The sequence below is a fragment of the Anopheles stephensi genome, chromosome 2 (assembly GCF_013141755.1).
Source record: "Anopheles stephensi strain Indian chromosome 2, UCI_ANSTEP_V1.0, whole genome shotgun sequence".
Taxonomy (NCBI): domain Eukaryota; kingdom Metazoa; phylum Arthropoda; class Insecta; order Diptera; family Culicidae; genus Anopheles; species Anopheles stephensi.
In genome coordinates, this window is record NC_050202.1 from 50301262 (window position 1) to 50371613 (window position 70352).

General features: G+C 44.6%; 6 protein-coding genes across 9 annotated transcripts in view; 2 read left to right on the forward strand and 4 right to left on the reverse strand.

The window, feature by feature from the left end:
• Nucleotides 1–3773: 3773 nt before the first annotated feature.
• Nucleotides 3774–26093, reverse strand: LOC118502540. Of its 2 annotated transcripts, none has more exons than XM_036034813.1 (3): nt 25916–26093; nt 4145–4288; nt 3774–4065 (listed from the first exon to the last, which is right to left on the reverse strand). In XM_036034813.1, the coding sequence occupies exons 2-3, from the start codon at nt 4271–4273 to the stop codon at nt 3982–3984; spliced, it is 213 nt and encodes a 70-aa protein (XP_035890706.1). In that variant the 5' UTR covers nt 4274–4288; nt 25916–26093; the 3' UTR covers nt 3774–3981. The 2 variants fall into 2 exon arrangements, with proteins under 2 accessions (XP_035890706.1, XP_035890705.1); XM_036034812.1 differs by having other exon boundaries at nt 4145–4274; nt 25916–26091.
• Nucleotides 26094–26677: 584 nt separating this feature from the next.
• LOC118502541 lies at nt 26678–28374 on the reverse strand. Its single transcript, XM_036034814.1, has 3 exons — nt 28157–28374; nt 27831–28074; nt 26678–27758 (listed from the first exon to the last, which is right to left on the reverse strand). Exons 1-3 carry the CDS (start codon nt 28314–28316, stop codon nt 27551–27553), a joined length of 612 nt encoding a protein of 203 aa, XP_035890707.1. The 5' UTR covers nt 28317–28374; the 3' UTR covers nt 26678–27550.
• A 338-nt stretch (nt 28375–28712) lies between these two features.
• On the forward strand, nt 28713–37748 carry LOC118502542 (transcription initiation factor TFIID subunit 1). Of its 2 annotated transcripts, XM_036034815.1 has the most exons (4): nt 28713–32090; nt 32169–34509; nt 36518–36925; nt 37070–37748. In XM_036034815.1, the coding sequence occupies exons 1-4, from the start codon at nt 29034–29036 to the stop codon at nt 37657–37659; spliced, it is 6396 nt and encodes a 2131-aa protein (XP_035890708.1). In that variant the 5' UTR covers nt 28713–29033; the 3' UTR covers nt 37660–37748. The 2 variants fall into 2 exon arrangements, with proteins under 2 accessions (XP_035890708.1, XP_035890710.1); XM_036034817.1 differs by lacking the exon at nt 36518–36925.
• A 47-nt stretch (nt 37749–37795) lies between these two features.
• On the reverse strand, nt 37796–38565 carry LOC118502544 (probable peptidyl-tRNA hydrolase 2). Its single transcript, XM_036034820.1, has 2 exons — nt 38322–38565; nt 37796–38236 (listed from the first exon to the last, which is right to left on the reverse strand). The coding sequence occupies exons 1-2, from the start codon at nt 38466–38468 to the stop codon at nt 37865–37867; spliced, it is 519 nt and encodes a 172-aa protein (XP_035890713.1). The 5' UTR covers nt 38469–38565; the 3' UTR covers nt 37796–37864.
• Nucleotides 38566–38836: 271 nt separating this feature from the next.
• Nucleotides 38837–42779, forward strand: LOC118502543 (endoplasmic reticulum mannosyl-oligosaccharide 1,2-alpha-mannosidase). Of its 2 annotated transcripts, XM_036034818.1 has the most exons (6): nt 38838–39357; nt 39425–39592; nt 39794–40012; nt 40146–40673; nt 40744–40931; nt 40995–42779. In XM_036034818.1, exons 1-6 carry the CDS (start codon nt 39262–39264, stop codon nt 41641–41643), a joined length of 1848 nt encoding a protein of 615 aa, XP_035890711.1. In that variant the 5' UTR covers nt 38838–39261; the 3' UTR covers nt 41644–42779. The 2 variants fall into 2 exon arrangements, with proteins under 2 accessions (XP_035890712.1, XP_035890711.1); XM_036034819.1 differs by lacking the exon at nt 39794–40012 and having other exon boundaries at nt 38837–39357.
• Nucleotides 42780–67408: 24629 nt separating this feature from the next.
• The window catches only part of LOC118502545, a 4613-nt gene continuing 1669 nt past the window's right edge, over nt 67409–70352 (reverse strand). Inside the window, exons 1-3 of the mRNA XM_036034821.1 lie at nt 69300–70352; nt 68781–68942; nt 67409–68709 (exon numbers count right to left, since the gene is read on the reverse strand). The exon at nt 69300–70352 is cut by the window's right edge and continues 1669 nt beyond it. Coding sequence (XP_035890714.1) covers nt 68125–68709; nt 68781–68942; nt 69300–70352 — 1800 coding nt within the window. The 3' untranslated portion in view covers nt 67409–68124. The remainder of the gene's footprint in view (nt 68710–68780; nt 68943–69299) is intronic.

Consider the following 70352-nt stretch of genomic DNA (forward strand, 5'->3'; position numbering starts at 1 on the left):
TGATACGCGGCTGCAATCTGTTGCATTACATCGCATTCTGGATGGGTCTTTGTTTCCTTTTTTTGTTGTTGAACTTATTATGTTTGTACAGAAAAGGCAGCCCGGGGGCTTGTGCATGGTGTAATGCAATTTTTATGCCCCTTTCCGACGTAGCTGACAACGGCTGCAGTAAAAGCCCGCGTCCAAACGCTGTTGCACGTTCCGTGTAGTTTTATTTGCTGTCAAACATTTCCATAATACCTCTAGCCATACGTATCGAGGCACCGCATCAGGAGTGCCAGATGGATTTGTACCGATCGCTACTTACCGATCGAAATGCACTTTACCGAACCCGGGGCTAGCCGAAAACGGGAACGGGCGGGAAAGCGATGGTTCGAGTTTTAAGTAAAGCTGACTCTGCCATTCCCAGCCGTTACCAGTCGCTGCACGAGATCATGGACTGGCAAAACTTTCTCAATAAAACTGCTCTTGAATTCCGTGATGAGGCAGATGGACGCGAGCGACTCCGCCCGGGCAAGCAAGTTTGACTGCTGCTCTTTTGCCTGCTAAGCATTCCCAGAAAGCATCATATATTAACAAAAGACATATTGGTCTATTTATTTCTTTTGCTAGCCGTTTGCTGGGTTAGAATTCGTAAGAATTGCTTTGAGCTCTTCCAGATGCCACGCCACCACAAACAGCATTTCATTTTGGTTCGGTTTAGTAGTTTTTTTTTTCGAATGCTTCACTGTCACGAAATGTTGTTTGATTGATTCTTATTCATTGAGAAAAATGAAACAAATTTTGGGAACTTTTTAAATATTAGAACAAGATGTTGGGCCTTTTACCGAGTATTGCCGAACAGGGGCACATGTGTATGTAGAATTCAGGGAGGAAAGTGTTTGTGTGAAGCTTGAGTCCCGCCATAGTCAACATCGGACTGTTAACGATAAAGAAGCTTGATGTATAGGGTCTACTAGAAGACCAACTAGAGGAGTACAACAAGACCCTCGACGCAGAATGAGTCGTCCTCTGATAGATGTAAGAAGAGCATAACGAAGTCACTGAGACAGTCAATGATGAGCAATATCGGGCCATGGCCATATACGAACTTGACATGGATGACTATTCCAATGCACTCGAAAAGATGATAAGAATAATGTGGAAAAAATATACAACTTGGCCAAATTTAAATTTTGAATTTTGAACCATTTGAATCAAAACCTTTACATACTTTTAATTGGATTTGACACAAAAACTTCAAAACTATATTTAACATTAAATATTACAAACACTATATCTTTCCATCTACCCTTATTTTGTGTTTGTGCTCTGACACTTATTTTTATTAACATAACACACAATAATCGAACATTAAAACAATTAAAAGTAAACGCTAAAACAAACGTGAAATATGAGGCTGCGCACGAGACACGTCTATCCCGGAACCGAGATGAGCAGAGAGTGTAAGGATGCGCATGATCCTTACTCGTGAGACTCCCACGCTCTTAAAGCGCATCCACGATCGTCGCTAGAGCAAGACAGCCATATCCGCTACACATCGGATGCTGTCAGTTCCCAGACAGCACAGAGCGCATGGTAAGGCTATGTTCTAATCAGGATGCAACACCTTATACACTTGGTTTTGTCTATTTTAAAGTGAAGGTGCATAACCTAACATCAATCAAGAGGTACCATCGGTTAGGTATGTATCCTTCTTTTCTGATAATAATGGTCCTGAAGACACATAATAGCATGAGTAAATTTTACAGGGTTTCAAAAGGATAAAGAAAACGTATAATCCTATTGTGGAAGTTTGCAATTATGTAAAAGAATTTTACATACAGTAAGGGCAAAATTGACAAAAAAAATTCTTAGAATAGATGGCTCTCTAGAAGCAATCATCGTTTTTCTAAAATTTTCAACTAAGTTTTACAGAAAACAAAATTAAGGGAACTCAATCATATTTAAATTTCATTTTAAAGAATGTTCCAATTTTTAAAGCATTTTTTTTGTTCGTTACTGTAAATAAAAAATCGTTACTGTAAATATTTAAAATTTAAGATGTTTTAATTTAATGAATCTTCAACGAATGAATGATTCGATCGTGGCCGAGGCGTCTTCACACGATAGGACCGGGGTTCAAATCCCATCCCGACCACGCCTCCCCGTACGCAGGGCTCACTACTTTATCAAGGGTAAAATCAAGTCACTGAAAACCAGAAATGGCAGGCCGAGACCTTTCAAGGTTGTTAGTGTCAAGGAAGAAGAAGAAAAGTTGAATGAATATCATAACAGTTTTAACTTGTAACATTAAGTGCTGCTTCCAATATCGCATCCCTTTAATGTTGCATATTTCTTAATTTTTTTCGTAAAATGTACCTCCCTAGCTTGGATCGATTCAACCCGGCTGACATTTACAGCCAAAGTGCACAAAGCTCGCCACACTGCACACAAGTAACTCTACTGCAAGCTGCTATATGTACTAACCGCCTGCCAGTATTAATATATTCATAACTACAACTTTCTCGCTCCCCGCCCCACCTCCCCTCCAAAATCTCAGGTTCCTCATGACCGTCCACCAGTCACAACTTTCTTCCCGTTCCTATGAGCGGAGATTATTCTATTCTGATGCCCTAGTCCCATCTGTGGGGTGGGACAACCGCATTCCATCACCAAACCGGGATTGGGTTATGCAGAAACCAGCCGGCCGGGGATAGTTTGTCACACTACCGGTGATGAATTTTAATTATTTCTCCCTTGCATAATAGGTGGTGGCACTTCCCATTCTGGCCGTCTGCCACCGTTGTCCGCGGCGTCGTAAACCCAAATGCACTACGAATTCAATTAACAAGAGATGCAACAAACACACACACACACCTTCACCAGCTTTGAGTGAAACCCCATTTTCCGTAAAAGAACTAAAGCCAAAACAGAGAAAAAAAACACAGGGCGGAACTAATGCCTATCCACCCGAATTGGAACAGGAAAGTGGCATCGAACACAATCTCACACACACACACACACACACAGACCACTTTGTGGCAGGGGGATTGTGATGAATGCACGTAAAATGCTAAAGTTTTGCTATCAAAACTTGCCCATTGACGATTGTTTCGATTTAGTTATTATGCAACGATGCAACTCTCTGCACTGCCGGGAAATGGCGTCTCGTGTGGCTCTGTGTGTGTGTGTGTGTGTGTGTGTGTGTGTGTGTGTGTGTGTGTGTGTGTGTGTGTGTGTGTGTGTGTGTGCTGCGCCCTTTTGAGGTCAGTAAGTGGAGTTTTGGAAAACGATAAACTTACTTATCACTGGTTGGGGGATGGGATGGAAGCCAACATTTTGTGACATTGGATAGAAATTTTCCTGCTAACCAAGCCACCAAGTAAAGCTGCGTTAAAGTGCCAACAGATGTAATAAAATGGAAAACAAGCAACAAACCCTTTAACAGTCGGACAGATGAGAGCCCGCTTAATGTAATGGACGAACAATATTTGATTTGCAGACCCAGCCAGTACAGTATTGACACGAATTAATCATATCGATCAGCGTTGAATTTTGAATACAAACCACAAAAAACTGCTACAAAATATGATTAACACACCGAACGGCGATTGGGGAGGAGTGCTAATCAAATCGATTATAATCAATGAATCATCATCGGGGCTGAAAGATTCGTTTAGCGAGAACCAATTGTTGCTATGCTAGGGCCGACCAAACTATTTATCCACCAACAAGCAAACAAGAAGAAACCGTCCAAATAGGAACACACACTCACACACACCAACACAAACTAACCGTGAACACAATGCATTTTATTGCTCATCGACGCATACACTTTACACTTACACAAAACATAATGTTATTTAATGCTGCTATTGTGATAATTAAAACCAACGGATGCGGGCACTCCGTCCGTCCGTCCTTCCTTACATCCTCGGCACGCACGCACGATTTACGCAAGTATGAACCAAACATTAACCCAAAACGCGCCACGATCCTTTAGAACAGAGATTTTCCCTCCATCATGCACTTGACACAGTAGTGCGTAAACTGTGCTCCTTTCAGCAGGAAATCGGACACAACCTGTGGAACAAGCGGAACAAGAACGATAAGGTTGGTTTGCATTGGGGATGGTTTTGATCGTGTTTTTTAAGGTACTTACCGCTATATCAGGCACGCATACCGTGAGCGGATGGACGACCACATACCAGCCGGCGCAAAAGAACGCCACGAAGAAGCCGACCACTAACAGCACGATTAGCCAGATGATGGACCACAGAACGTTTGCCATGCTGTTGGGAAGAGACCGCGAAGGATGGTGGATTTTATCATTACAAAAGCTATTCAAAAATGTTAAAACTTTTGCTAAAAAGGAATAAAATACACAAATTTTTCTTCTAAATAATAAAGTTTACGCCACTGTGTTAATCTACAGTGGTGGATAAAACAATAAGGGTCTCATCTCTATTTCCGGGTTCAAAAATTACTGCTTTTATATAATTGTATTAATCGTTTTGAAATGGTGGAAACTTTATCAGCAACATCCTAACTTTCTTTTGCAATTTTGTGTACGTTTAGAAATAACTGATTCATTGTGTTAGAACCGAGAAAACCTGACAAAAAATAGGTTGGGAGCTGATGATGAAAATAATAAAACACAATTGGTTAAATTTAATTTATTGGTGAATTAGAAAACAAGACCTCAAGGGGCTGTCCGGTGGTGAGGCGACAACGGCGCCATCATACGGCAGAATCGGGGTTCAAATCCCATCTGGACCGTTCCCCCGTAGTGAAGTCTGACCCTATAAATACGTGGTATCATTAAGTCAAGTCTAGTCTAGAAATGGCAGGCTTGAACCAAGGGGTCGTTAGGCCAAAGAAGAAGAAGAAGAAGATACAAGACCTCCTTACCATTCCCCACAAAAAAATATAATTTTATGAATATTCTTATTTTGCAGTAGCACGTATTTTAACTCTGTTTTCATCGGAATGACAAAACAATTAATCGGAATCATTTTTATTTTATTGATTCATTGATTTACTGAGGTTTATTTTAAGATTTTAAGATCCTCAACTCAGTCTTAATGCAACGACAATTTGTTCAAAATGGGCACCGTAATCTCACTGCTACGCTATTGCAAACTAAGGTTGACTTATCGCTTTGTCCATCACTGTAAATTCTTAGTTTTAGCCTTTTTCTGTTTTTTTTTTCTTTGTGATTTTGAGTAGTATACTATTTGAATTGTTTTTGCCCTTTATTTGGGAATAATTCGAAAATTTTCTTCAATAAAAAAATTCATCTTAGGCCAATTTTTCATTTTCATAACGCTTAAAAATTAGGATATTGTGCCAATTTTCATCGACTGAACTTGGGAAAACGATCGTTGCGTCAATCTGTCAATCGAGGAATCCATCTTGAATTTCTTTGGCCAATCCGGTTGAAATATGGCTTAAACACATATAAGACAATATGAAAAAATATGGCAAAATATAACCTCTCATCGAATTCAACATCAATACAAAATTGTTTGATTTTTTCAACTTTAGCTAGGGGTGTTTTAAAAAAAGTTTATTTTTAATCAATTTCGTAAGGGAATTTTTAGGAGTTTTAAGTGTGATTTTTTCAAACAACATTGCTAAAGAAAATATAGAAATGTTAAAAGTATGGCAATCCCTTACAAAGATCGGTCTTATTCTACCGCCCATCACTGTAGCTGAAATTTTAGTACATTTGAAAGAGAAGACCTCACTGCATGCGACCAAGAAGTAATTTAAAGCTTTAAATCTGTTCCACTGATCTATTGAGAAACCCACAGCACATTCGTTTCCCCCATAAAACCCGCTGAGTAGAACGTCGATGTCAACGGTCATTTTAAAAATACTCGCATTCAAACATGTTGCAAGACGCAGCAAGATAGGAGCGGATTAAGAGCATTCGTGGTTCTAATTCATTCTCGTAAAATACACCTCTAGTAAACAACGGCCAAACTCGGAATGATCACAAACCACCAACCACACACACACACACCCCTGCAACACACTGGAAGCTGCCGATCCCTCACTTATATTTTCTTGAACAAATTTGTTCTCAACCCAACAAAAAAAAAGATGTACACCAAGCTATTTTTGTACTCGGCCATCGAAGAAAAGGACGGCATCGATTCAAGCATATGGTTTTTGTTTGTTTTAATGCGAGTTGGAAAAATGCTACCGTGCGCGGGACACTAGGCAAGTTGCGCCAGTATGGTTTGCTTCATACTGCAGATGCAGATGAATTAACGGTCCGCGGAGAAACTATTTTAAATACAACAATGCTACTAAGTGCAGAAGCGCGCTCGTTCCATTCGCATCGGGATGGGGACCTGTTGAAGGGGAAACGGCGAGCAGAGTGCCCATTAGAGGCGGGAAAAAAATAAACGGGATGTTGCGAACGCGACAAAATAAAATTGAGCTAAACTGACAGGCATGCAAGAGTTAGATGAGAAACTTTAAATAACTAAATATCTTCGTTAAGGATAAAATTCTCACCGAAAAACAACCTTGAATCACAGAAAGACCCCATACCGTAAGAAAGACGAAATTATGGTAACATGTCAGGGTATGTCATAAAATATCTCGAAAAAGGGACAATATCCAGACATATGAAAATTATAAATAAACTCAACCCATGTAATAAAAACGAAAGTGAAGAACATGGGCCGAAAAGGGTTAACACTAGAACACAATGCATACATTGTCATTGCGCGATTAAAAACGATCAACGCGAAGATCAAGGCACGGTCGTAGGGCAGTGAAAGAAAGACCAATTTGACGAATAGAACAAACGACGCGCAGGCAATAGGCAATAGGAAAATAGGCATACGCACTTGAACCACAGATGCGCGATGCATTACCCATGGTCATAAAACGATAGGGTAACAATCGCCAGATATTGTTACATTACAGACCTCCTACACTAGCCGACGCCTGGCAGGGGTCAACGCATCAGCATACCGAATTAGGAAAAAGGAGATCGATGTAATGCTGTTTCATGTTCTTTTTCCCACGGAATTTTAGTATATAAGACAGGTTTTTTGAGAATAAAAATTGACTTGTAATCCAAACCTCAACGAAGAAACTTGTGTTTCATTGTTTGGGTATCAGTACAGAATCGGGAAAGTTTCACCTTTGCCTTCCCTCCGGAAATTGGTTACGCACTTTGGTGCCTCCCCACTCCGTCGGAAGAATTAGGCGAAATCAAGCCAAGCAAGAACCACGGTTAGATACTTCTCCTGGTTATCCAGGAAAAAAGGCTAATCGTCTGATCGAGCTACGGCATTCCCGTTGTCCACGCCGAGTTAGTGTAGTGCGAGTCCGCCGCTAAAAACTTCTCTTGGTTATCCAGGAAAAAAGGTTAGCCGCCTGATTCAAGCAACTCTGACAAGGCCAGGAATCTGCGCGGAGATCTCCGAATCGACCATTCCTTCGCGTGGTCGGTTCAACAACGGTTCGTTATCGAACTAACAAATGGTGGCTCCAGAGAGGAGTTGTTAATATCCGCGCGCGTTAACAACTCATTCGAGCGAACTTACGTTCGTGGTGTGATGTCGCCAAAAGAACAGCCTCTAACTGAACCCGCACCAAGCAGTGCTTCAAAAAGGTTCAGACTCAAATTCTGCGCTTGTGAAAAATAAAGTGAATTGCAGCGAGTGAAACGGTTTACAATTAATACACGTAAGAACTACAGTGCTATAAGTGAACCGATCGAGTGCCGTTGCGATCATATCAATGTGCACAAGTGCAGAACAAAATCGGGGAGCATCAGTGAGTGCCAGTGCGTGATATAAGCTTTATATAAGCAATAAACACGGCTCCGAACTAACCCATTCCAAAGGGTAATAAAGTTCTTCCAAAGAGGTAGAACTAAAAGGAGTACGTTATTTTACTATTTGAGAACAATAGTGTTACAATACGGCTCCGGAGTGAACGAAAAAAGTTCACATCCGAAATAACCCGAAAGAAACTTTAAATGTTTAGCGAAGACGTCTATGCTTACGAAAGAAATCGTGTTTAACAATCAGTACGTGGACAACCGCGGAATAATAAGTTAACCGAGTGAATGACGTATCGATCGTTTTAAAGTGCTCGCGTTTAAATAATTGAGGACATAAAATACCAGTGCATAAAGGAAGCTTATCAGCAATAAGCACGTGGGAAAGAGTTCTCGTAAGGCGTATCTTAACGGAGTAAGTCAGTGACTATCGGCGCAGATGGTTTTTTAGTACGACTCCGGAGTGAATTATCAGCGAGATCGAGACCACATTAAACTACCGGGCACCGGGAAAGGTAACACCAAAAACGGTAAGTCAAACTTTCTTATTTTATAGCTCAGAGTAGGAATTTTAAAGATCCGCCGACATGCCTTACAAATTTACCACGAACACTTCCGGCAGTTGCCGATTGTGCGTGGCGGAAGACACTTCCGAAGAAAGCATGATTTCATGCTATGAATGTGATAGGTGGTTTCATTTAACATGTGCCAAACTAACACGTAAACCAAAGCCGGAAGAATGCTGGCTTTGCGTAAAATGTCAAAAGATAGCATATGAACTTAATAGATTGCCCAAGGAATCCGCTAGTAAGGATACAGAGGCTATGTTTTCAAGACTATTGCTTGGTCAACAAGAACAATCAAAAGAACGGTTACAAGAATTTTTAAAAGCTGTAACAACTATTGCGGGCGACAAACAAGGATCACCGCACATAGAAACGCTATTGAAAAGACAATCGCTTATGCAGTTGCCGAGATTTGGAGGGGATCCTGTAGAATGGCCAAATTTTAAGCAAACATTTGATGATACAAATGAGGAGGGAAGATTCTCTAATTTAGAAAATTTAAACCGCCTTAAACAGGCCTTATATGGACCAGCCCTCAAAAGCGTTCAACAATTAATGCTGGATTCTTCAAACGTGCCAGAAATAATGACACGCTTGAAGAACTCCTTCGGGAGAACAGATTTAGTGTATCTTGAACTACGTAATAATCTGTATAAAATCCGAGGAGATTCCAAAAGCATTGTCGTGGAAATGGTAAACGCTTTAGAAAACCTCATTCAAACAGTAAACTTGATGAGCGAACCGGACTACCTGAAAGATCACACTCTGGTGTTGGAGTTGACTGCTAGGCTACCGCACCAAATTCAGGAAAAAAGAGCCCAGTACATGGCTGAAGCGGAATCACCGTTAAGGGTTCAAACTTTAGATAACCTATGCGATTGGTTGAGACCTTTCGCTAAAACGGCAAACATGCTAAAAACAATATCCGCACATACCCAACGTGGAGGCGTTCATCTCCACGAACAAAAAATCCCATACAAAGGCTTTCAACAGCCAATCAAAAGGGGTAAGGATTTCGAACAGAATTCGAAAGAAGCTAGCAAATGCTTAATATGCAATAAGCTACATGAAACGATCAAATGTTATGCATTGGTCAATGAGGTACCATCTGAGCGAATAAAAATTGCTCAAAATAAAGGTTTATGTTTAGGTTGCTTGAAATCTAACAATCATACAATACATGATTGTAGATCCGCTCAAATATGCGGGATAAATGGATGCACCGATAAGCATCATAAAATGCTTCATGTACTTCAAAATATTGAAATCGCAGGAGTAAACAATCATCAAGAACTAGAAGCAACATCATCAACGCACTTCCAAGTGTTGCCAGTTGAATTAATAAACAGCAATCACAAAATAAAAACTTATGCGCTTTTAGACCCTGGTTCATCCTCAACCCTATTAGAAGAAAAAGTTGCGCGTCAACTTAACCTAAATGGGGAAGTAAAACCGCTCCAATTACTATGGACACAAGGCAAACAAACTGAACACGTTAAAAGCCAAAACGTGGAATTAATAATCAAGGGTCCAACTAAAAAAGGTTTTCAACTGAAGAATGTGAGAACGGTTAAAGATTTGAAATTACCTGTTCAATCTTTAGATTATGATGATCTAAGCAAAAAATATCCTCACCTTGCTAATCTTCCAGTTTCAGGATTCCAAAACATTCGACCCACTATAATGATAGGCTTGAATAACAATCATTTATTGATGGGGTTTAAACATAAATATGGTAAACCCACAGAACCAATAGCAATGAGGACAAGATTAGGTTGGCTAATTTACGGAAAAACAACCGAAAGTCAAGAGGAATATTCCATGATAGTACAAGAGAAAGAAAGTTTTCGTAAACCAATTGTTCGAATTACGAAAATGTTTATAGGGTAGAAATGAATCATGATGAATTTGTAATGAACTCTAATTAATGCATAAGAATAAAGGACAATTGAATTCACACTCGCAAAGAAACCAGACGTATTACATCTATCGCTCTACAATCACGATATCACAACCAGTAAAATCTCTACATTTTGGTCCTTCGAACCGGATCGTGTGTCGTGACTTGTATCCTTGTACAATAGTGAATTAGGGCACTACGTGTTACCAATTCTCATCCAGTTTTGTGCAAGCCAGTTCCGGTTGTACTAGGCTTACGGTGTAGTACAATCATCGCCCCGCTATCAAGGGCACGAACATTGAGTATCCTACTCTACTGTAAAATTCACGATACCCATCCATCGTGAATTCCTTTCGAATCATCGCGTCTGTTCGTTTCAACATCCGTGTGTGGTCACTCTGCATCAAGAGATCGAAACATTCCCACGGAGTGTGCATGTATGTATATGCGTGTGAGTGTAACTTTCGTACATCGTTAGTGCTGTGCTCAGTGATAGAACAATATTGTGAACAATCATTATCACGGACCTTCCTGCCAGCCGATTACTAGTGTGTTTTTGTGTCATCCGTGCTCGCGTGTGAAAGTGAACCGCGTTCCGTCAACCCAGACTTCCGTGAACAATCGTCCTTCTCATCCGCTTTATATTTCGATAATTGTGTTAGTGGAAGCGTCGCTTTATCCAAGCTTCGGTCGACAACCTCATCACCATCGCGCGCCTATTTCATAGCGTCATCTCACCACCATCTTGTAAAGTAAAGGTGTTGTTACTACTGCAACCGTGCTAAGTGAATCGCGTACTTGGACTTGCGTACAATTTTGCATACAACAAAGCTTTCAGTGCGTATCGAGTGCGAAATATTTCATATTTCACTATGGATAAAAAAATTAAAAATGTGCTGTTGAAGAAAAGGCAATCCGAAGCATATATTGCGCGATTAGAGGATTTTATGTCGAGGTACGATGAAAATCAAGTCGATGAGTTGTCCACATGCCTAGAACAGTTGGACTCACATCATAATAGTTTCATAAACGCGATCGGGAAACTAGAGGAACTAGATGACAAAGAAGATACTATTGAAGCGTGCATCAACGATAGGTGTGATATGGACGAACGTTATAGAAAGTTGCGTGGTTTCTTCCTCAAACATAAACCAATGGAGAACCATACAGTGAACAATTCATTGCTGCTTTCGAGCACCGCAGCTCTAAACAGCTCAAGCACAGTGAACATTCGTCTTCCCAAAGTCGAGCTACCGACTTTCGACGGTGATGATACAAAGTGGTTGACTTTCAGAGATCGATTTGTTGCTATGATCGATTCTTCGCCCGAAATCCCACCGATCATGAAGCTGCAGTACTTGCTCGGTACCTTGAAAGGTGATGCTGCTCGGCCGTTCGAGCACACATCGTTGACGGCTGACAACTATGCCGTAACGTGGAAGATGCTTCTGAAACGATACGACAACAAACGCATGTTGTGTCGCGAGTACTACCGGAGACTACATTTCCTTCCATCGGTGGACGGAACCAACGTGGATGACCTGGCCTCACTCGTGGACGAATTCACGAGAAACGTGAATGGACTTCGGAAACTGGATCAACCCGTGGATTCTTGGGACGTGCCGCTGATAAACATCTTGTTCTTAAAACTGGACTCCGAATCACTATGGGCTTGGGAACGACACTCGTCAACGTCGCCTCAAGATAAGTATTCGGAACTAATCAGTTTTTTACAGGACAGAGTTCGCATTCTACGATCAACACTCAACCTGGAAAGGAGCAAGGAGCTGGTTGCGATCACGGTGGCCGGGGTGAAACACAAGTCGAGTGCCGTGGTCAAAGGAACTACATCATCCCCATCACATCGTCGTTCGCAATCCTATGCTGTGACCACAGGGCGTGAGAAGACAGTCGCAGTGAAACCAACATCGTGTTCATTGGGTTGCTCGGACCGACACCCACTGCGCACGTGCCCAGCATTCGATAGAAAGTCGGTGAAGGATCGTCGGGACATCGTGGCAAAGCTGCAGTTGTGTTTCAACTGCCTGTCAATGGATCATCAGGTTCCTGAGTGCAATTCAAAATATTCGTGTCGGTTTTGCAACGCGCGTCACCATACACTGCTGCATATTACATCACCAGCACCAACAACCACACCTTTCGGTCAACCGAATTTTCCGGCAAAAATCAGCATGTCAGCACAATCAGATGAGGTCCAGGAAGGCGACATGGTATTACTAGAAACCGCCATAATCACCATTGTAGACGACCATGGCCAGCAAATCAAAGCACGAGCGCTGCTAGACTCCGGATCTACTTCAAACTTCATCACGGAGTCATTGGCTAAACGTCTGCAAACGCCGCAGAAAAGGGTCAACATCGTCATCACTGGCATTGGGCAAGCAGTACAGCAAGTTAAAAACTCTATCGTGGCTACTATTGAATCTCAAAATCAAGAATTCAGCACTAAAATGGAATTCTTTATTTTAAGGGCACCCACATCAGACATTCCTTCGGCTCCAATTGATGTTTCTTCATGGCAGGTTCCTGACGTTACACTGGCTGATCCAAATTACCACACTCCAAGCCAGATCGATGTGGTAATTGGTGGGGAGGCCTTCTGGGAACTGCATACAGGCCGCAAACGAGCACTTGGTCCAGGCAAACCATGGCTTATGGAAACACCGTTTGGCTGGGTGGTTGCCGGAAATGCAACGCACAAGAAAACACCATCCAATAAGACTGCGTTATTGAGTGCCGCCATCGTATCAGAACCACTCGAAGCCATGATACAACGTTTTTGGGAGCTAGAAACTGTTGATGACGGACCAGCATTCTCAGTACAGGAAAATTACTGTGAGGAATACTACACATCAACAGTAAATCGAGAACCTTCGGGCAGGTACGTGGTCAGACTCCCCCGAAATGTTACTAACGGTGCAACCCTGGGTGCTTCACGAGAAATTGCGGATCGGCGCTTGCTGAGCGTAGAACGTCGATTGAGATCCAATCCTGAAATGGCGAAAGCTTACAGTGCATTCATGGAAGCATACGAAAACCTCGGTCACATGAAGAAGCTTCCCGAGCCTGTAGATGATACAATCGAACATTGTTACATACCGCACCACGCTGTCGTCAAAGATTCCAGTACCACTACCAAGGTTAGGGTAGTGTTTGATGCATCATGCAAGACCTCGTCCGGCTACTCCCTCAATGACACATTACTAGTAGGCCCGATTGTCCAAGAAGATCTGTTTTCCATCATCCTGAGATTCCGTACACATGCCATAGCTATAGCCGCTGATATCGAAAAAATGTATCGCCAAATACTACATCACCCCGAAGATCGAAGTTTGCTACGCATACGATACAGAAAATCCACCACAGACCCAATCTCTACTTATGAACTGGCTACAGTAACGTATGGTACAGCATCAGCACCCTTTTTAGCCACCAGAACACTTCAACAAATTGCACGTGATCATCAGCAGAGCTTTCCTGATGCGGTCGATCCTGTTCTGCACGATTTCTATGTCGATGATCTTCTATCTGGAGCAAGCAATATCGCAGATGTGGTAAAAAAAGTAACTCAGATAACTGCAATGCTGAATTCAGCAGGAATGGTGCTTAGAAAATGGGTATCAAACTGTCCAGAAGCATTAGAAGGCATTCCTGCAGAAAATATAGCAATACAATCCGTTCACGAGCTAGAAGATCACTCCGTCTCAACATTAGGCTTGGTTTGGGAACCAAGAAACGACGCATTTCGGTTTCAAGTAGATTTACCACCTCCACCAATGTCGTTAACCAAGCGCCAAGCATTATCATTCATCGCGAAGATCTTCGATCCACTCGGGCTACTGGGGCCCACCATAATCATTTCAAAAATGTTTATGCAACGTCTATGGACTCTGAAGAGGAACGGAACGGCGTTAGATTGGGATAGCAAGCTGCCACCACAGCTTCAGGAGGAGTGGAATCAATACCATCAAGGAATATTCCGATTGCGAGAGGTCCGAGTACCTCGATTCGTCTCACTGGTGCAAGCACGTAGCGTTCAACTACACATGTTTGCAGACGCATCACAGTCAGCTTATGGAACATGCGGGTACATTCGTGCAGAAACGAAGGAGTATGTTTCAGTACAACTAATAACGGCAAAATCTAAAGTCGTATCGTTGACAAATACGCATTCAATAGCAAGATTGGAACTTTGTGCCGCAAGGTTAGCCACACAACTCTACAAGAAGATCATCAACGCAACGAGATTCAACATCAAGGTGTATTTCTGGACTGATTCCACCACGGTACTATACTGGTTGCAATCACTGCCGAGTCGCTGGAAACCGTTCGTGGCTAATCGTGTTGCACAGATTCAACGGGACACCGACGGTATGAGCTGGAAGCACGTCCCTGGAAGGGACAATCCTGCAGACGATATCTCACGTGGTGTAAAAGCTGAGGATCTGATCAATCGACACCGGTGGTGGAACGGGCCACATTGGTTGGCACAAAATGAAAGCAATTGGCCAACGTTTATTCCGTCTAACGATGAAGGTGAATTAGCAGATGAAGAGCGGAAGGCTGCTCAACCCATCACTTGCACCACTATCGCACGAGCCTTCTCCAACACACTCTTCGCTAGGTATTCAAGTTACCACAAACTTCGCCGTGTGGTAGCATACATATTCAAATACGTGCGGTGCCTGAGAACCAAGGCATATTCTTCACAACATCCAAAGGGGTGTCGTGCCGAAAACAAACGAGATGTAGCTGATACAGATATCGTCCAAGCAACCATCACAACTGAAGATCTTCATCAAGCCGAAATCGCCCTATGTAAACTCGCCCAACAAGATACGTTCGACGACGAAATCCACGCCTTAACAACAGGAAGACAGGTATCCCGAGCATCAAGACTGAAGTGGCTGAGACCATATTTGGACGAAACAGGAGTGCTTCGGGTTGGTGGCCGGCTAGGCAACATGACAGCATCGCATTCGGTTAAACATCCCATCGTGCTAACTGCCGCCCATCCTATGGCAGTTCTCTTAGCAACAGCATATCACCTCCGGTTATTACATGCCGGACCGCAACTTTTGCTAGCAACGCTCCGACAACGATTTTGGGTGATAGGAAGAAGAAGTCTAGTGAAATCAATCTACCATCGCTGTCTTCAATGCTTCAAGGCCAAACCAACATTAATCCAACAAAGTGTTGCAGATCTACCGGAGTCAAGAGTGACCCCAACCAGAGCATTCTCCGTTTGCGGCGTTGACTACTGTGGGCCATTATTCATCAAATCAAATGTTCGGAATCGCGGTCCAAGCAAGGCGTATATTGCAATTTTCGTCTGTTTCTCAACCAGAGCTGTACATATTGAATTGGTGAGCGATTTGACAACAACCGCATTTCTATCAGCACTTCGTCGCTTCGTAGCACGCAGAGGAATGGTGAAGGAGCTGCACTCAGATAACGCTACAACGTTTAAAGGAGCAGCAAATGAACTACATCGTATCTACAAAATGCTGAAGCAGAATGAGGAAGATCGTAAATCCATCTTCAATTGGTGTGCGGAGAACGGCATGATATGGCGTTTCATACCACCGCGAGCTCCCCACTTCGGCGGGCTCTGGGAAGCAGCGGTCAAGTCAGCGAAACATCATTTACTGCGAACCATAGGGACAACAAGTATAACCTACGAAAATATGCTTACATTGTTAACACAGATCGAATCCTGTTTAAACTCGCGACCCTTAGTTCCAATGTCAGAAGATCCGTGTGATCTTGAAGTGCTCACACCAGGCCATTTCCTCATCGGAGGTAACATGCAATCTGTTCCCGATATTGATTACACTAACATTGCGTCTAATCGTTTAAACGAGTATCAGTTAGTGCAACGCTATGTACGATCTATTTGGCAACGATGGCAAAGGGAATATACACAACAATTACAAGCACGATCGTCGTTCGGTAGCAGGTCAGTAGTTGAGCTTAAAGAAAATCAGTTAGTCCTTATACGAGAAGATAATGCTCATCCCACCGAGTGGCCAAAGGGGCGCATTGTTAAACTCCATCCCGGCAAGGACGACGTCATCCGTGTCGTCACTTTACGAACGGCACCTGACAAGTACATCGTGCGACCGACAGCACGACTAGCATTGTTACCTACTACCTCACCTGAATAATAATTCGAACACGTTTGTTTATTAATTACTCTAAAGAATTTCATTCTTGGTGGCCGGAATGTTCGAATTACGAAAATGTTTATAGGGTAGAAATGAATCATGATGAATTTGTAATGAACTCTAATTAATGCATAAGAATAAAGGACAATTGAATTCACACTCGCAAAGAAACCAGACGTATTACATCTATCGCTCTACAATCACGATATCACAACCAGTAAAATCTCTACACCAATATTCAACAAATTTTCAGTAGAAAAATGTGGATTAAAACCAGGTGTTCAAATTTCTTTTCCTACGGATATTGCAAAGTCAAGCTTAAAACAATCAGCAAAAAGACGAAAAATAAAATCTGAAAAAACGGCTCTCAGAGATATCAATAGCCATCAGTCAAAGAGAGACAAATCCGGAGAGATTCGTCAAAAGAGCTACAAATTAATAAATGAAAAATCAGTTCTTCAGGCATCAACTACAAAAAAGAAAAGAAATAGGATTTCTACCTGCAACGCAAACTCCAACTTTTTCATGGAAGTACAGATGAAAAAAGATCGAAAAGGATCTACTCCTGTAAAAACTTTACACGGGAAATACCGCCGTACCGTCAATGAACTGGCGGATTTGAATGTTTACGGCAAACAAAAGTTTGAACCACCGTTAAACAAGAAACAAAGGCTACCCAATAAAGGACCAATTGAATGTAGTTTCATAGGAATTCATGAAGAAAATATGATTGAAGAGGTAATTGATAAAGAATTACCGACAATAAAGATGAAAAGTAAGAAAATAATTTCTGATGCATGGAACTACGAGGTTTTGACAACCAGCTCAAGGAAAGCTACTGCAATCACACAAACGATTAAGCCTATGGTAAAAGGGTTTATTGGTTTAATCAAAGGCCTCAGGGTATTGTTCAACAATTTATCGACCTTTATATTAATCATGTTATTTCTCTTTTCAGCTGAAGTTCTGGGTAATACAACAAGGGGATTGATTACATATTTGATTGCAACCAACAAACTATTAGCAAAAGAAAATAGCTTCTTGCATGCCGCAAATGATATAAGGAGACAAGAAAATCTATCAAATCAAATCGACACAAATGTTTCAAGTATTTTAACTTTCAGAAATTCAAAGTAGAAAACGATCGTCAAATGGACATTGCGAGAAAAAATACACATTAGTTTTCTTAAAGATTAGAAGTGAAGAGATTAGCTCAAACGTAAGAAAAATCAACTATGACTCTCTATATCAAAAGTCTTGTAATTGCAACGCACCCACGCAAGGGCAACGCATTTCGTCAGTAACGTCTGAGTTCAACCTGCATCAGAGAAGTCTTCAGAGCGTCATTCTTCATCCGGTAGATACAGTTGGTCTGCTATCAACAATTAGATAACAACAGTCAACGTCGAAGGGAACTACGAAGCGGTAATATGCGGTTGGCTAGTGCTTAGATACAAAATTGGCTATCTCAACAAAAAATTGGAACTTCAAAGGGTGTGCAAAGTCACAACTATAATCTACGAAGAAAGCTAGCTAATGTTCAACTATCAAACGTTCAAGGTCGAACAAATGCTGTATGTCTTGCTTACGCCATCGAGAGACTACTGTTTGGTCATATGGGCCGGGGTCTGATGGAAAGCAAGGTCAAGATGCTGAGATCTCCAGAAGATGAAAAACCTGTTGTACAAAGTGATGAGAGAATCACTTCTTCTGTGCAACTAAATCAGAGCTGAACAACACCCAAATCTACAATAGTTTCCGCATAACGCCTTACTGCGGTCTAAACTATAATCTTGGTCGACCAGCTGATTACAATGCATCTTCAACTATCGATATCTAAATCTTAAAATCCAGCATCAAAATGACGACTATTCTTCAAATCGTAGCCTCTTGAGAAATCGCCCAACTGAAGTCATCGTGTTTAAGACGACGACGTGTGAAATCAACGAGCAACTACAACATCTCTTATCCTGCAGAGATTTTTGAAAATCGTGTCAATCAAAATCGTATCTGAGCTTCAACGCCCAACGCGCAACCCTACGAGTAGTCCAATGTGCAACCAACAGTGAATTATACCTCACTACTATCATCTCCTTCGTGCTTCGTCATCGCCTCGACAACCTACGAGCACCAACGCATCCTCACCGGCTAGACATCTGTAAATCGTTTCTACAACCGACTGCAAGCATCGATGAACCGTCAACGGCAGAATGCGTGCAATTACAATCAGGTGTCGTATAATGAGAGTCTAAACAATTCAATTGATTAAAATATTAGGAAAATTAACTCAAAGGGAGAATTTGAATTTTATCATGGCAGTAATACGTCGCGATTATTTGGTAAAACTTGTAGTTTTACGAGGGCCGGAATGTTGCGAACGCGACAAAATAAAATTGAGCTAAACTGACAGGCATGCAAGAGTTAGATGAGAAACTTTAAATAACTAAATATCTTCGTTAAGGATAAAATTCTCACCGAAAAACAACCTTGAATCACAGAAAGACCCCATACCGTAAGAAAGACGAAATTATGGTAACATGTCAGGGTATGTCATAAAATATCTCGAAAAAGGGACAATATCCAGACATATGAAAATTATAAATAAACTCAACCCATGTAATAAAAACGAAAGTGAAGAACATGGGCCGAAAAGGGTTAACACTAGAACACAATGCATACATTGTCATTGCGCGATTAAAAACGATCAACGCGAAGATCAAGGCACGGTCGTAGGGCAGTGAAAGAAAGACCAATTTGACGAATAGAACAAACGACGCGCAGGCAATAGGCAATAGGAAAATAGGCATACGCACTTGAACCACAGATGCGCGATGCATTACCCATGGTCATAAAACGATAGGGTAACAATCGCCAGATATTGTTACATTACAGACCTCCTACACTAACCGACGCCTGGCAGGGGTCAACGCATCAGCATACCGAATTAGGAAAAAGGAGATCGATGTAATGCTGTTTCATGTTCTTTTTCCCACGGAATTTTAGTATATAAGACAGGTTTTTTGAGAATAAAAATTGACTTGTAATCCAAACCTCAACGAAGAAACTTGTGTTTCATTGTTTGGGTATCAGTACAGAATCGGGAAAGTTTCACCTTTGCCTTCCCTCCGGAAATTGGTTACGCACTTTGGTGCCTCCCCACTCCGTCGGAAGAATTAGGCGAAATCAAGCCAAGCAAGAACCACGGTTAGATACTTCTCCTGGTTATCCAGGAAAAAAGGCTAATCGTCTGATCGAGCTACGGCATTCCCGTTGTCCACGCCGAGTTAGTGTAGTGCGAGTCCGCCGCTAAAAACTTCTCTTGGTTATCCAGGAAAAAAGGTTAGCCGCCTGATTCAAGCAACTCTGACAAGGCCAGGAATCTGCGCGGAGATCTCCGAATCGACCATTCCTTCGCGTGGTCGGTTCAACAACGGTTCGTTATCGAACTAACACGGGAGGTGTGGCGGGTGGTGTTATGGTTTCTGAAATCTCGAAACTTTTTCTCAGTTTCCTCTTAAAAATCTTTAACTTTAACCCTTAAGATAGTTCCAACAGCATTCTAATAAGTAATTTAAATACTTAATATTCAACTAGGATGGAATACTCTTTGATTTTTTTTCTCACTACCACAACTAATTCAAGAAGAAACCAATTATGTCTGGATATTGAATACACATAAGCAAATGAGACGAACAGCAGTAGAAATTGTGTGCCGGTAAAAGGTATCCAAGCCTAATAACCGGAGTACCAGTCGACTGATCGCCTTGCTTCGCGGTGCAGCTTACCATATGTTAATGGAACATCGGTATAATTTGAAGAAATATTCCATTTTACAACAATAAAAATGTGTAGCAATGGACCAAAAATATTATGTAAGATCATTTATCACGACGCACTTAACGATGTTTGCCGTAGATTAAAAACAAAATATCCACTTTTGGGGCATCGACGAGCCTGAAACGCGATCCCTCAAAGCCGTAACATTCCTCCTTACAATATTGTTAAATGTGACGTTCTTGCAATTAACGCCATAATTCGGCAGACTACGAGGATTACTGCTTCTTCCAACCCAAATTGTCGAAAAATAGGACGTTCGGTAAAGCAACCTGGAGAATTTCGCTTTGAAAAGAGATCAAACAAATTGTACAGGACACAATATTGGTCTTAATAAATCGTTCCAAAACAATCGAAATCAGGCAGTGAATGTGCGCTCACGTACGCTGTATTGGCAAAATTCTAGAAAATTTGCCCCTAGAATAAACGATCCGAGTTCATGGTCCCGACCTTGATATCAGTTCTTCATTGAACTGCTTCAGAAAGTGGGTAAATCCTTGAACGCTGGAAAACAAAAACTTAAAAGAGCGTGGAGTGCACGCAAAGCGAGATCTTTATTAGTTTCCTGTAACTAGAGGTCGTTAAGCCAAAAAAGAAGAAGAAGAAGAAGATTTGATTGCTTCATTTATGATTTAAATGAAATTTCATTATTATTTGTACTATCACTACAACCTTTAATTTTACGTTGGTTCAAGAATAATAGTTTTGTGAAAAGTTTTTTACAACCTTACCGCTACACCACTGGGCCTCCCTACAGTTTTTTTTTATTAAATAGTTTATTGAAGTAAAAATGTTATTAAAGGCCAGGGATTTATCATGTTTAGTTCAGTCATCAGTAATGAATTATAATCAGTAATTAAAAAAAAGAAATATGAGGAATAAAATCTGTTGGCACTACAACCACCAAAGATCTTGACCTTAAATTTAAGATATTCTTGGCATGGTTTTAGCTGATCCTGCTGATAATTGCGAGACGGTTAAGACGATATTCGATAAGCAATCCTGCCATGTGAAAGACCAACGCCGGTCCTTGTCGGGTCTTGTACTCGGAAATACAATGTGTAAATTTATTTGAAAATAAACTCGAATTAACAGTAAAAATAAATTAAAAAGAATTTGATTTGATTGAAACTCGAATGTGATTTTCCTATAATTTTTTTTTTTATTCATAAAGAACGGCCTGGCCGTATTGCTTAAAGCTAAATTACAAAAATAAGTACAATTCACAATGTGATCTTCCTATTAATTTATCAAATTTAAAAATCGTAATTTCCTACTGACTGACCACACTGATCACCCAAGGGTTAACGCGCCGAGTGTGTGTTTCATTCATTCGCGCCTGCACGTACTTCTCCAAGCGCGTACTATGCGAACCGATTGATCAAAACAAAACCAACACCCACCATCATCTTCACGAGCTGCGTCACCCTACTCCAAATTCCTCCAAAGATCTCTTCCTCACTCCCCCCACCAACCCAACCCAACCAAACCCAACCGGTTGTACTTGGAAGGAAAAAATAAGAATAAATTTCCACCAAAAAAAAAAAAAACAACTTTTCGGGGTGGCTTTTCTTAGCTTATTGTTCATTGGACGGTTCTTGGGTTGAGTTTTTCTTCTTCGGTGGCGTTACAATGCTACACTGGCTATTAAAATACAAATCGCCCTTAAAAAGGGAGCGCATTCCTCTCTCACTCACACACACACAGGCTCTCGTGTTAAAAGAAATAGCATCACTGAGCGGAGACTTCACCCTTTCGTTATTCATTCCCTTCAGCTCTTGTACAGTCACCTGTGTCGGCGGCATGTAGGTGGATGTGGAAAAATGCAACAACAATCATATTTCAGATCGCACAACCACACCCAAAGCGTATTTTAAGTCGGGGGTGGTGTGTAAAACGCATTTGGGGCCGTACGTAGTATGCATGCGTAGGCCACTTGTGACCCCAGACAAGGTGAGGGGGAGGCTTCCAGTTTAGGGCAGCGAACTATAGGGTCTCCCTAGCTGGTTGGTATGGGTGGCACTCGTCTGCACAAAAACAATTACAGCTGCCTGCAGCTCGAATCTATTGATTGGGGGGTTGGACTCTTCATAAAGTATTATGTGCACACTATTTTTGACACGTTTTCTGTTCCACTTTTTAGGGCGAGTGTGTTGCAAGCCTACATATGTAATGCGTTACACTGGATTAAATGGTAAACACTCGCTTGCAGTTGATTCGTTTCGGTAGTACGATAAATGTAACTCTACTTAACACCAGTATTTTATCAAACACTCCTAGCGTCGCTATTTCCGGTTGCAACACTCCTATAAAGAAATCAAATGAAATTGAAAAAGCTCCTATATTTGGTTTAAGAGTTCTTCGGTGGATTTTAGAATCGAGCTCCATCGATCAAACTTCACTAGAAGATAGGCGTGCGATCATCAACATCACCATCATCATCGTAGAGCGTGATCTTCTTAGGAATATTAAATGGCCGATGGTATCTTGAAAGAGCGATCGTACAAACTTCATAGAACGCCATTTTTAGTTAGACAAAAAGGAATTCTAATAAATTACCAGATATATCTGGAAGATGCTTCTTCTCCGTCTTTTACTTACTTGGTTCTATGTCTTAGCGATATTGCTTCTATGTATAGGATAGATGTTGAAATGCTATTCGGCTGTGATTAGATCAGAGCTCCATCGATCAAACCATGCTAGAGATTATCCGTGCCTTTATCGATATCACCATCATCATCAATAACGTAATCATCGTAGGAATAAAATTAGGCCAACGTTATCTTGGAAAAGTAACCAAGCCTGCACTACTCAATTTTAAGTTTAAAAACGCAATACCAACGAAATTACCATGTATCAATGCTTGACGTACACTCTCAATCTAATTCTTCTTTATCGGTAATTCCTGAGCACTTATGTGAAGAATAACGTGAAAATGATTTGTACTCAAGTTATCTAGTTTCGTTGTTACTCGGTGAATATCGGAACACTCCAGCGCTAGAGTTTTGGCTATATTCATGATCGATTCCGTGATGATCTTAGGAATGTGTCGATATTACCTTGAAAAAGCTGCCAACCAAGCTGTCCACAACCCAAATTTTAATTTTACGAAAGAGTTCTATGATCTGGCCAGATGTCTCTGGATAACCTACTCTGTAAACTGAACTCCTTCGTATCAGGAAATGCGGTGTTCGGCGGTGATACGAACAGAGCTTCATCGATCAAACCTTACTAGAGATTAGGTCATCACCATTATCAAATTCCAACAAAATCATTGCTTGGTATTGCTTGGTTGAAGTGTTGTTCGGCGTAGATTAATAAACAGCTCCGTCGATAATATCTTACTAGAGATTAAGCGTGCCATCTTCAAGATCGCCATCATTAACATCAGGAGCGTGATAGCCGTAAGAGTATGCTGGTGTTATCTTGGTAACGTTGGAAACCCAAATTGTCCAAGATCCAACTTATTACAAAACAAATAGACGTCTCTGGATGATCCACAATTAATTCCTAAGCCTTGGTAATATCGGAATACTAATGTTACATTACTAAATAATAGTATAAGTGTATGTGGTGACTAGATCAGAGCTCCATCGATCAAATCTTGCTAGAGGATAGGCGTGTTATCTTCAACATCGCCAACATCAATATCTGTTGCGTGATCGTTAACTATAGAAAAGAGTTCCAAAAACTTGACCAGATACCCCTGAACAATAAACCCTACAAACCCAATTCTTCAAGGATGATCATTCGTTTGTACTAATGTCAAGAATAACATGACAAAAGTTGTTCGATCTAGCAATTCTAGGATTATTCGGTGGAGATTAGAACACAGCTCCATCAATCAAATCCTACTAAAGGCTAGGCGTATCTACATCGATAGCACCACCATCATCAAGAGCGTGGCAGTTGTAGCAATAAAATTTATTCGGATGTTTTCTTGAAAAAGAAATACCTAGTTTTTCGATAGTTCCTGACCATTTGTGTGAAGCACATCATGAATAAGAAATAGCTCCATAATCCAGAAATAGCATCATACATCCATGTATGCTAAAGTGCCTTTTCGGTCGAAAGATTAGAACACAGGTTTCCAAACAAGCCGATCACAAACCTTGCTAGAGGTTAGGCGTGCCATCCAGCAACTTCACCATCATCAATCGGCGTGATCGTGTGTGTGTGTGCCGTAGGAATGGAGGATGTCGTCATCCACCCATGTACGCCTATCGATGCACTGTAGCCAACTCGCCTGTACGTATGAGGTAATTAGCAAAAGCAGACGATCACCCAAATGTTCTTCCTAATTGAACGTCTCGCATTCGCCTAATAATCGTATAGGGGGTTATCTCGATGAGCAGTTTTCTTTCAATTATTATCGGTTCGGAAACATGTTTACCATACGGTTTGCATGATTCACAAACATCAACCGCCACCGCCCTTATCGTAGCTGGCGAGGGGGGGGGCAAATTCTCAACCCCCTTCGCTTAGGGGTGTGCGAGAAGAAGAGTACCTTATTCAAAACAAATGTGTCCCTGTCTCTCGCTAGTTTGTGGTGATGGTGAAAACAACATCAACAATCCCACCAACACACTGCTGCGATCCGATGATCAACCCCAAAAACCCACTACGATACGATCACGCGAAGGGTAGAACGAGCGAACGCGAGAGCGAGAGAGCATTGTAAGAAAACGCGCGGGTTCGGAACGATCATTCAACCACCTAACCAAACCAAACAAGACGCGCCAGCCGGAGGACTGCCTTTCTAAGCTCGTGTGCCTCGCAAAGTCTTGGGACTATTTTTTTCAACATGATGTCACCCGAGAAGCATGCTACGGTCAGCTAAACTAGCAAACGGTTTTTTAAAAACATCACACGCACGCCCCAAACCGGTGACCTTCCGCTATCGTGTATCGAGTCGGTTGGGGGTAGGACATTTAGAATGTGAGTCTCTGTTTTTTGGTGGACTTAAGATGTCCACGATCAAGAACCAAAAAGAAACACCCTCCAATGCCTCAAACATAACCAGTTGGATTATTGGATGGAATGATACCGGAAATTAGGGGAGCGGTTAGATGCGCGTGGAATGCCACTCCGTGTGCGTTACTGCCTGTGGGTCGATGAGTCCATCGCAGGCAGCTGGCGCAACAGTGGACGCGTGCCGCAAGAACGAACCAACGAGGGGTTTATCGTTATCAAAATTTGTGGAATTGATTTACGAAATTCTTTGGCAATTTCCGATGTGCAATCTCGCACCCTCATCCGGGCCATCCATCCATCTCTATCCGGGGCGACTGATAAGGCGACTGGCGGTGCATGTGACCCACGGTGGCATATCTGGTCTCGCTGCTGGACTGTCTTTTACTTTTAGCTCAAGCTTCCTTCTCAAATCCTACCCCAGTCACGGCACTGATGCAATGTTGCTTTATCTACGTTGTTTTTGGAGGGATTTGAATATTCCCACCCTGATAGACCCCGATAGGAGAAGTCCCCAGTTGCCAGCCAGTTGTTCTGCAAACAAAGTCACTCGACGGCGCCACAACACAACCACACACACACCAACTTTCTCCACCCAGCAAAGCCCTTCAGGCGGAAGGGCTTCATCGACGCAGCGCAACACGACGACGGTGAAAGTAGTTACCTTGAACCTTGGATTTGTTTTTACTGCTCCGGAAGGGCACCGTTCTACTGCTTAACACAGCTTGCACACCGTACACTCCGAGGAACGAACCGTCCGTTAAGCCGTCGTAATGCAGACTGGGCAGGCACGATACGTGGAATGAGATGTGCGCGCGCTCGTACACCGATTTACTGAGCGGACCGAGTTGGCGTCAAGATTTTAAGTTAAATCGGGCCGATTCGCCCGAGCTATTCATCGCCGTTCGCCAACACGCATACCAACGTAATCGTGGCGCGAGGCGAGTGCAACAGAGACGCGACCATTCTTAACCCCTTAATGGGGTTCGGTCGGCGGGGAGGGTGGTTTCGAAGGGCGGTTTGGGTGGCGAGAACCGGTCCCGATTGATGTGAGTAAACAGCGGCCGTTCCCTTCTCCCAACGGCCCGGTCCCGCGTCGATGAGTGCCGTGCAAGCGTGGGCCGTGACGAACGCACGCACACATGGCGTCTATGGTAGTGTGTGCGTTCTTGAGCTGTTTATCAATATAACAAATATTTTTTACATACAAACTTAATTGTTTAAATTTGGTAGAGATAAGGAAGGACTCATTTATCACTTATTTAATTTATTTACACTAAATTTAAATTTTGGAACCGATCTTCCGCCTCCTGAACATTTCATTTTCGGTTTAAAATTCAAATTAACGGTCTTGTAACGTGTAGCTCTTGTGATGTGTTTTTCAACGTGGAAAATCGCTCATAACGAGTCCAGAAGCATCGAATCATTCTATTCTACAAATCAATTACATCGATTGAGTAGCTATAATTTATTGAAGATTTTTTTTCTTATTAACTAAACTGATAAGCTGGCTTGGGTAAATATTTGCCAAAAATGTTTTGGTGACTTTACACTTATTTACCTTTTGCTGACGCACCCTATTTTCCATCGAAATAAATGCTTCATTTAACAATCATTTAGGCAAATGTTGACTCCACTACCAAAACGAGAACATGTAATTTTATGCTGCGAGGCCGAAACCGATAACCGTTTAATAGCAGTAACGGCGGACTGTTCACAGCAAACATAGAAGATATGCCCAGCCGTCGCTAGACAAACATTTAAAGGTTTGACCTACAACGTTTATCCATCGAATTAAGATAAGCCTGGGGTACGGGGGGCTAGATAGCCAACGGACGAGAGAAATTGTGCCAAGAATAACTAACCACATATCGAGCGTGTGGTAAACGATTTTTTTATTTCTCGTCGTCTTTATTGATTTTAATGTAGATTCCTGTTTATTGATCCATTAAATAATTTTATCATGAAGGCGTTTGTGATTCATTTTAAGCATTAATAAATTTTCACATCTCATATTTGAGTAAATTACTATCGTAAAAAAGGCTCTGATGGACTATGACTTTTAAAATCTTCAAAGTGAAGGTAATGGATTGATTAAAAATTGAGTAATAAACGTTTTATGTAGCCTTTTTGTAGCTTAAGGTAAAACACTTTCCAATTCGACTGCAGTAAGCATGGTAAAGCGTGAAAAATTAGATCTCTACATCAACTTAACCTAAGCGATGTTCATAGCGATATCGATCCTCGATATCGATTTGAAACAAAACGATAGAACTTAACTTAAGCTTGCCCCGCAACGCTACAACAATTGTTCCCACGAGTTCAAAAGCACGCTGGAAGCAGCGAAGCAAGACCAAATCTGATCTCTTAATTCCGACACGTTACTGTCCTTCAAGTCGAACTCTTTGTACTGGTGGTCCGCCAGCGATAAAACGCCAATTGTCTCCGCGTTACTGTTAAACTTCACGTAAAGATTACAATATTTACGTAGAAATCGATTGAGCAGCCTAAAAATAAACGAAAAAAAATGGTTTTAGCTCATAAAACAGTCATGCAAGCGTACTCTAAATTTAACTTACTGTTCGTTACTTCGATAGGACGACTCTTCCACTGCCGGCTCCGAAGCATGCTGCTGAGCATCTTCCTTAATCGGCCGTTCTTCACCATCAATCGACAGCTGTTCGAGCGATAGCAGGTTGCACTTCTTTTCGATGCTTTCCAAAAATTCTACCGCTTCCACCAGCTGGTGCTCCATGTCGCTAATGTCCTCGGTGCACACCAAATCTTCCTCCTTACGTTTTACCAAATGGGCAAGGCATTCGTCTATCGGCATTGGGAAACAAATTATTATCTTTCCTTTCTTGTGATGCGCGTCCACTCTACCGGACGACTCAGCAAAACATACCTCGTTGTGCGATGAGCTTCTCAAAGCGTGTGACGATTTCTTTCTCTTGCACCGAACAATGAGCACTGTTGGAACAATACTTTAGCAGTTTTTGACTAAATGCCGCAAACGATAACTTTTCTTGTTCATTCATCGTTGGAAGAGCTTTTGGCGTGTGCATTATTTACGATTGGCGTCTTTCGCTGCGTGTTGATGTGCCGTTTACCGATGTAAACAAATGCTTAGAAAGCGGTTCAAATTTGACATTTTCGCAATGGAATATTTTGGCAGCACGGATTCTCGAAGCAATTTCTGAGCAAAAACGGTTTTGAAAAAATAAATACAATCAACTGTTGGTTAATTTTAAGGCAAAATCGCACCCTTTACAGACTCATGTATTTATTTTGTATGAATTAAAGTTAATTTTAAATAGTTTTGCTGTTGTTTTAATCATTCGCTCGCTAATTTGTTTCTTCCCAAGATTCACACACCATGGTGTGACAGATGATTGACAGTTCGGATAAAAACCCGAAGCTCGCTTGTTTTTTCCCGAAAGTTGACAACTCATCATGTTTGTAGTGGTGTATTGTGAAAAACTCAAAACAAGTTGGCTTGTTGCATGTTTTCCTCGCCGATAATTTACTAAAATAGCGCAGAAAAACATTAAGAGAATCAAAAAAAAACGATTCATTTAAGAGCAGAAAGGTCGGTGCAGACGAGACAATAAAAGATTCGGTTCTCGGTGCAAAGTTTAACCCAGTAAAGGCGATTCCCGTATAGTGTGTTGTCGTAGCATCCGTCAGCGTACGTACATCGCGCACTTGCATCACCGAAGCCGGCAATATGTTGAGACACCTTCGCAAATAGAGCATCAACTGTCGGTCCACCACACACCAACATGAGCAATAGCAACAGTGACAACGAGAATGAGGGAGGCCTCAATTTGGCCGGCTTCCTGTTCGGCAATGTCGACGAGCATGGGCACCTGGATGGCGATTTTCTCGACGAGGAAGCGAAACAGCAACTTTCTTCCCTTTCACGCATGGGCCTATCGTCCTTTCTGGCCGATGTGCTGCAGGATGATGAGTCGGAAAAGAAACCTTCCCGGGCGTACAGCGATAGCGATGATTCTTCGTCGAGTGATGATGATCGAATGCACCGGCGGTACGACGACGATAGCGATGGAACAAACTACAAAGTAAAGGCCGACTGTGCCGTAGATTATTCCGACATAAACGAGTTGGCGGAAGAGTCTGCCGCGCCACCACCAGCTTCCATCAAACAGGAAACAACGGATGGCATTAAGCAAGAGGACAAGAAGGATATAAAAGTTGAAGACGATGAGGATGACATAGAAGCGGCAATTCCGTGCAGTCGCGTTGAGGCACGAACTGCCGCGGACCAGTCTGCGGTTAAGGAGGAAAATGCCGGTGGAAACGGGGTGGACGATAAGGAGCTTATGCCACCGCCAACAGCACCGGTAAGCAGCGACGGAACCACAGCACCATCCACTGCTTCAACCGCCGACGAATCGTCTAAAGATAAACCGAAAAAGCTCGAAACACCTCTGGCCGCTATGTTACCGTCAAAATATCAAAACGTGGACGTGCGTGAATTTTTCCCCGATTTTCGCCCCGACAAAGTGTTGCGCTTTTCGCGGCTGTTCGGTCCGGGGAAGCTTTCCAGCTTACCGCAGATTTGGCGCAGTGTGAGACGCCGGCGTAACAAAAAGTCACAATCATCCTCGCGAAAGCCACGCGACGGTTCGGATTCTACGTCGGATTCGGACGAACCAAGGCGTCGGCAGTATTTCACACCAACGTACGCACCGCTGCCCCCGAAAGACATGTGGGCATCGGACGACGAGGAACGTTTCATTCGGCGTGAAGCGGACCAGGAGAAGGAGGTGAAAGATAAGGAGTCGGACAGCAAGGGTGATTCGAAACCGAAGGTGGCCGATTGGCGGTACGGTCCGGCTCAGAAGTGGTACGATATGCTGGATGTACCGGACACCGGGGAAGATTTCAATTACGGCTTTAAGCAAGCCGATCCGGTCAAGCTGGAGGCACTGCCCACCGTAACGTCCGTCACGGACAAAACCTTCCCGGACGATGCGTTTTTGATGGTGTCCCAGCTGCACTGGGAGGACGATGTGGTGTGGGACGGGAACGACATCAAGCACAAGGTGCTGCAGAAGCTCAACTCGAAGGTGAACGCGGCCGGTTGGTTGCCCTCGAGCGGTTCCCGAACGGCGGGCGCATTTAGCCAACCGGGCAAAACCATCCCAGCGTCGCCCGCGAACACCGGCACCAAATCGTCATCCTCTAGCAAGATGAGCAAAACGCAAATGATCATCAATGCGGCACAAAAGGCGCAGGAAGAAAACGAAGACGCCTGGTACAGCATCTTTCCGGTCGAGAACGATGAGCTGGTGTACGACAAATGGGAGGACGATGTGATTTGGGATGCGGAAGCGGTAACAAAGATCCCGAAACCGAAGGTCCTAACGCTCGATGCGAACGATGAGAACATCATCCTGTGCATTCCGGACGATATCGATCCGTCGAAGATTGTGCGAAACACGGGCCCCCAGCCGAAGGTAAAGATCCCGCATCCGCACGTGAAGAAGTCAAAGATTTTGCTCGGCAAGGCCGGTGTGATCAATGTGCTGGCGGAGGACACACCACCACCACCACCCAAAAGCCCCGACCGCGATCCGTACAACATTTCCAACGACGTCTACTACATGGCAAAGTCGACTGAAGCTACGCTTAAGATTAAGGTCGGCGGTGGCAATTTGTTGCAGCATTCAACGCCGACCGTCGAGCTGCGGGCACCGTTCGTTCCGACACACATGGGTCCGATGAAATTGCGCATGTTCCATCGGCCACCGATGAAGAAGTACTCGTACGGTGCGCTCGCTTCGTCCAACCCGCAGCCCGTCCTGCCGCTTCAGAAACACATCAAGAAAAAGGCGAAGCAACGCGAGCTGGAACGAATTGCATCGGGCGGCGGTGATGTGTTCTTCATGCGAACCCCGGAAGATTTAACCGGCCGCGATGGAGAGCTGATTTTGATCGAGTTTTGCGAGGAACATCCACCGCTGATGAATCAGGTCGGGATGGCGTCGAAAATTAAAAACTTCTACAAGCGCAAGATGGGCAAGGATCCGGGTCCGCCCGAGTTTCGGTTCGGCGAAACGCATTACGCACACACGTCACCCTTCCTGGGCATCCTGCACCACGGCCAGTGTATTCAGGCGATCGAGAACAACATGTACCGGGCACCGATCTATCCGCACAACATCCACGAGACGGATTTTCTGGTCATCCGTACCCGGAACAACTATTTCGTGCGCGAGGTTGACGCACTGTTTACGGCCGGCCAGGAGTGTCCGCTGTACGAGGTGCCCGGACCGAACTCGAAGCGGGCCAACAACTTTGTGCGTGACTTTCTGCAAGTGTTCATCTACCGGTTGTTTTGGAAAAGCAAAGACAATCCGCGCAAAATCCGTATGGACGACATTAAGAAAGCGTTCCCGGCACACTCGGAAAGCAGCATACGGAAGCGGTTGAAGCTTTGCGCGGACTTTAAGCGAACGGGCATGGATTCGAACTTTTGGGTCATCAAGCCCGAGTTTCGGCTGCCGTCGGAGGAGGAGATACGGGCGATGGTGTCGCCGGAACAGTGCTGTGCGTACTTTAGCATGATTGCGGCCGAGCAGCGGCTGAAGGACGCGGGTTACGGTGAAAAGTTTATCTTCGCCCAGCAGGAGGACGACGATGAGGAGATGCAGCTGAAGATGGATGATGAGGTGAAGGTGGCACCGTGGAATACGACCCGCGCTTACATTCAAGCGATGCGAGGGAAGTGTATTCTGCAGCTGAATGGACCGGCTGATCCGACCGGATGTGGTGAAGGGTTCTCGTACGTGCGAATGCCAAACAAACCGACTGTGAGTAGAGTGTTTTTTTTTCGTTTGCATAAACATGATGGATTATAATGCTTATTGAACTATCCCCTTCCCTTCTAGCAACAAAACAAAGAGGAAACGGAAAGCCAACCGAAACGTACCGTCACCGGTACGGATGCCGATTTACGTCGGCTCTCGCTAAACAACGCCAAAGCACTGCTGCGAAAGTTCCAAGTGCCCGAGGAAGAAATCAAAAAGCTATCCCGCTGGGAAGTTATCGATGTCGTACGGACACTGTCCACCGAGAAAGCAAAGGCCGGCGAGGAAGGCATGGATAAGTTCTCGCGCGGTAACCGATTCTCGATCGCCGAACACCAGGAACGCTACAAGGAAGAATGTCAGCGCATCTTCGACCTCCAGAATCGGGTGCTTGCCTCGTCCGAAGTGCTTTCCACCGATGAGGGTGAATCGACCGCATCGGAAGAGTCCGATCTGGAGGAGTTGGGCAAAAATCTGGAAAACATGCTGGCGAACAAGAAAACGTCCACCCAGCTGTCGCTCGAGCGTGAAGAGCAGGAACGGCAAGAGCTGCTGCGCAAAATCATGGAAGAGCAGGGTGGTTCCGGGCAGAAGAAGAAAAAGGACGAGGAAGGCATGAAGGATGAACAGCAATCGAGCACGGCAAAGATACTGAAAATTACGCGCACGTTCAAGAATGCGGAAGGACGCGAGTATACGCGCGTGGAGCTGGTGCGCCGTAGTCCGGTAATTGATGCGTATGTGAAAATTCGCACCACCAAGGATGAGGCTTTCATACGCCAGTTTGCCACACTGGATGAGGCCCAGAAGGAGGAGATGAAGCGCGAGAAGCGACGCATTCAGGAGCAGTTGCGACGCATCAAGCGTAACCAGCAAAAGATTGGCCTGCAAACGCAGAACCCGCACAACACGGTCGGAACACCGATCAGTCTCGGCGATCGGGAGACGCACACACCGAAGCCGTTTACGAACCGATTGCTTGATGTGTCTGGGCGTAATCTCGATACACCGGGCGCGAGTGGGGGAGGATCCGGCGGTGGAAGTATGTCCGGCGCGGGGAAGGAACACAGCCCTTCGTCGTCATCGTCTCGCCGGAAGGCAAAGATTAAGCCGGATTTGAAGCTAAAATGTGGCGCCTGTGGACAGGTCGGGCATATGCGTACGAACAAAGCTTGCCCCCAGTACTCGGGGCTAATGGCGACACCGTCGCTGAATGTGGCCATGACCGAGGAACAGGAGGAAGAGATCGAAAAGGAGCTCAACGCGGACGATGAAGGCGATCTGGTGAATGTGGACGGGACAAAGGTGAAGCTGAGCGGAAAGCTGCTGAAGCGCCACGAGGACGTGAAGCGTCGCACGTTGCTGCTGAAAGTGCCCAAGGAAGCGGTGGGCAAGAAGCGTCGCCGTGTCGGCGGCGATTCCCACTGTGACTATCTGCAGCGACACAACAAAACAACCAACCGCCAGCGTACCGATCCGGTGGTCGTGTTTTCATCCGTGCTGGAGCAGATCCTGAACGAGCTGCGCGATATGCCGGATGTGCAGCCGTTCATGTTTCCGGTAAACGCCAAACAGGTGGCCGACTATCATCGGATTGTACAGCGGCCGATGGATCTGCAAACCATACGCGACTACATCCGGCAGAAGAAGTATCAAACGCGCGACGAGTTCCTGGCGGACATTAATCAAATCGTGGAGAACTCGTCGCTGTACAATGGGGCGAAGAGTTCGCTAACGGTCGCCGCCCAGCGGATGCTGCAAAAGTGCAAGGAACGGGTGCAGGAGCGTGAGGAGCGTCTGACGCGGTTGGAGAAAAGCATCAACCCGCTGCTGGACGACGACGATCAGGTCGCGCTGTCCTACATCCTCGGTGAGTACGTGAACGGTCCGCTGAAAACGATGCCCGAAAGCTGGCCATTCCTGAAGCCGGTCAACAAGCGGCTCGTGAAGGACTACTACACCATCATCCGGCGCCCGATGGATCTGGAGAAGGTGTCGAAAAAGGTCGCCTCCCACAAGTACCATTCGCGTGCGGACTTTCTGGCCGATCTGCAGCTGATCGCGGACAACAGCGAACAGTACAACGGTGCGGAAGCGAACTTTACCAAGCAGGCGCGCCAGATGGTGGAAGCGACACGGAAAGCGCTGGACTCGATGGATCATAACGTGGCGGAGCTGGAAAAGAATATTGCGCTGGTGCAGGAACGGGCGCGCAACGAGGACGATGACATGGACTGGGAGGATGACGATCAGGAGCTGAAGGGTGGTCCGGGTGGTTCGCGCGAGTCTTCACCCGATCTGGAGGACGCGGGCAACGATAGCAATCCCGATCGGCCACCCTCCTCGACGGATGTATCGCGTGCGGCCCGATTGGAAGCGAAGCGAGCCCGTGCACGTCAACGGAAAGCTGCCAAGGGTGATGGTAAGTACCTGGCCATTATATGTGTGTCGGTTTGTTTTTGTATGTGTGTGTGTGTATACGATCGTGTCTGATAACATCATTACTAATCAACAACCGGAAATCGAATGTTCTAATCGTCTCGATCTCTACTCATCCGGAAGCTGTACATAAAGCATCGCGTGTGTGCGTTTATCGTTCTGTCTCTGTCCTTTCTCTGTATAACTAATACTACCATCGGCCGATACGGATTGTCTTTAACATGAAGGACACTGTGCTTTTGCAGCATAGATCATCAACGTTCGGCGTCATCATATCAAATGCGCTTCTATCGCTCATTATCCTTTTTGCCCTGGTGAACAATGCAGCATGCCAATGTATGTTTCAAACAAATCATTCGTGTTTATTTACCTCTCGATGAGTCATCAATCATGCTAACCCCGCTCGAAAATCCTTGAAATCCTTGCGAGATCACCGACCACACTGCTCGTAGAGGATTTAAAGCTGTATCTGATGAGGTCTTCTTCTTCCTTGGCACTACAACCTCGAGAGGTCTCTGTCTGCCATTTCTGGCTTTCTGTGACTTAATTTTACTCGTAGTAAAGTCTAGTAGCTCTGAGTCTGATTAGGTCATCTTGTAAAAATGTTGCATAAATTCAGGCGTTGTGCGTATCAATAAAAAAGTCGACAAACTTAGGATAGCATTGGATACAGAATATATATGAAAAGGTCCTCCGATAACGGATTGCCCAAATAATTGAGATTGATCGCTGCTGAGGTCAGTTGGCGCCGATGTGATCATCAAAAAAGTCACTAATTCTGAGCAATGATCACAAGGAATGGCTGCTTCGTCTTAGACATATACTTTTTGAGCGTAAATTCGGATCAAATAATCCCAGGCCAATTAAAGAGGCTCTTCTTCTTCTTCCGTGGCACTACAACCTCGAGAGGTCTCGGCCTGCCCTTTCTGGCTCTCTGTGATTTGATTCTACCCATAGCAAAGTAGTCAGCTCTGCGTGCGCAGTAATTGAAAAGGCACTAAGAGATAAAGTTTAACTACCTATCGCGACGGACTAAGCTGGGACTGTACAGATCATTTCTAGTCCCAGTACTCACAGACGAATCTGAGACGTGGACTCTGTCCAAAACCGACCATAGACACCTCTTAGTCACCGTCCGAGAGGCAGATGATCAGAAGAATGTCTGCCTCCGTATGTGTGGAAGGACACTGGAGGAACCGCTACAACGACGAGATCTACGAGCTGTACGATGATCTCACCATCGTGCAGCGAATTAGACTCGCCAGGCTCCGGTGGGCTGGTCACGTCATGAGAATGGCGCCGGACAATCGAGCCAGTAAAGTCCTTTAAGGACTTCCATCTGAGAGGGAGTAATGGCGTTGATGCGTCGGTAGTAAGGATATGATAGTGGCGATACCTGCGCTGGCCTTCGTACGGCAGGACCGGGGATCTTATCCCAGCCGGAACCGTTCCCTCGTAGTGAGGACTGTGACTATCCCACTACGTGATATCATTAAGTCTAGTAAGCCAGAAATGGCAGGCATGACTTGAGAGGCCAATGGGCCAAAAAGAGGAGGTTTATATCCTTAGTAACAACAAATCGTTAATAACAGTTCCCATATCGTTTTGGGGATAATTGCCCACAAAATCTAGTGGATCACCCGGAACCAGGATCTTCCAATGGAATATCGTGAATATCTGTCTTTATTTTAAAGCATATCTGCATATGTCCTTACTGGAGGACTTACCTACTCCTGGGCCATGATCAAACAACTGAATAGTTTGCTGTTATAGTGTTACTAATCATTGATCGCGTGTGCCGTTTGTGTATTAAAACACGTCCAATTCTATGCTTGCGCTGTCTGCTGTCTGTGTTGCTTCGTGTCATCCCTGATAACTGAATGCATCTCCACCTTCACCGCCGTTTGTGTCGATCGAAGTCATTTTCATTACGAAAACCTGCCTGCGGACATGATGAAAATCCACGTTTTTCTTTCCCAAACTGTTGATAGATTTTGGAGGACGCCCTTACGGATCGTCCTATTCCGAATCGGCAATGCCATTCCCAATAGTTCGCCCGAATGCCAGCCATCGCGCTGGCTTTATGGGCAGTGCGGGAATGCCAAGTGCGATATCTCGTAGCAGCACTAGCACGGTGCTCGATAGTTCGCAGCCAATGATGCATCCCAATGTGGCCGCTTCGGCCTACGAAATGAACTGGATGAATTTGGGCGCTGAAAATTATGACGAAATGGCAGGACCTTCCGGGTACGGTACTGCTAGCTCAGCTCAATTCGGAAACGAGTATGGCAGTGGAGTTGCGAGCGGGTTAAACGAAATGCAAAAATCGGCGAGCTTCGGATACGATGAATCGAATCAACTTTTCAAACCTTTACCGCTGGACGCTAGCAAGAAACGTGGTAAGTTGTGCACAGGTGTGCTCGGAAGATATTATGATGCAGTAATGATGTTACCAGGACGGTTCAAAAACACTTCAAAGAAGTATTCATAGGAATAAGGGTTTGATTAACGTTTCTCATTCCTTTCCCCCCCAATACGAGCAGATCATCAATACTCGACAGACGATGAAGAGTTTGAGGAAGTTGGTACAAGCGACAATGAGGGTGTTTCTGTAACGCTGGAACAATCGAACACCACCTCAAGCATGATGCCACCGCAGAGCGAAGACGACAGCCAGCAGGCAGCCGAAGCAATGGTTCAGCTTAGTGGCGCGCAATACTACAACGCAGCTCAGGATGAATCGATGGAGATCGATCCTAACTACGATCCGAGCGATTTCTTGGGCATGTCCAACCGGCAACAAACGAGCGACACCGGTCGCAATGAAGCGAGCAACCAACCATCCTCGGAACCAAGCTATTCGATCGACCAATCCAACCAAAACAGCGAATACTCGCAAGAGGAACCTAAAGATCAGCCGCAGCAGCCGCAGTTCGAACAACAAGCGGACGGAAATCAGGCGGCAGATAATGGATCGCAGCAACAGCCACAATCAAGCGCGCTTCCAGCACTTCAAACGCTGCACTCGGATTTGGCCATTTCCGATAGCGATGACGAGAAGAGCAACTTGCAGATGGATGAAGTACGCGATGAGAACGACGATAATGACGAAGGTGGCGATCTTTGGTTCTAAACGGAGTACCAAGATCCTCTGGTGGGTGTAAGTATAGCGGGAAAGCTACGTATCGATAGTAAATGTTTAATAAAATATTTCTAAGCTCACCCCCATTTTTCTCATTCGAATGGTTTCCTGCTAGGATAGGCAACGATTATGGATTGTTCGACTTTCGCTTTCTAACAGCAATTTCTTTTCCATCTTATGCGGTAGATACAGGCTCTTACAGTAGCTTCAAATGTCCCGTCACACTGTCCACCGCCACCACGGGCGCCGGTCCCACAGCGAGCACGGTTTTGGTGTTCGGTTCAATCTGCGTCCGGCCGGCGTCGCGTATCATGCAGCAGTTGAGCTTGTTCGCTTTTGCCGAACGATAGATTTCCATTAACGCGACTTCGCTTTCTACCTTCAGCGCTATTTTCGCTTGTCCGCTGTTTTGCCACTTCCGAATGGCTTTCGGCGTATTGTGAAGTCCACTCTCGAACGCACCAACGGCCGCGTGACCACACTGTGCCGCGATCTTCCCCTTGCCCATCTTCAAATCATTCCGCACTACCAGCACCATCTTATACTCGCCACCCATATCGGCAAACATCTGAAAAGAGCAATGAATTGCATTAGCTTCAACGAATGGCCCAAAGCGACAACAGTACAAGCTGGTTGCCGGCATAATTGTTTACCTTATCCGTTCCTTCATCTGTCGAAGATTGGTTTTCTGATGAGCCAGTGCTTCCTGCTCCGGGGCGTGGTAGTTTTGCAATTGTGTATCCTACCACAAACGACACAACGGTGGCCGATATTCCAACAATTAAGCTTGCATCAATCATTTTGCAAGGAAATTTTACCGGTTCTTGGGCACGGAAAACACGATGCTTTCGGGAATATTGAATGCCGCCGCAGTTGTTGTTGGCGGTGACAGTTTTGCAATCATGTGGCGAGATGTTTATAGCTGGCAGTCAAGAGATCCACATTCAAATTGTGTGCTTGTAATGGTTGTGAAATCTAGTTTATTGAGCTCAATAAATTTAGGAAGAAATTTTAAATATTAATATAATAGTTTCTCAACACAGAAATCAATTTTGAAGCTATTTTCCTGCGACAAACACTACCCAACTGACCGTTCGAAGCACTTCCAGCACTAGCTCATGCATTATAAACCCGACAACAAACGTCATTCAACCGATTTGTTGACGTTTTCAGCAGCAGCCACCGCAGAGGATATAAATAACATTCGCTCGATTTGTTAGCAAAAAAAAACGCCACTTTGTCCAAATTCATGTAGCGATCCGCGATCCGATTTGTGTGTCCCTCGACCAAAAACCCAGCAACCGGCAACGGTTGTGTGGTTCAAGTTCTGGTAGCCCCCCCCCCCCCGATCCCTGCCCCCTCTTACAACGACTCCAACATTTCGCCGCTCCGTGTGTGAATCCGTGCGCACTTGTAACAACAAACCATCATGAGGTTTCTGGGCCACGATAGATAAAAAAGTGATTGAATCGAACCGAGATACGGGAACGGTGCGTACCATCGTCGCCAACGCAGCAACACACCGGGAGTTCGCACCGCTGTACCGTACTTGCATTTGCGCTTCCGCCAACAAGCGGCACGGAACGGCAGACGATGGATGCCAAAATCGAGCACGTATCGGTGATTCTACCCGTCAGTAATGAGCCGATTATCGTGGGAAATGTTAGCACTAGGAAAAGTTTAAAACGAGTATGTATCCGGGTTCCGGCATTTCGATGGTTCACGGTTTTAAAGCTCTTCTTTCCGTCTGTTGCAGCATTGGAACCAGTTGTCTAGGTTCCAGAAGAATTTAGCCTGCATCTTGCTGGCCGGTATGTGCATTTTCTACATCATATTCTTCGTGCTACCGTTTATCGTTCCGTCCCGCAGCACCGACACACTAGACCCGATGGAACACATCCAGATAGCACCGTTTAAAGAAAGGGTAATTCCGCTTTTGTACCACCTGTCTGTGTCCGTGCAGTATAGAAACTAAGTTCCAAATTCTTTTTTCCTTTGTTACTTTGTCCCGCTCCTCTCGTAATTGCCTATTATGTCTGCTCTATGTCTGCGGCTATGTACACTGCTGCTGTTTGTCCTCGTGTGTGGTTGTGGTCCGATATGCGCTCCAAAAAAAAAACTGTAGCATGAGCGATTTGCATCTTCCATGGTGAAAGAGATCAAGCTGTCGGACAGTTTAGCAAATCCTCCCACGGAGGAAGCGAAACCGGCCGGCCAGCAACCGGAAGCCAATCCGATGCAGCTGGAAATTGTACAAAACGAACCGAAAGAGATTGTCGACAACGAAGAGAGCGTGCTGGAGGAAAACCGTCGTGTACCGTTTGCCGGTGCAAAAGATTTTAAGGTATGTGTCGCGTTCGGTAGCGGGTGTGGTGAAGTTCGTCTCTGCATGCTTTTGTGAACTGTGCCGTCCGTCTCTTTGGTGATCTGGAATAGAGACAGCGATGGAACTCTCACTAATCGCCTTCTTTTTGTAGGGTCCAACAAACGACCGACAAAGGGCCGTGGTAGAGGCGGTGCAACATTCGTGGAAAGGCTACAAAGAGTACGCCTGGGGCCACGACAATCTGAAACCCATTTCGATGGGTTATTCCGACTGGTTCGGACTCGGCCTCACGCTGGTCGATTCGCTCGACACGCTCTACATCATGGATCTGCAGGACGAGTTCGATGAGGCGCGCACCTGGATCGAAAAGTACCTTAAGTTCGATGTGAACCGTGAGGTAAATCTTTTCGAAGTGACCATCCGGGTGGTTGGTGGGCTGCTGAGCGCGTATCACCTCAGCGGGGACCGCATGTTTCTGGACAAAGCGGTTGATCTGGGGAACCGGCTGCTGCCATGCTTCGATTCACCGTCCGGCATTCCCTTTTCGGACGTTAACATCGGTTCGTTGGCTGCCCACGCACCGAAATGGTCACCGGACAGCTCGACGAGCGAAGTGACGACGATTCAGCTCGAATTCCGTGACCTCTCGCGCAGCTCGGAGAATCCCATCTTTGAAAAGGTAAGCCGCAAAGGTCGTTTAGGAGCCATGGTTTGGGGCGAAGCAGTTATACTTACGAATCTCTCTACAGGTGGCGTCAAGGGTAAATCTTAAAATACACGAACTGGACAAAAATGAGGGTTTGGTACCGATCTTCATCAACGCCAATACGGGACAGTTCCGTAACTTTGCGACAATCTCGCTGGGAGCCCGGGCCGATTCTTACTACGAATATTTGCTCAAGCAGTGGCTGCAAACCGGCAAAAAGGCTGACGATTAGTGAGTAGACCATCGGCAATTAGCTGTCTATTTCCGCGGTAACACATGTCCTTCTTTTTCCAGTCTCATCGAGGACTATCAGCAGTCGATTCGTGGCGTCCTGAACCAGCTCGTGCGCACAACGCCCAACGAAAAGCACGTCTACGTTGGTGAGCTGCTTAATGGGAAAGACTTCAAACCGAAGATGGACCACCTTACGTGCTATCTGCCCGGTACGCTGCTGCTCGGCTACAAGAACGGCATGCCCAAGACGCACCTTCGGCTGGCAACGGATTTGCTGGAAACGTGCTACCAAACGTACATGAAGCAACCGACCCAGCTAGCCCCGGAAATATCGTACTTCAACGTGAACGGAGAATCGGAAACGGACATCTACGTCAAGACGAACGATGCGCACAATCTGCTACGGCCAGAGTTTATCGAAAGCCTGTACTACTTCTACGCCATCACGGGGAACCGCACGTACCAGGATATGGGCTGGACAATCTTCGAAGCGTTCAATCGCTACACCAAGGTGAAGAACGGCTACACCTCGATCGGTAATGTGAAAAACCCGCTCAACACGCGACCGCGCGATATGATGGAAAGCTTTTGGCTCGGCGAGACGCTAAAGTACTTTTATCTGCTGTTCAGCGACGATCGGAACGAGATCGATCTGGACAAGTACGTGTTCAACTCGGAAGCCCATCCGCTACCGGTGCGGGAAGTTTAAGGCTTGGCTGTGGTTGTGGTTGTGCAAACAGCGGCTACAGTTTTTATTGCATAGCTCACTAACTTTTCAACCAGAAACAGGGGGCTCTCCTTAAAAAAGGCTTCGTAAAAGACGATATTAGTTAGTGAGTCGCGGGGAACAAAACGAACATAAATAAGATTCCTTTTTGAAACGTAATAGCAAATGGGTGGGACTAAACGTACGTTAGTGTGTGTGAGTGTGTGTGTGTGTATGAGCGTTTTTGTTTCGGTCGTATGATTGTTGGCGATGTCCCCGAGCAAGGGACATCAGCAGTGAACGAGGATCGCTTTACAACGGCGTGCTGTGTAAATACGTGTACGGGAGAAATATTCTAGATATCGCGTAGCGTCTCCTACGGTTAATTGCAGGCCCTTGGGCACAAACAGTTGCGTGCCCTTAAATGAAATGTTACCAAAAAAAATGCAACCGGCGTTTTAGCAGCGCTTCTCTCGGTTCGGTTGACACGCCTTGCACCTACGAGAACACATTCCCGAGCACGGTTCGTTTGTTTCTGTATCTGTGTTTTCTCTTTTGCCCACAATTTTCCCAACGCACTTTTCCGCTAGCAGCAACCACAACAACCACTCTCCACTATCTCCACTGTATTTCGTTCCTCCTCGTGTTCCTAATGTAGTAAGAAGACCAAGGGCGTTCAAAATATGCACCATTAAGGGTCGCCGTACAAACAAAACAAACAAAAATCGAACGATTTAAAAGCATTGCTCGTTAGTAGAGAGCTAGCTACTAGGTGATAGGCAAAGGTTTTGATGATTTGATGATTCCTTACTCTCTTTCGTGTACACATGTTTTTCTAGTCCTTCGGTGGTAACGAGTGTGTGTGTGTGTGGGGCAAAGGATGAGAACCGAGCGGTGGAAAAGGGGTTCGGATAAAGACTTGGTGACACAAACACACACACACCAACACTACTAGATGGTTAAATGATACAATCATGGATTTTGTTTTAGGTTCTTGCGCGTAAGACATTAAGCGTATCGATAAACGGTTAAATAATAGTATCTGCTGTCTTCATTAACGGTCTTGATCAGAATTTTAGGGAAAACAAACGAAAATGACAATGAATCGGAATAAACAATCGAAGAGTCGAAACACAATACGTAACACTGTGGAATTATTGAAGGAGAACTTGAAGTAACCGAGGACGCGTCAAAGAGTGTTTGGCGAAAAGTGCTTTCCAAAGGAACATTGGACGACCAGGCGATGGAAAACCCACGGAATGGAAATCACAAACCCTATCGTGCCTATCGTCAGAAACTGTAGAGAACTTTTCCTATAAGAACTATAGAGGCACTATAAAGAAAGGTTCTATACGTATCTGACATATGGACTCTTTTTGCTTGGAAAGTTAACGAGCCCCTTTAACGCCAATTTTGAGAGGAAGATACTCCGGAAGATCATATTCTATCACGAAAAGACTATAGATGAATGACTAATATTCTGCAACGACTTAGACACGATAGACTCAGACTTAAAGGATCATTAGAAAGGCAATGGATGATCCAGAGTCCTTTAAAGCTGACCAGTTGAGAAGACACTGATGGCGAGTGAACCAAAATATACGCCAACACTGGCCGCGACGATCTTGTATATGTCTGGAGGTCTAGAGATCTTGTATAGCTCCCATACGCTTCAGATATATGGATGATATCTGCTTGAAAAAGTTGACGAAAAACTTATCGTAAATTTTAGGAGAAAGATTCTACGACCATATTGTGCTACAAAATTAGATTCGGAATGCTGTGGCTGTTAGGTGAAGAGATAGAACCCGGATAACAAGTACCTTTCGCCCTTTCAAACTGTCATTTTAAGAAACATTCAGAGACTGATTCCGGCTGGTGTAATATTCGAGCGGGCACCACATTTTAAATGACTTAAGAAAGTCCGGTAATTTCTACGCAGATGTATCACGTGGTAAGTAGGTTAGCAAGCAGGTAAGACATAATTGCATATTTATTATTATAATTTTGTTTTGCAGTCAAGTAGAAGTTAATTACTTGTCGCGACGAAGCTGGAACTGTTCAGAACATTTATAGGTCCAGTACTCACATACGAAGGACAATGGAGGAGCCGCTACAATGACGAGCTCTACGAGCTGTACGATAATCTCACCATCGCGCAACGAATAAGACTTGCCAGGCTCCGGTGGGCTGGTCACGTCATGAGAATGACACCGGACGACCCAGCCCGAAAAGTCCTTTTAGGCCGTCCACACGGACAGAGGAGGCGTGGTAGGCTAAACCGTGAGCGGTATCGAGGATTGTTGCAGCAGGCCAAGACCGCAAAGCGGTTGTAGCGCCTGATAAGTAAGTAAGTAAGTACTCACATACGCCTCCGAGATGTTGGGCTCGGACTAAAACCGACGATACCCTAGCGCGAGAGGCAGAAGATCAGGCCCCGAGCAGAATGGCAGTTGAGCTCTATTTGTAATGTTAGAGGGAAACAACAGGATATCCCTTACCGATGAGGCCACCCTGACCGACGAGGCTCCAAGCGGCCGCTCCTTCCGCTCCTAGGTTGATCCGCCGCTGGATCAGAAGAATCTCTAGCCTCGTGTGAGTGGAAGAATAATGGAGCAACCGATACAATGACGAAGACTTCATTTTTGTGCAGCGAATTGGACTCGCCTGGATTATGGAGCCTGGATCTGGTCATGTCATGAGAATGGCGCTGGACGACCCAGTCTTTAAAGGTCTTTATCATTACCGTCCACATGAACAGAGAAGTCCAGAATCGTCGGGCAATGGATTGGCATAAAACGGCGCTAGACGCCGTGGCAACCTTGACGAGTATTAAGGACTTCTGTAGTAGGCCAAGACCGCAAACTGGTTGCTAATAGGTAAGTAATTAGAAAAGGAAGCAACGTTGCTATAATAAGTTGAAACTAAAAAATTTTTAACAAAAAAACCCAAACACTTGAAGCGGATTTTATACCAAATCAGACAAACAAAGGCCCTCCTGGCTCCTAAAATCTTGGCACATGAATTTTCCAGTACCACATGCCACCAGAAAATACTTCGCCCTGTTCATGCTCAGTTTTTGCTCCAAAATTCTTTCTCAATTGCAGTACAAAAAGAAAACCAAAAATATTTTCTTCTTCTTTTCCCACTTGGTACTTGGTTTTTCGGACTTTTCTCGCGCTTGGCTCGCGCTTTGGCGGTTGGCGCACACATATGGTCATGGTCGCCCAGAGCAGCGGGTTAGATTCGCGCGTTCCCGATGTTGCACAGTTGTTTGTTTAAATTCGTGTGCCACACGCCACACCACCGCACATGGGGCACCCATTCGTTTGATCGGCACGCTAAATCAAGGGTGAAAAAACAAGAAGAAGAAAACTCCCTACCATTCGCACGTGTTTCACGCTCTTATCATACGAAGGGAGCGCACATTTGTGACTTGATCCTACCCGTCCAACCACTCGTCTCCCCTATCCTCGCCTAACTCATTAGCCCCATAACATATCGGGCTAATCGGCAAAACGACACCAACAGCCGTAAGGATTCCCCGAACGAAATGTGCGCACCCAACGAAGCAAAAAAAAAATGTGAAATAGAAACGATCGCCTCAAAACACAACCAAGAGTAGCAGCAAAAAAAAAAAAAAAACAAAACACTCACAACATAGCTCACAAAACGATATGCTTCAGGTTTATTTTCGGCATGTTGCTGCTACGGATAATGGCAGCTCCAAATTCCGCTTCCAAAGTGAGTTGCGCTGATGTGCAACCGGGCATGATATTGTCTTGCTGGCGATAATTTACGAATATGGTTTATCGTTTCGTGCGCCAAACTGGCTGCGCGTTATTAGGACGGCAAATTTATTGCTGCGAGCATAATGAAATTAGGGAATGATGAAGACGCAATGCCATACGTTTGACAGTTTTTTTTTTTTTTCGTGGGTAGGAAGCCGGCCCACATTCAGTATTAAGATAATATTAGCATCTTCCATTCGTCTGCAAAATATGCAAAATAGCCTGTTATCTATCTTGTTGATAGTCATCTCAGACCTGCTTGATTGCATGAGCATGGATCGATCGCCAGTAACGATGGGTAACAGATGTTAGAGCAGGCAAGATTTGGCATTGAAAATGCGGTCAAGGATAATGTGAAGCTGTTGCTTGTTGTTGCCAATATTGCTATTACTACGATCAGCACTAATCCTATTGCTAAGCCAAGCATTCAAACTGATCTTCTTCGTCTTCTTCTTCTATCTTGGCCTGCTCCTATGAAGAGACATGGCCTGGTATCTCCCTCAGGTCTGATTCCACATGATCCAGCCAACGAGCCTCGTGTCGAACGGGACGCTGGCAAGCACCTTCCTGGTAGGGCCTGAGTCCGGCTTCATCATCACGTGCCGTAATCAGCGTGTCCTTTCGGCTTTGGCAACCGTCGGGATGTTTGTATCGCCAAACAGCTCTGCTAGGCCGTGGTTCATCCTCCTTCTCCACACGGCCTGCTCGCACACACCGCCATAGACAGTCCTTAGCATTCGCCACTCGAATATGGCGAGTGCATTGGTGTCCTCCTAAGGTGGGTCTGATCAGAAACTGATCTAAGATGGGTTATTATTGGGTGCGAATTATCAGGATCACACTTCTAATCCCAACCGGACAGTTCATTCGCTATCTGGCTATCTAGCTACGTGGTTTAAATAAGTCTAGAGAATTCAGAGTCAAAAGGGAACCTCAAAAAAAAATGTTCAGAAATCTGGACTGGCTTTTGATGCAACAACAATACCCTATCAGTCATCGACTCCCAAACAGAACTATGGCCTGAAATCATTCTGCTTTCTAGACATTCAGGACACTTTATCTCGTTAATCAAAACAGCAACAAATATCGAAAGAGTCACGATCTCTGCAAGGGTGATTGATCCTCCTGAAGCCGTCCTGGGATGATTTAGAAACCTGGGTTGGTCTAGGTTGGTCCGCGGTTCAAATCCCATCCGGAACCGGCATCCCGTATGCATGACTTGACTATTCAGCTATGGCAAAAATCAAGTCACGGAGAGCTAGGAAATGTAGTTCAAGAGCTCTCGAGAGGTTTTAGAGCCACGTAAGAAAGAAGGAGAGAAGGGGTTGGTCTAGGGTGGTTTGCCTTTGCAGGTTTTCTACTACTTTATTGTCATCCCCAAGTACTGCATTATTTAATTGAATACCAGATTTGGTAAGTTGACACAAGAATCTAGATGCCTTTCATCGATTAATAGTTCTTGAACTGAGTCTTAGCTGGATTGTCAGTCCTGCGTCCGGGGAGGCGGTCTGCATGGGATATGATCTCCGGTTCTGCCGTGAGAAGACTGACGCCGTTATCGCCTCGGCCACCATACTGCCCCTTAGTCTTGTCCTGGTGAAAAAATCTTGGTCGACGTTGGAGGCCTCTGACACGTCAAATCTATCTGGGCTGAGAGTCATAGGTTAAGTGAAGATATTGTACGAGGTCCCTTATGCAGTTAGGGGCCCTCTAAATGATCTAGGCTCTCAGGACCTTACAGCCAGCTTACATATTGCCCCTTGAAAGCTGGGGGCGTCAATCATCTTCTTGCAATATGATCTACCCGTTGATTGAATGCTGTCTTAATATACTATCTCATTCATTGAGCTTTCAAAGGTAATCTACGGTACGTAACGTCAGCAGAGTAGAAGCCATAGAATCACAATCGGCCAATTTAGTCTTAATCTGCAATAGCTATTAATGCAATAACTCCATCACATAACATTTCGTTAGATCATTTAAACTTTTCCCAAATATGGTTCTCCGACCGATCTGTTTGTTATTCTTTATTAGTCAAGATCGTTCTTAAATTCTTCCAAAGTTTCGTACTAGCTCAAATTCAATTTCCCACAGTCACCAATTAAATTATATATTTATCCGTAGCATAAGTGTTTGTTTAGCTCATAACATGACCATAAACTACTTTCGGGACGACCATATCCTGTACATCAGATTCCCATTAACTTTTATGACGGTTCTCTGAACCAGTGCATCCTTAAATATGTCCCGCTGAACCCTTCCGATTGCAGGCTTCTAGTTTTACGATCTAATGGAATTTAACCTCGCCTTAGTGAAGTGAACTAACCACAGCCAGCTCATTACGCATTGCGCGCTTCAGTGCTTTCATAATATTGTGCTATTCCCAACACAACCCACAACAGTAAATCAAAGTTGTTGGTTCTCAAGCTAAAAAAAAAAACGGTAGTTACCTCCAACAAAAAACAGGCGAATTCCGGCTCCGGAGCACACGGAGTTCTGTGGTCTATTTTTTATAGACCAAACAATTTTTATATCCACCTCCACAAGTGATCGAACACCGGTCCTGAGTCCCTGTGTGTAGCCTTCAGTAGCAATAAAACAGACATTGCGACATCCCATCGTCCCTCGCCCAGCGAACGCTGCGGAACAGTGTCGGAATCGGTTGTATCCTGGCTAGCAATCGGTATCCTTTTTCCTCGACACGTTTGTCACTACCACGCACATTGACACACAGACACGATGTCATCGTCCCGTTTTTTTTCTTCCTTGGGTTGTTTTCATATTCAGTTCGTCATATTTCAGCTCCCACGTTCCCATCGTTCGCATCCTTGTTGGACCACCACCACCACCACCAATCATCAACACTAGCGCGCGCACCCGATCGCGACGAGATGTCATCGACTCGGGGCCGTTAGAGCGATAATTAATATTATTTTAATGTTCCCTTAAAACGGCTCCTAACGGCTTGTTTGGAGATGCAAACGATCGTAAAGGCGAAGAGGCCAACAACTCTTCGGTCGATCACCAGGATCGCCGAGCGCGCGGTGGAGTGGAAAGAAAAACAACGCGCATTGACTCCCGAAAAACATCCAGCGGGACACGTCTGGTTGGACCACATAAAAAAGGAACCTGATAATCAACAGAGTGGCAGGAAGCAAGAGGGAGAGAGAGAGAGAGAGCGGTGAAGAAAAACAACATCGAAATGTTGGAAAATGGTCCATAAAAAGCACCTACCATCATTAAACCGTACACCACTTGAGACGATCGACGATGCTCGGGATGCTCGGGTGGAAAATGCATCAATCGAGAGGGAGAGAGAGAGAGAGAGAGAGAGAGAGAGAGAGAGAGCAGGGCGAGTTCCATACCGATATGGGTTTGGAAAAACACCTAATTTCGAACACGACACGGACACGATATGGGAAAATGGAACTGGAACTCCAGTGGAACGCATCGCTTCGTGTGATTTTTTTTGTTGTTGTCGAATGTCCTGACACTATAATGAATGAGCTTTTTTCTATAAGAAATATTTCCCCGGCGCGTTATTATGAGCGCATCGAATCCTTTTTTCGAAATTCCACGGTGGCTTCCGGAGCTACTTGTTTCGTTGGGAAAATGAACTACGTTTCTTTTTCCTTCAGATAAAAATTGACTTTTGATGAGAGAATTTGACAAAAACCCAAAGAAGAGTAGTTTAGTTTTGGTCTTTTTTAATCTGATAAAAAAAAATTTTAGACAACAGAAACGGTTCTTCTTCTTCTTTCCTGGCCTAACGACTTCTTAGGTTATGCGTAACACATTTCTGGCTTACTAGACTTAATAACACCGCATAATTGGATAGTTAGTCCTCACTGTGGGAGGACGGCCCAGATGGGATTTCAACCTCGGTCCTGCCGTGTAGAACCGGAGCCGCTGTCGTCTCCGGCTCCAAAAAGAACCAGAAAAGGTTATCAAATGTGAATGAAAAAAATAACTGGCCATTATTCACTTTTTTTTGTTCATTAGGGGACAAAAGGCTTGGCTGTTTGCTAGAATAATTTTGATAATTGAATTAGATTTGGATTCATTTAAAAACACAAAAACTGTTTAAAAAGGCTTTAAAATTACAATTAATTTACTTTACAAAAGCAAGATTACTTCATAGGCTTTTGGTGTGTTTCTTGTTTTTCATCTGTCATCAATATGCTCTATTATTTTAATTATATTCGACAGCTCAAGGGAGATCAGATTAATAGTATTCTAATAATTTACTCCCTTTTTAAAGTTTTGCACATTTTTATCATTTTTATGTTTTTATTATCTTTTCTGTTTAATTTGCTATTTGCGTCCATCTTGGTTTTGTCTTTATTTTGGCGTATTCATCTAATTTTATTGTATCCCAAAGCAGAGTCAATATTAAAGCTAGGTATAACGAATTTTTCTAATTTTTAATACATTGCATAGCTTTTTTTTCAAGTCTGGGTACATCCATACGGTATGTTAGACAGACCTTCAGATTCAATTTAAGCCTTCAGTCAGACGGACAGGCAAATATTTTTTGGTTTATTGTTTATTTATTTTATATATTTTAGAATTATGATGACAAGCGCCGTATTTTCAGCACCACATGTACTGACGAATTACAATTCTCAGTTATTTTGTCATATTCCGGGCATCCAGGTCTATAGTAAAGGTTGTATCGATGATTTGGTGATGTGCTGATGGCAGTGTATTGAGTAAACGGACCATCCTACCGTGTAGCGGTTCTGGACTGTAAGACAAAGAAAACACAACGAATGACAAAAAATGCATGAAGAAGAGGAATTAGGGTAGGAAGGATAATGAGGATGCGGAATCAAAGGATAAGACCGTTGTCTCTGGCGAATCGGTAGATGAGCCTCATGCAGGTGAGGTCTCTGGTCGCCAACACTTCTCTTATTTCTTTACCCTGTTGTCTGCATATGCTCTCGACTGCGCTCAACAAGGAGGGTCTTGCGGTTTAAAACTCCACGCAGGACCCACAAAAGGTGATCCACATCGTGAAATCCGTCACCGCAGCCACACACCTTCGTCTGAGCCAGAGTTATACGCTGAAGATGAGCATTCAACGAGAAATGATTCGACATAAGTCGAGACATCGTGCGTATGAATGCCCGGACGATTGTGTTGATTTCAAAATAATTGTTTGAATTTGTTTCTTCACTTTTCTTCCCAGAAAGACTCTTAAACAATTATTTGATGCATAACAAAAAAACAATTTCCCTGATGGTTTATTTGGAGTTGATTTTTATACTATTATTGTCAACTCACTAGAACATCATTTTAATACTCCTCTTTAAATTGTTGTTTCATCGTAAAAATACATACATACAAACAACTCTTTGGACGAAAACAGAATAGACCTTTAAAACCGTCAAATCCATGAGACGAAAACAGCAATGTATGGAAAAGCGCAACAAGACTCCTTATTTTCCTGAATACCAGTTAATATCCCACGAACAGAACCTTCTTCGTTAGACGGTTTAGGAAATATAACTTCAAATTTTTTATTTAAGAAGCCTCTTCTCCATACATGCCTATCGCTCTTCTTGCCCTAACGACCTCTCTCATAGGTCCTGCCGGCAATTTCTGGCTTACTTACTAGACTTAATGATACCACGTATTTGGATAGTCACAATCCTCACTACGGGAGAACGGTCCGGATAAAGATTTGGTTTCTGGTCCTCCCGGTTCTGGAATAACAATGTTGTGACCGTTTGAATTAGATATGAGGAATTTTTAACCTAAAATATTGTTCTACAATTTATTTTCAATTTTTAATAACCTTTACGATTCCATATGTGATTTATGTCAGATGCCAATTAGCTACGTTTCGATTTAAATTACAGAGTTTTTAATGTCAGTTTAATGTTACTATACCAGACTGGCCTCTTTTTAAGCATTTGTACTCTTGTCCTGTGACAAAAAACATCATAATCAAGTTCGTGTTAATTATTTCTTGAAGCTGAAGAAGACCATCAAAACCTCCCTTACTCCGGACAGTTAGCTAAGAATGACTTAACGATCGTTTTAGTATCATGCAAACCCATTCTATCGATCATTTCCACTGACAACAAACACTTCATCGGATCATTTATTCATCCATTACGATCACCATTTATCAACTTTACTACTTTCCTTACAACAAACTTCTAACTTCGCTTGCACTGAATTGGAAAAGTAAATATCAGAACCTCGTTTACGGCGGGAACGAATTGAGCGGCAGCAGGCTCATCCTCGCAACGTGCAAACAACCGTAACGTACGTTCGATTAAAATGCCATAAAACTCGTGACAGGAACGCCGTTGGCCGCCTAGTAATCAAGTGGCTCGCATACGATTTTACGATTGTTGTTACAATGTTGCCCATGGTAACATAAAAATGTTGTAAAATTTCTCCGAACCGCTACCGTCTCTACTGTAATCCGTGCCCAGCTGTGATGCGAGAGCGCATAGCACCAACTCGCCAGGATTTTACGATCATTTCCCATCCACCTTTTTCCCGGCTGCGTTGTGGGCGCATGCTTGACGTGCCTTTCTCCGCCAGTGGTCGGAAAACTGTTCGGTGAGTTAAATCGATTGATCCAGTCAAAGATTTGGTGGTCGCTTTTCCAACCGAGGCTGCCAGCGGGCGCACATGGAAAACGTTTCGTTACACATCATAATTTTCCCCCTTTGCTCAGACGCGCATCGAATCACGCCTGCGCCCTAGGGCAACATATTCCACGCTCGATCCTTGCTGCCGTTCTTCTTGCTAACCGAACAAGTGGCAGCCAGGGAAATGGATTTAAATGGTTGAAAGAAAGGCCTTACCCTTACAGACCGCCTTTTCCGATTCAATCTCACTTAATCCAGCTTCAAAGCCGGCCGTGCTGGCTAGCTGCTCAGTCGGGATCAATGAGTTTGGTTGTCGAAAATGTCGCAACCATAACCGAACCCTAAACTTCAATTTATGAAGCGTGAAATGAACAGGACAAATGGAAAGGAAATCGCGTTCGGATGGGTGCGGGAAACAAGTAGTGGAAAAATATGAATTTTACTTTCGAACAAATTATGTGACACGTGAAATAAGATATCCAGTAAGACATTCAAAGTTCGATGAGCTGGTTTAAGGAAGCAGTTCAAACGTTCAAACGGTCATGAATGTCTTAGATAGTAGCACTGTTACTTTAATTTCTACCATGGTGATAAGTGACGTATCGAACAACTATTTATTCTGGAGTTTCAAGAAATGAAAAGGATTTAACTCTGCAGTAACTAACTGTTTTGGTTTACGGACCTACCAAGCTATGCAATGGTCTTCTTATAAGATCAGTTTGAACGGCAGGGACTCATACAACAGGTAGACTGTCTAGAATTGAGTCTTCTTGGCTTACGACGTCTTAGGTAATGTCCACCATTTCTGGCTTACTAGACTTATTGATACCACGTAATTGGATCACGTCAGTCCTCACTACTGAGGAATGGTCTTGATAGAGTTTGAATCCCGATCCTGCCATGTGAAGATCGGCGCCGCTCTTCCATCGGGCAGCCCGGAACATGTGCACTTCGAATGGGCGAGGTTCCTTGCTGCTCGGAGTCGCATGAACAACCGAGTCGAAATATAACTTCCTTGATGTTTCCAATACTCCTTAACCATCAATCCTTCATCCTGGATAAGATATATTGAGACCGATCCAGGTCCTTCATCCAACATCAACTGAGAGAACCGTATTATCAGCGGTAACTCAAGATTTACAGTGACAGACAATAAAATAAAACCTTTTTTTTTAATCGTAAATTTGAGGGCTTGATGCCGATTATTGAACGCATCATCTTAGTCTAGTCTAGATGTGTGGAAGGACAATGGAGGATCCTGCTCTAAAGACGACTTCTACGAGCTGTAGGATGATATCACCATTGTGGAGCGAATTAGATTCACATCGGTGGAATGGTCATGTCATGAGAATGGCACCGGACGACCCAGCCCGTAAAGTCCTTTTAGGCCGTCCACACTTAGGTAGGTCCATATTGAGATGGAGTGAAGGCGTTGATTCGTCCAACGTCAGACGTTGGCGCTGGACAGTGAGTGGTATTGAGGAAGGAGTGGTTTTGCTGTTGTTTGTCAGAGGATAGCGTGATGGCTAGGTCAGAATCAAGCTGGCATGTGGCTCGGTGGACTGGATCTGTCGAGTAGTTGTCAAACGTGTGTGACCGATGCGAAGGCGGGAAAGAACTTGTTGGATGCGGCTGGAATTGGGATCGTCCCAAGATGCGCTGGTAGCTAGTAAAACTATCAAAAGCATTGGTCTGCGAATCTGATGTAAAAATAACTATGGTCTATTCTATTGTCCGTCACTGTACATGCTTATGTTTGCTTTCGTTGGTAATAATGTCTCAAAGAGATGTCTAACACCGAAAGTAACAGATCACTTCTGAACACTGGAGGAGCTACGATAAATTTCAATGGTAATTAGAGCTAACAGCGAAGCTCACACGCCAGACTTCACAGCGTGGAGTCCAACTGGTGCTTTCAAGACATAAATCGTCTGTAACTTCCATCTCTGAAGAAATACCCCAACTAATAACTTGGAAATGTCCAATGAGGGGTTTAGTTCGTTAAAGTCCCGACAGTTCCCAGAAGATGGCTGACAGTCCTAGTAAATCTCTGATTAAGATTTTCTTGGTTGCTAAGCTTATTTCTATCAAGAACAAAAGTGAGTAATCCCCACTGCCAGGGACATATGGGATGATGCGCGATCCCCGATCACTGGTATATAGCATTAAGAAAATATTAATTTAGTTTACTTAATTAAGATGCCACGTGGAGTAAATGGTGTGTTCTTGGTGAGAAGTTTTTCCATCAAAGAGGATCATCACTTCTATCGCTTTATTTAAAGTGCATAATCTCTTCTTGGATTAGAGCAAGTTCACCCGTTCGTGACGTTCAGACGCGAGTTTTATTCTCATACACTAGTCCTGGGAAAAAAACAACCCATCATTCACAACACAAGCACACACACAGGGGTCCTCAAACGTTCCAAAGGATTTGATCCATCGCCCCTGGTCGCAACTGAAACGATCGTCATATAGACAGCGGAACAACAAAATCCACTACATCAGCGTACCAAGCACAACATCAACAACCCATTCAACAACTGCGTTAAGAGCTGGGTTTTCCCCCCGCGGTATAGCGCATCCAGTGCCAATTCTCGTCAGGATCGTCGGGGTCGGTTTTTGTTTTTCCTTCAATCGGTTCCCACCGTTTAGGTCACGTTCCGTAAGCATATCGTCGCACCGTCGCCTCCGCTAAATCCCTCCAAAAGCTGCATTCAGCCCCCGTCAAAGTGCAGGCAGCAAATGAAACGATCGCGATGATTAAGATGTGACAGTGTCGGTGGTAAGTGGTTTTTAAGTTCACACTTCTCAAATTAGGTTTCTTCCCCCCCCCGTTCGCGTCAGGTCGGGTGGGTGATGCAACGTGGCGAGCAGCCTCATCTTCGTTCGCCTCCCTCCAGTGTGCCAACGATCGTCGAGATGGATGGACTGTTATTTACAAAACATCACGACAATGTGTTTATAAACTAATTTGATGAATCTTTCCGAGCTGCTTTCCGTTCGGAAGACGGGAAGCGAAGGAACCGAGCCGAGCGAGCACACCCGGTCGGTTCCGGACCGGCAGTGGTTGCCATATGTAGGGAAGGGATTCTAAATTTATGACCTGCGTTCTACCGTCTAATCGGCTCATTTTGTGGATGAGTTGAAGGACGTTTGGAATGATGAGTGGCTTTGGCGTTGCAACCGGATGCAACGGCGGAAGGTTTGGGTTTTGCTGCAATTCGGATGGGGTGCAATTTGTCAAGTGCCATAAGTTACTTCTCGATTCTCATCCCGAGTCTGGAGAGTGAGTGGATTTGGGGTAAGTGGTTCTTTTACAAATCGATTAAATAGTGACACCGGGCGTCAAAGTAAGATTTTAAAGCTTCTTCCTTTTAATTTAAAAGAGATCAGAGAATTTTGCCAGATTTGGTGAGGATGCTCTTTATGGTAAACGAGTTCTCCATGATTTTTAAGATACGCCTATCGCCCATCACTACTTTTTTCGTTGAAGCCTCATCGGTATACCTTATCTAAATTTGAGCCTGTTACTCTATCCCTTAGCGCCATTTATCATTTCTCGCAGACTTGGACTTCATCGCATTAAATCAAATTAGTACAGCTCATATAAGCTCGTAATAATGGAAGCACAAAAAAGGTCGTGAGATGCTGGATCCTACACGAAGGATCACACATTCATCTGATCTTTTTCTTTCGATCATGATTTGGAAGTTATCTTCAACCATGCTCCACCATCCTCCAAAAGAGTTAGGAATGTACCCAAGTTACCACTCTACACGATGAGGATATGAGGGAATAGGAGTTGACTAAGAGAGTCTGTGGGGCCCCAAAAGGAGTCTCGGATCCTCCATCCCTATTAGCAGAGAACTGGGACAATGAGTTCTGATTATTAAAAACAAGTTTCTTAATATTGTAACCTGCATTCGCACAAGGAAGTAAAAACGCGTCCTCACTCATCACTTACCGGAGACGCTCGATGGTAGCCGAATAACGTCGATCGCTATCACTCGACGACAAGATCGAGTTACGGCGTTACACGTCTCCTTCTTCTTTGGCACTAACAACCTCGAAAGGGCCTCGAGCCTGCCATTTTTAGAAGAAACTAGATAGGAATCCAAAGCATCTTGTGCAACAAGGTCCATTCGAGAACAAAACTTGCTTGGATAACAAGTCCCCTTCAGGCCTATCAATGTACCGGTAACTGGGCATAAGATTATCAGATACAGCAAAAGAGGCTAGGTATTATCAATTAAATTAGACGTACTGATAGTTGTTAATGCCATCAAGAAGCTATTCAATAGCCATATCATGGAGGAAGGGCGGCCCGGTGGTAGATCCGACAGCGGCTCCAGTCTTCACACGACAGGACTGGAATTCAAGTCTCACCTGGGCCGTTCCCCCATAGTCAGGACTGATTATCCAACTATACGGTAACAATAAGTCTAGTAAGCCAAAAATGACAGGTATAACCTAAGAGGTCGTTAGACAAGGAAAGAAGAAGATGATGCACCATACACCCGACTGAAAAGCGAGGCTGATAGGATTGGATTGAAGATCAATGTTTTTTTTTATTTATAGAGGCTTTGAGTCTTAGAGACTTCATTCGCCTCATATTGAAGATTAATACGACGAAGACAAAGTACCTGTTAGTCGGAGTCTCTGGCCATGATAGAGCACGGCTCGGAAGCAGAGATCTTGAGGTAGTTTTGCTACCTTTGCACGATCGTAACTTCGGACAACAACGCATTGTTCAGGGAGAATCGTGCCTACTACAGGCTTCAAAAATCCTGAAAATACCGCACACTGATACGGCCGGTAGTCCTCTACGGGCACGAGTCCTGGACCATGCAGGCGGAGGCCACCGATGAACCACGAGGTAGCTGAACTGTTTTACGATGCAGACATCATGACGGTTGCCAAAACCGTAGGGCTGCGATGGTTGGGACCCGTGATGAGGATGCCGTTCTTATGACGCGACAGGAAGCTACTCGTCAGGTTCCTGGAAACGGAATGCCAACCTGTCCATGTCTTATAGATGTATTCTACTCTGAGCAAGCCAATAACTAGTAGAACAATTGGGATAATCAGTCCTCATTCATAAGGTGCAGCGCTTATAGTCGTTGAACCCGAAGAAACTAGAAAGGAATCCAAAGAATCTTACCTAACAAGGGCCTTTCGAGGATGAGGACAACAAGGTTCCTACCAATTTTTCGAACATTAGATGGGTTACTGGACCTAAGGATTGCTGTGGGTTGCTAATGGCATCAAGAAAATATTCATCGTCTCGATCTACACTCGATCGACATCAAATGCCCTTGAACTTGAAGACTGCCCAAGATCATGTATCCCATCTCAGACACGTGAATGGACTGAGATAGCTTGCGCGTTTGGTAGTCTTATCACCAGAATGTCTGGATGGCGAACAGAGGAAAAGATGTTGATTTTTTATATCCCATTTTAGTCCTCCCATGTTACAGTCTCGGCATTTCAAACGCTAGCAGGCGACAGACGGTTAGCCCATAATTCAAAACCACAGGATCATGAGCTTAAATCAATTTGTCCCACAGGCAACATATTGATGCAATTTGAATCACCCAAAAGTGCATACGAGTGCGATGTGTCCCCGTTTCCTCTACTCTCAACCGCACATTCCAATCCCCGACCAAAGTTCATATTCCGCTCATAAACACATCTTCCGCCCTAATGTTTAAACTATTTCAAAAACATGCACATTCCAGCCACAGGTCTTAAAAAATGCATAAAATTGGACCCACTAAATCTTACTCAGAAAAAGAGAGAGGTTGAGAGAGGGTACCTCAGACGCTCGATGGTAGCCGAATAACGTCGATCGCTATCACTCGACGACAAGATCGAGTTACGGCGTTACACGTCTCCTTCTTCTTTGGCACTAACAACCTCGAAAGGGCCTCGAGCCTGCCATTTTTAGCTTTTCTTAACTTGTTTTTTCAATTAGCAGGATAGTCAGACCTCGTGTGTACGAGGAGGCAGTCGCGGTGGGATTTGATACTCTGTCCTGCTGTATGAGTGACGTCTCGTATACTACTGGACTGACTGTTCTAAACCTAAAGAAGGACATCGGCATACATTTATCGGCAAATACTATATACAAATGCTCTATGGACTATACCGCACCTACGGACTATGTTGGCGGAGGACACCAGTGCACTCGACATCTTCGAGCGGCGGGTGCTACGGACTATCCTGGTGGTGTGTTCGAGCAGGGCGTGTGCAGGACGAGAATGAACCACGAGTTAGTTAAGCTGTTTGGCGATGCAGAAACAGATTGTTGCCTAAGCCGGAAGGACACGCTGATTAGGGCACGTGATAAGGATGCTGGACTCATGCCTTACCAGGAAGGTGCTTGTCTGCTACCCGTTAGGCGTAGAGGAGCTCATTGGCTGGATCAAGTGAAGTCAGACCTGAGGGAGATCGGATGCAGTCGGGGGCGGAGGAGTGCAGCCATGGACCGCGAGTTTCCTGGAAACGAATTGGACACCAGGACATGTCCTTCAGACGTGCTCCATAGGAGTAGGCCATGAAAGCAAAGGATGATTTCCGCACCATTCGGAATGCCTCATACCTGTATAAGAGTACTAAGCCTAATAATGTTTTGTACCGAATATACATATGTATCTTCCTCCTCTTATTTGACTCTACAACCTCGAGAAGTTTTAGCCCGCCATTGCAGGTTCTGCGTGACTTGGTTTTACCAATAGCTGGATAGTCAGTCAAGCGTATGGGGATACGGTCCAGTTGAGAGATGATCCTCGATCCTGCCGTGTGCCGGAGCCGCTATCTTCCAGGCCACCAGACGACCGCAAATGGATTGGACATCTGTGTGGATGGGTGTATGTTGAATTTCTAACTGCTATACGACGAGGATAGTTATCAGCAACCCTTCACCTTGATTTCAACATCAAGATTTTAGTTGGTATTACATTCTGGGCAAATATTTTGGATGACTCAACAAATGCGATCATGTTCCTCGTTAGTCATGTCCAATCGAAGAACTTGATGTACTTCTGGTGTTTTTTGAGAATTTGGATTAACTAAGATAAGACGGATGTGTCTACCTTGAATTCTCGTAGGTCCTGTTTAACGTAAAATTAAAGAGGAAATAGGTGAACTCATCTCCTTTAGAAGGCGAATAGAAGACACGATTAATTATCATTTCTTTGGTAGAATCATATTGCCTTATGGTAAAGATTCCTCAAAGTATCCTCTCAGGGATTAAAAAAGGCATACAAATACATAATTATAATGTCCCTGAGATTCTACAGTGTACGACAACCTGTAATTTCTATTTTTTTAGATAGCCAATTATATATAATTTAAAGAAGATTCTTTTAGATAAGGATACCTATGGCTTATGCCTATGGCTAATGATCGACGTTAAAGGAGCCGAGCCAATCAAAGTTCGGAGCTCAAACCATAAACTCCACTAGATTCAAACAGTGCAGGTTGCTCTCGTTGATCGTTTGATGCTCACTTTAATAGAAATCGATATAAATAGAGGATTAATAGATATTTTTCCAACACTCAAAACGATCGCTTCCAACCACACGACGATGATCGGTAGCATACTTTAAAAAAAAGCAGCACCTCCAAAAACCTCCAACATAGCAGCGAGAAAAATCAATTTTCATTCATGTTCGCGATGTATGGGGTAAAGCCGTGTGTTTATTTTTATGATATGCTGTCGCTGCTGTCGGTACCGAAACCCGTTGTTTGCTCTCGCGGCCTACCTCCCGCGCCTACCACCGTCCAACGCCGGAGATCAGTGTGATTTATAGACGATCACTAACGCACTTGCCACAACGGTAGCGTTCTCGCTGGCTTACCGAGCTCGGTGCAATAGCTCCCCCCTGGTGGGGTACTTTCGAATCGTTATGCACATCATCGAGCAAAGGCATCGCGTTTCGGGCGGAGGCAAAACAATCGATGCTTGCCGACAAATTGTGCGACAAATGCCTTTGCCTCTCTGCCCCAATCCAAATCGCGAAATGAACAGATGCGATTCCAGTTGGGAAAACAAGCGGCAAGATCGTCCCAAAATCGGAGCATAATCGAGCAACAATAACAAAAAATCTCATTAGCCATGACCGCGTGCTGCTCGGTGACAGGTTTTGGCATGTTTGTTTGTGACTTGTGACACGTGATGAACACTGATCGACTAATTCAATTTCGTGTTGTTAGGTTGGTGGTTATACCGAGCAGATGGTTTGATTTGTTTTTGATAGTTTTTTTGTGTGACGATTGTGAATATCATTTGTTTATTTATTTACAGTATGGCGGCATGACGACTTGACGCCATATTGTCAAGCTTGTGAATGTTAATTAAGTTGTTTTTTGCTGTATCTCAAAAGGAACCTATTTCCCATTTTCCCATGGCTTGACAAATTGAATCATGTTAATAAAAAAAGATTAAATCCCTTATCGGAGCAAGAATATGGCAAGAATATGGTAAGGTCTTAAACCGACTTTCTGGTGAATGATTGTTTGGCTTAATTAAGTATATAGTGTTTAGTATAAGTTGATATTACCTAAACATATTCAAAATAGCAGTAAGCGTAAAAGATTCTAAAACTTCCTACTCGAACGTCTTTGCGTAAGAGAGATATCTCAATTCCTGGTTAGCAAGTAGGTAAAAGGTTAATAAACCCTAAAGGAGTCCTAAGGTTCTTCATCGTGGCTTAACGACTAGATTAGGCTTAATGATATCACGAGTAGTTGGATAGTCTAAGATGGGTGCTAAGGACAACCTTTGGCGGTGTGAGTGAGCGGGACTCGTGGAGAAAGAGAACTACGAGCTGGCTGAACAGTTTGGCGGTTCTGATATCCTGAAAGTGGCCGAAGCCGAAAGGATGCGATGGCCGGAGAGAGTGAGGCTACAATGACAAAAACTTACAGATATTATCAAGAAGATTAGCCGTACTGTTGCTTGTTAATGCCATCAATAAGCCATTCATTAGCCATAGGGTGGAGATACACGCGACTGAAACGCGAGGCCGATAGGATTGAAGATCAATGCAACGAAGCACGACTCGAAAGCAGAGATCTTGAGGTAGCAGGAGGTAGTAGATCTTGAGTAGAATCTTGACGGTTGCCGAATGCCGAAACGATGCGATAGCTGGGGCAAGTGATAAGGATGCCGGACTTATGCTCCGTCGTGGTTGGAGGATTGCAGCCCTAGACCGAATTTACTCGAAACGGAGTTCTTTCTGGCCACGTCTTGTAGACGTATTCTACCCTGAGCAGTCCTTAAATTAGAACAACAAGATGAATAATCAGTCCTCACTCAAAAGGTGCAACCATTATATTCCCATTGAGTCTTAGAGACTTAGTCCATCATATTCCCATTTAGTCTTAGAGAGGCTTTGAGTCTTAGAGACTTCATTCGCCTCTTATTGAAGATTAATACGACGAAGACAAAGTACCTGTTAGCCGGAGGCTCTGACCATGATAGAGCACGGCTCGGAAGCAGAGATCTTGAGGTAGTTTTGCTAACTTTGCACGATCGTAACTTCGGACAACGACATAGTGCAGTGTAGTCCGAAGGCACATTATTCAGGGAGAATCGTGCCTACTACAGGCTTCAAAAATCCTGCAAATACCGCACACTGATACGGCCGGTAGTCCTCTACGGGCACGAGTCCTGGACCATGCAGGCGGAGGCCACCGATGAACCACGAGGTAGCTGAACTGTTTGGCGATGCAGACATCATGACGGTTGCCAAAGCCGTAAGGCTGCGATGGTTGGGGCCCGTGATGAGGATGCCGTTCTTATGACACGACAGGAAGCTACTCGTCAGATTCCTGGAAACGGAATGCCAACCTGTCCATGTCTTATAGATGTATTCTACTCTGAGCAAGCCAAGAACTAGAAGAACAATTGGGATAATCAGTCCTCACTCATAAGGTGCAGCGCTTATAGTCATTGAACCCGAAGAAACTAGATAAGAATCCAAAGAATCTTATCCTTTGCGCCTTTTGAGGATGAGGACAACAAGTCTCCTTCAGACCTTCCAATTTTTCGAACATTAGATGGGTTACTGGACCTAAGGATAGCTGAGGGTTGCTTGTGGCATCAAAAAAATGTTCATCGTCTCGATCTTCACTCGATCGACATCAAATGCCCTTGAACTTGAAGACTGCCCAAGATCCTGTATCCCACCTCAGACACGTGAATGGACTGAGATAGCTTGCGCGTTTGGTAGTCTTATCACCAGAATGTCTGGATGGCGAACAGAGGAAAAGATGTTGATTTTTTATATCCCATTTTAGTCCTCCCATGTTACAGTCTCGGCATTTCAAACGCTAGCAGGCGACAGACGGTTAGCCCACAATTTAAAACCACAGGACCATGAGCTTAAATCAATTTGTCCCACAGGCAACATATTGATGCAATTTGAATCACCCAAAAGTGCATACGAGTGCGAAGTTTCCCCGTTTCCTCTACTCTCAACCGCACATTCCAATCCCCGACCAAAGTTCATATTCCGCTCATAAACACATCTTCCGCCCTAATGTTTAAACTATTTCAAAGACATGCACATTCCAGCCACGGGTCGTAAAAAATGCATAAAATTGGACCCACCGAATCTTACTCAGAAAAAGAGAGAGGTTGGGATTAATAATTCGCGCTGTGCGCCAGGCCCGTTTTTACGGTTTGTTTGGTACAACACGTGATAGCCCAAAAAATTCTGACACCTCCGGCTGCGTGACGGTCGCGCCCGCTAATTCTCCTTAGGGCCCAAATTTATGGGCCTCACCCTTTTTTGGTGTTAAATGTAAACAAATTGTTATCCCCCCGTCGTTCGAACTCGTCGCCAAAAACCGAAAAGATTATTATTATGTTGTTCCCTTGCTGTTGGTGTTATTCCCACCCGGAGGGAATGGTGATAAACTCTCGATTTTGATTGTCATCAACACGCGTTCCGGTTGGGAGTTAGCAGATGAAAATGGAGTCCTCCGCGACCGCTACCATCTGGTAAGCCGTGAAGCCCGACAGCGCGATGCAAATGTGCATCGGTGGAGGAAAGTGCATCGTAACGCGTTGGTTGGCGTCATCCTTCTCCGGGGGCCACTTTAATTGCCTTCAGATGCTGCCGAAGAAGCGATCCACAGCCCGCAGCAAAACGGTAGGGTTATCCCGGGTTTTCCAGCGCCTGAGCCATCGACATGGGACACGTGATCGAAGGGGTGTACATTGCCGGGACTGTGGCCCTGACTCAGTGCCAACATCCGCGGGGCTCGGCAGATTCACCCGCTATCAGGAGGATGAACCGAGGCTCATTATGTTGATGACCTTTTCATCTCCCCGTTCCGGACACCGCCGTTTTCTGCAGCGATCGTTCCCGCGACGATCACGAAACAAGTGCCCAACCTGGCCCTTGTGCCCCGGGATGCTCTGAGGAAAAGCGGGCGAACGGAGACACATTTTACTCGATCGCATGCCACCATCAACGTCACTCTAGTGTGTGCCCGTGTATGGCACATGTATTGCACTCTAACCGCAACCGTACCAACACCCTCCATCATCCTCGGTGTCCTTCGCCCTCGGACGAACGTTGCCTCTTGCTAGCAGCACAGCACATCTGGCACGATCTGGTGTGCTCGCCTGCCACACTGTATCGTCTTGCAGGAGTGCACATACACACACCGCCACACGCCGGCGTACCTCACCCCGGACGGAAGCAAGGAACCGTACCGAGCGTCGACACAGAAGTCCTCGACTGCTCTACCCGGTTGTTACAAAAAACATACGCACAATATTTATGATATTGTTTATACTGCTGACGGTTTTCGTTTCGCGTTTCGTTCTGTCCTTCCTCAAACACACGCGTAGCGCCCGTCCTTTCCTCGGATGGAAACTGTTTAGTCATATACATGGGCGATGGTTCGTTTTTATCTATCTTGCGAACGATTTTTCCTTTTCAGCATAGTTATGATCGAGAGATACGCTTGTAGAAGTTCGATCAAATAGAAGGCAAAGGAGTGCAATTCTCTTTTTCGTACCGCTAATGATTACAAAAATAGTTGAAACAATCTACAGTGCAGCAAACGCAAATCCGGACACCGTAAATTTTATTTATTATTTTTATGAGGATTTTCTGTCCTGGCCCTAGGACAGCGATCATGATTTCTCTTTTCACACCTTTCACTAGACAACTACAGGTTCGATAGTACAGGTACAGCAGGTTCAGGTAGTACAGGTTCGATAAACAATCGATCAGAAATCGGTTGCCAATCGGTTTGTCTAATATTTCCAAGCCAAAGCAAAAATTCAACTGTTTGAATTAAATTAACAGTAATTTAAAAACATAAAAATCTGCCAGTAATTTGTTGTGCTTCTTTTAGCTTCAATTGCAGTATTGCTTCAATTCAATTGCTTCAAACTACTGTATTTTTAAAGGCTGTTTATTAAATTAAATGGGTCTAAATGGGAATTTAAAAGTTGAAAATGAAATGAAATGAAAAGGGTATACCAGGGAGATTTCGTTTTACTTACTTACTTATCCGGCGCTACAACTGCTTCAGTGTCTTGGCCTGCTGCATTTGTCCTTGTGTACAGTTTGGGCATTTGTCCTTGTGTGTCCTTGACGACTTTACGGGCTGGCCCACGGGAGAATGGTGAGTCTAGTTCAAGACAGTCTTCTATTGCTTCAGACTCTACGAAGTTACTGTGAAACTGATATAAGGGCAGAACCTTACCCATAGTCCTTACCACAAGCCTTTGTCATCAACCTAAGACACTCATTGGCTGAACATGTACGCTACAAAATGAATTACCTAAAAATGTTGAGGCTAATAAATTTTGAAGCAACACAGCTTCGATCAGAAGAAATCGTTTTTTAACCGAAACGCCATAAACGGTTAGCTATTCTTGCTGTACTGTAAATAGTGTTCTTTAACTGATAGCTAGGGCGGTTGGTAGTAGAGGTGACAACGGCGCCGGTCTTCATACGTCTAGGACCGTGGTTCAAATCCCATCCTGTGAACTGACAATCCAACTGAGAGGTATCATTAGCTCTAGGACGCAAGAAATAACATTCATCATCAAAGAAAGGTCGTTGGACCAAGAAGAGAGAGAAGTGATAGTTGTGATGTACATGGCAATAAGAGGCGAAAGTTTTCCTAAAGAGATAGTTTATAGCAATTAAAAAAAATGGCAAGCAATGGCGATTTTTTTGGTCGGCTTTAGGGGCTGAAAATTATTTTTGCTGTACAATATTTCAGAATGATTGAAAAGATATGTTAATCCAAATTATTGGTGGTAGTGTGGAGTAAAAAAGATATCCCAAAAATTGCTCGTCAAAGTTGATAAATGATAGCAGCAGTCTTTTTGCTTGTTGTTTTTGAAGCAAACGCTAAACAACTCGTATAGGTTGGAGGTAGGTAGGCCTCCTCTGTCCGTGTGGGCGGTCTAAAAGGACTTTACGGGCTGGGTCGTCCGGTGTCATTCTCATGACATGACCAGCCCACCGGAGCCTGGCGATTCTTATTCGCTGCACGATGTTGAGACCATCGTACAGCTCGTAGAGCTCGTCGTTGTAGCGGCTCTTCCATTGTCCTTCCACACATACGGGGCCAAAAATCCTTCTGAGCATCTTCCTCTCGAACGCGGCTAAGGGGGCTTCGTCAGTTTTGGACAGAGTCCATGTCTTAGAGGCGTAAGTGAGTACTGGGACAGAATCCGGATTGGAGAAGTAAACCTCAAAGTTTCCATCTCCGAGTCAAGGATGGTCCTCTCTAGCGCCAGATTGAAAAGGCGACAGGCAAGCCCATCTCCCTGGTGCAGGCCCTTGGTGGTAGCAAACATGTACCATAATTGTTCAGCCCAAGGTAAAAGAAAATTGTTCTCACAGCTACGATATTATTATTTCTGGGAGTTCAAATTTCCTCCTGAACCACTGTAGACTACCCTAACATGATCGCCTTCCATTACACCAACCACCACCATCATCATGCTCTGTGCTCATACCCGATCATCGGAAAAAAATGCTTTCCATTGCGGGACTCTTGGCACCTTCCATCCACCGCAAAGGGTGGCACATTGTTAGAACAAAGCAGAAAAGAGTTTTTAAGAAAAAATCAAACGTCCTATCCTCGCACCTACTACTATTTATAGACGAAGCGCGCGCACATTTCGAACCTGGGGGACATTTGAACCGATTCTTTTGCGTTCTCCTTTGCATTCCCTCCATCCGAGGTGTTTTTTTCTTTCTTTCTTCTCTTCAGCTTTTTCTCCTGCCACTCGTGGTCGCATGTCGCAGGGCCACACATCCCGAATCGTGCCATCGTGCTGAACCCCATTCCCGTCCGCTATGATTCCTCCATCCATGTGTTTTTTTAGTTTCACTTGCATCAGCTTTTGCCTCCTCGTATGCCCTACCACAACTATCTACAACCCGATCACTCTTTAGCAGTTCATGTCACAACTGTAAGACACTTCACCTAGATAACTACAACAGTAGCTTCAAGAGACTAATGTTTTTTGCGTTTTCTTTCTCTCGCTGCTCTTTTTCTTCATAAAACCCCTTATGGTTTATGATCGTTATGGTGCAGTGTAATAGTGTGACTTATTCCTAGGCTTCAATCATGGCTGAAGCAGTTTCTCCCATCATTCACTTGGTTCGGTTCGTTTAGTGGTCTATCCTTTCTCGACGGTAACCCCTTTACGCGACCAACGCTTGGGCGTATTGGATGATGTGCACTTGTGTCATAAATGTAAGATTTTTAATGACTTCCAAGCCCCACCCCGATCGTTGAGCCCGGGTGCCTTGTGTGTAGCTCCGATCGTCACGAATCACGCCACAGCTAATGTGTCTAATGTCTTCTACTAATGTCCTCGGTGGATCGTGGACAGCTCACAAGTGCATCGCAGTACTGCACAGGGGCATCCCACTCTTCCAGCAACGATCTTACCGATGCGCCATCATTCCTCCAAGGACACATATGGTGTTCGTTAGGAGCGCTTCGGGAAACGATCGACGAAACGAGAGTTGCCGTTTGGGAAGAGTTGGGTTTGTTTTTTTTCTGGTTTCCTCCTTAACGCATCAATTTGATTGGTACACACTAAAGGACGCGTTTTAAGGACACGTTGATGGGTTTGATGGGTTACGAATGGTGATGAGAATGTCATGTCACAGAAGCATTAAGGATTCTTACCGTTCGGCCGTTTTATTGCTATGTTGACGTACGGTGTCCCCTTTCATCTAAAGCAGAAACCTGATACATTTCCATAATCAGGAAGCTAGGCTAAGGGATGGAATCGACCCAATAACACTCTCGCTCTCTGATGTTCTCCCAAATGTATCTTGTTTAAACGAAATCTCATTCAACTAGCGTAGTATACCATTTTATTTACTCCCCTTATTGTCTTAAAAAAATATAAAAATGTCTTTTTTGGATGTTGATACTACTAAATTTTACTAAAACTTTATACAAAAAATAAGCTAACTATCTCTTTGCATTTGCAAAATGTATACATCATCGATAAGGAGTATCTCGCTACAACTACTAACACGCAAAACGCACACAAACACATATATAATACTAAATTTTCCATCGAAGTACATTGCCCCCTATTTTTTTTTTGTACAAGAAAATTTGGTTTCCGTTTCACTTATTGCCGAAAATCACATTTGCTTCCAATGAACGACACATGTGAGAAAGGGTCTCTTCTTCTTTTTTTCTACATAAGTAATGTGTCTTACAAATAGTTTAGAGAGAGTGTAGAATTGCACAAGAAAAAAATCCAAAAAAATTATCCTAAACAAGAGTGTCACCTTAACGAGTTAATAGCCTTAACTAATCATCTTTGGAAATGTCTTTAGCTTTCATAACAAGCGTGTAACAAAGATGGAAGACCACTGAGCGAAAGACAGCTCGCGCCATGTCAACAAATCCTACTAGCTAATGCTGCTACTAAAAGCTTACATCTAAAGTCCAAAAGCTATTGTCAAGAATGATGAATGATAGTGGAAGATCGTCTATTGTCTAGCTATCAAGGTCCCTAAAATTGTCCCAAAAAACAAAACTCCAACCATCATGGCCCCTCACACTACGGCCCCGAAATAATCAAACTCGGTGCTAAACGCCGACAGTGTCCTTTCGCGTTCCGGTCCCTCGGTATCGTTGGTTCGAATTCGACACGACAGCACGCTACCCTCATCGTTCGAATAGTTTGCATCACTCTCGAACGAAAGTCCCAAGTTTTCCATCAGAAAGCGATTGCTCTCCAGGTCCGCCGTACAGCTACTATCCGCACCGGTAGCAGCATTAGGTTGTTGAAGGATTTTCATCAGACAGCTGGACATATCGTTAAAGTCATCCATCGTGGTACGACCTTCGGGCGTTCCGCCCGGTGTATCCAGCCCCGAGGAAGGACTGTCCAGTTGCTGGCCCTGCACATGGCTGGCAGCTTTTTCAAACACATCGTCCAGTTCCAGATTGAACGCGTCCATGCTCGATAGGGCCGGTTCGGAGAAGCGCCGCGTGGCGGCAGGTTCGTGCTGTACTACCGTTTTCCTACGCAACTGTATCTCCGTAGTGCGAGTGCCATGATTTTTGACGTGCTTGCGCAAGCTGGAAGGATCGGTGTAGCGTTTGTTGCAGCCGGGCAGTTGACAGGCGTACGGTTTCTGTAACGACAAGGAAATCATGAGCGTAAAGCCATGATGCGCAAACATGTCCAGGCCCGGCGATGGCTTACCGTGTCGTAATGTGTGCGCTGATGCTTGGCACGATCCGAGCTGTTGCTGAACGCCTTGGCGCAGCCTTGGAACTGGCAGTTGTAGGGCCGTTCGCCTGTGTGCGACCGTTGGTGGATTTTCAGATTTTCCAACCGCGAGAAAGCCTTCTTACAGCTCGGGAACTGGAAGCATTCAAAGAGGGGGGGGGTTGGTTTGTATGAGTATCGCTCTTGCTCCCTCTGTGTTCTCCTTCACGACGCAATTATTCAGGATTAATGATTCAGCACATGCAACGCCGCGCACCCAGAGTGAAGCGAAAGCGAAAGTAGCAAAAACCATAACCCGGACAACACCAAGCCCCAGCTAAAGATGTTGGTGCGCGAATCGTACGGGTTAAAGTTGTGCTCCGGCCGTCTCCTTACACCATGGGCGCGCCAGATGTTTTGCCAAGAGTCAACCACCAGTACTTTCTCCCTAAACCTCCTCCCCACTCACCCCCACGTCCCCGGGGTGAGCCTTCTTCTTCTGCCTCTACTTACCGGACATTTGTTGGGCTTTTCTCCGCTGTGTACGCGCATGTGGATCAGCAGCTTGTACCGGGCATTGAACGGACGATGCAGACGCGGACAGTCCAACCACTGGCATCCGAACACCTCGCCCCGCTTCGGTTCCACGTGCTGCTTCTCGATGTGTGCCACAAGCTGCCGTTGATCCGGCAGCTCCACATTGCACCCGCTCCAAAGGCAGGTACGGGGTGATGTCGGCAGCGGGAAGGGCTCATCCATTTCGGACGACTCGTCAACCATATCCAGAGGTTCCTGTTTGGCAACAAACGCCGAGGTTTGTTTGCAGTCAGCCGACAGGGGCGTGGACGCCGGCGAAAGGCTTGCCGCACCTCTCCAGATGTCCTTAAACTCTCGGTTCGGTTTCTCCGCACCCTGGATCGGTTTGTAGTAATTGTCGGCGGAGTAGCTGTACGCGTCCTGGCCTATCACCAGCGCCGTATCGCAGGTCTCCACGGTGTTGCAGCAACTGTCCGCCCTATTGTCGTTGCCGTACTGCTCCAGGAAGGAGCTATCCAGGAAGTCCATGATGTAGTTCATCGAGGGCTCAACACCGGACGCAAGATCGGGTTTCGATGCGACACACTCAAACTGTCCACTGATCGTACCGCCGAAAGCGCTCCTGATCGAGGGCAACGGTGTGCCGGCAGGTTTCGCCGTCGCCATCAGTTCCACGTTCGATCGTTTCGGTGAGCAACTGCCGGGCCCGTTCAGATTCATCAGATTCAGAGTAAATCCATTATCGATCCACGCATCGCCGGCAAACGGTGAAGAGCACGGCGATTGATTCTTTGACTGGCAGTTTGTCTCGTTGTAGTTGTAATAATCGGTCGTCGTGGTGCAACTGCTGCTGCTGGCGCAACTGAGCAAACTTTGGCACGTGAGCGGTGTGCTGGCAATGGTGGCCGCTGGCGAGAGCAGCACACTCGAGGAAGCCGATTGCAGCTTTTCGATGTACTCCGGGTCGAACTTGAAGAACAGATCGTCCCCTTTGGCGGGTGCCGTGTAGAAGCAGCCCATCGGTTTGAG

What these genes read in the sequence shown, in the direction of transcription:
- LOC118502543 (XM_036034818.1), top strand. Translation starts at nt 39,262, where the DNA reads ATGGATGCCAAAATCGAGCACGTATCGGTGATTCTACCCGTCAGTAAT. An exon ending in CCGGTGCAAAAGATTTTAAG is followed by an intron (nt 40,013 to 40,145) that starts GTATGTGTCGCG and finishes TTCTTTTTGTAG; the next exon opens with GGTCCAACAAACGACCGACA. An exon ending in GGCAAAAAGGCTGACGATTA is followed by an intron (nt 40,932 to 40,994) that starts GTGAGTAGACCA and finishes TTCTTTTTCCAG; the next exon opens with TCTCATCGAGGACTATCAGC.
- LOC118502542 (XM_036034815.1), top strand. Translation starts at nt 29,034, where the DNA reads ATGAGCAATAGCAACAGTGACAACGAGAATGAGGGAGGCCTCAATTTG. An exon ending in GAATGCCAAACAAACCGACT is followed by an intron (nt 32,091 to 32,168) that starts GTGAGTAGAGTG and finishes CTTCCCTTCTAG; the next exon opens with CAACAAAACAAAGAGGAAAC. An exon ending in GAAAGCTGCCAAGGGTGATG is followed by an intron (nt 34,510 to 36,517) that starts GTAAGTACCTGG and finishes AACTGTTGATAG; the next exon opens with ATTTTGGAGGACGCCCTTAC.
- LOC118502544 (XM_036034820.1), bottom strand. Translation starts at nt 38,468, where the DNA reads ATGATTGATGCAAGCTTAATTGTTGGAATATCGGCCACCGTTGTGTCG. An exon ending in CAGATGAAGGAACGGATAAG is followed by an intron (nt 38,237 to 38,321) that starts GTAAACAATTAT and finishes TGCTCTTTTCAG; the next exon opens with ATGTTTGCCGATATGGGTGG.
- LOC118502541 (XM_036034814.1), bottom strand. Translation starts at nt 28,316, where the DNA reads ATGCACACGCCAAAAGCTCTTCCAACGATGAATGAACAAGAAAAGTTA. An exon ending in GAAGCTCATCGCACAACGAG is followed by an intron (nt 28,075 to 28,156) that starts GTATGTTTTGCT and finishes CAATGCCGATAG; the next exon opens with ACGAATGCCTTGCCCATTTG. An exon ending in TCCTATCGAAGTAACGAACA is followed by an intron (nt 27,759 to 27,830) that starts GTAAGTTAAATT and finishes GTTTATTTTTAG; the next exon opens with GCTGCTCAATCGATTTCTAC.
- LOC118502540 (XM_036034813.1), bottom strand. Translation starts at nt 4,273, where the DNA reads ATGGCAAACGTTCTGTGGTCCATCATCTGGCTAATCGTGCTGTTAGTG. An exon ending in TATGCGTGCCTGATATAGCG is followed by an intron (nt 4,066 to 4,144) that starts GTAAGTACCTTA and finishes CTTGTTCCACAG; the next exon opens with GTTGTGTCCGATTTCCTGCT.